Source organism: Sinocyclocheilus anshuiensis, unplaced genomic scaffold, assembly GCF_001515605.1.
Source record: "Sinocyclocheilus anshuiensis isolate Anshui unplaced genomic scaffold, SAMN03320099.WGS_v1.1 scaffold976, whole genome shotgun sequence".
Taxonomy (NCBI): Eukaryota; Metazoa; Chordata; class Actinopteri; order Cypriniformes; family Cyprinidae; genus Sinocyclocheilus; species Sinocyclocheilus anshuiensis.
This window is the reverse complement of record NW_015552538.1, coordinates 121,448-193,536: the sequence shown is the minus strand read 5'-3', so window position 1 is coordinate 193,536 and position 72,089 is coordinate 121,448. Positions and strand designations below refer to the sequence as shown.

Sequence of the window (72,089 nt, the reverse complement as noted above, 5' to 3'; positions counted from 1 at the left end):
AATGGTTCTGTGGTCCCATTCGTCCTCTTCCCAGCATGCACTGGGACACTGCTTTATTTAAAACATTTGACCTTTTTTTTTTTAAACTGCTGTTGATTTTGTTTTCACATTTAGTAACATTGGCCTATTATTTTGTGAAGTCAGACCCCCCAAGTATTGATGTTGTTTGTGGTATAAGCAAGATAAAGCACAATGAAAATGTTTAAACTATTTAAATTAGGAGAACAATTTGAATAGAACTCTTTTAAAGCTTATTCAACTAAAGAAATCTTCAGAGAGGTGCTTAATCTAAATTGGCAATTGTTAGACTGAAAGTAGATTTGCTATGTTAACTTGACATTTTAAGTTTAGTATTTATTTAAATTAATTGAGGTAAAAAGCCTTCACTTTTAAGTCCTCTAAAAACCTATTTTTAAAATGAGGAGGAGAACATGATAGAATCAGGGACTAGAGAATCAAGAGTAGAAGAGCAGTGGCATCAAGGACTCATGCATGCAAGCGTTACATTTACAGTGTTGCTCTGCCTGAAGGCACAGGCCTCCCCGCTGCCCAGCACAGCTTGTAGATCAATTAAACAGTGCTCTGCTTCCATTCATCACCACACTAGAGTGACAGTACCAAGCTCTTCTATGGGCTTCTCTCTTTCTCTCCGCAGGATTCTCAGGGCAGGGAACAGCCCCATAATTCTGCAAACACTGTTTAATCCTGCTTACACATCTGCAGGATGCCAGGCCTCCTGTGTACAGCTAGATTCACCACAGGGCAAAACATTTGCATCAAATCAAACACGCATATGCCCAAGCAACCGTTTAGGACTGTAACAAGTAACCAGCGATGCATAGGCGTTGTTCACTTGTAACTGGTTAAAATATTAGACGAGCTTTTTAACATCTTAGCTAAAATATTCCAAACAAATACTGCATGTGTGGGACAGCCGAATGTACGAGATCAGTGTTTTCCAACTTTTTATCTGTACTACTACAGCCCCATTAGTAAGGCATCAGTTCAGCAAAACCAAACTTATAATGAGCATTATCACTAATATTATTGATGTCATTTTTAAACCAAAACTGAACCAAAGTATCAGTATCTACCGTTCGAAAGTTTGGGGTCAGTAAGTAGTTGTTTTTTTTTGGTAAATTTAATTATTTTATTCAGCAAGGATGCATTAAATTGATCAAAAGTGACAGTAACGAATTTTACATGGTTACAATCTATTTCAAATAAATGCTGTTCTTTTGAACATCTTATTCATCAAAGAATCCTGAACAAAATTATCAATGTTTCCAACAAAATATTTAGCATCACAACTGTTTTCAACATTGAACATAATAAGAAATGTTTCTTGAGCAGCAAATCAGCATATTAGAATGATTTCTGAAGGATCATGTGATCTATATGATTCCATATGATCAAGCACTTATTAAAAATGTACAAATGATTTTAACAGATGTTATAAAATGATTAAAAGCTTGTGTTAATGCACAACACTTTTGCTGCTACTGAGGTGTGATCCGGGTAGGGTTAGGGACAGGTTTGGTGGTATGGGTAGGTTTAAAGGTTGGTTAAAGGGTAAACAGTGTACAGGGGTCAATTTGATTATAAGGGAACATGGTTCATTCTGTTTATATTATATTGTTTTGATAAATGAAGTATTTTCTTTAAAAAATATATTTGTTTTCTCCTGTTTATTTTTGATTCAAGGAATATCCTGTTTAATGATATACTGAAGAGTAGTATAATAATGTGAGTGTTCAGGCAATAAAAACTTTTTTTGTTTGCACCAAAATTACAATGTAATGTCTTTAGCAAGCATTTAGCTAAACTTAACCAGCCACCCTTTACACAAACCTTGTTACATTAGCTAAAAGTCCAATGCCCATAAAGATACTAAATGATTAGTGATTGTTTATAAACATTTATAAATGATGAATAGTTTCAACTTTAGATTGGCTAACATGCATTGACATGCAAAAACATGAACAAGTGAATAATACATTATTAGTAAAGATGTGTGAATAGGGTAAATTCAGGTCTTTTGGGACACATTTTGCCATTGAGGTGACTGCTCATAAAGGTATTAATGATTAGTAAACATTTATACACATTTGCAAATGATGAATAGTTTCCACTTTAGATTGGGTACTGCAAAAACATGAACAAATAATTTATAGATTATTTGTTAAGATGTGTAAATAGAGGTCTACACAACAAACAAAGACCAACAAATGAAGATCAAATGAACTGAAAGTTTACTGACATTTGTAAGCATTTCAATTTACATGAAATAATCATATGTTAATCATTAGGTAATGTTTAGTAAGTTCATTAGTAAAAATTAACAAGTACATTATCTCATATTTCTAGCTATGTGAATATATATTAAGTAATGATCTGTTAAGCATTATATAATGTTTGTTAATGATTTAAAAATGAAAGTTATTATACAGTGTTACAGTATTTTTTATGAAATAAATGCCTCCAAAAATCTTACTGACCCTAAACTTTTGAACAGTAGTAAAACATCTCAAGTGGGTTTCATCTACACAAATGTATAAAACTTTAAACATGTTATTTTGTTTTATTTCTGTAATAAAACTGTAGAAATCACTATATCCCTCTATTCCACAATACCTCAGAGTAACAAACCCATTGTCTTTACAAAAAAAATGGCAATAAAATGATCACAATAATGAAGAAATGACTTTCAATAAACCAAAAGTTTTCTTGGTCATACTACGTTCAATATTTTATTATTATCCTTACTTGAAACACTATATGGAAGATGTATTATTATCTATTGTTAAGTATCATTATTGTATCATAACAATCGAGTAAAATGAAAAAAGTAATAAAATAGTTTACATTTTTTCTATATTTTTATACATATTTGTAGTATTCTGACATCAGTAAACAATAGAAAATGTCAGTCAATTTCACTCAAATAAATAATTGCCTTTGAATAATCTAATAGAAAGACATTAATTAGACTCAGTTTGTTCAGATTACTTATGTATTTATTTCCAGTGAAATTGAGTGACACTATTCTTCAGACATTATACCTAAGGATATTATACAAGAAAAGTCAAATGTATTTAAACCAAGCGTTAACCTTCCGGTCTCTCTCGTGAAACCAACACGGAAGTGACTAAAACTGCAATTCATCTACTGGCAGCTAGAGGCTGGCTCCAAAAGGGAGTCAGTCCCATAGACTCCCCATGTTAAAATGCACAAATTTACTGCAGAAAAAAATATGTTTACAGCCTGGTACAAAAAGTGGTTTTGGTCTATATAGCTAATTTTGCCCTTCATGACAACTGTGAGGGGGGTGAATTTTTTTATAACTCATCCGTTTAAATTATATTAAGCCTAAAAGTTCTGCATAATTAAGGGCGTGGCCACTTGAGTGACAGGTGGATTGCTGCTGCTGTCACCACCGTCGAGCTAGGTGGGCGTGGTTTCAGCAACCAGCTCCTGCCTCTTTGCCCATTTTCGATTATCCGGGAGTGACGCGCGGTGACGTGCTGCCAAGATGGCAACGGCCGGCTCCGCCTACTTTAGGCTTCAAAAACGCACTTCGGAAACCTACGGGTGACGTCACTGATACTACGTCCATGTTTTTATACAGTCTATGATTTAAACACTGCTTTTATAATGTGCATGATAGAGGGTTCATTTATCCATCCATCCATCCTCCTCCACTTATCCGGTTCCGGACTGCGATGGCAGCAGGCTAAGTAAGCCTCACCCACCCAGCTCCTCCTGGGTCCTCCATTAATTAATATATAGGAGAATAAATATAAAACATTGAAAAAAATGCAAGTCTTAATTTCTGTTTAGCAAAATCTTTCCATGTACCCCCTGGGACAAACATACCACTGGTTGGGAATGACTGTGTTAGACGAATGTTTACTGATCATATTCACATGAGGATGCTTCATTCTGGTTTGAATGATTCACACAGTTTGAGGCGTTTAGATTAAACTAAGACAGAAAGCCTGTTTTACAAGTCTGTAGATAGATTTGGGTGTTCAGGAACCGCTGACCTGACAGGAAAAGATTAAATATTGTGCTCTCAGCTTTGTTTGAGCCAGATACTCCTGGGAAGAGAGATCTCCATCTAACTTGCTCCCAATTACATCTTCATGCTTGTGGCAGTGAAAAAAACCAAAGCTCTCAAGCAAACACTGTGAAGTAAGAAAGATTAGACTGATTCTTACTTCATATACCGCAGATGTTTGAAATGGACACGAGGTAAGGGGCGAAAGGCAAGTGTTTGACATGCCGGGCAAATGTCGCTGTGTTTTTAACCCGGAGTGGAAAGAGAGAGAGACCAGCGAGAGACCACCGCCACAGATGGTATCCAGCGGCCTGCAAAATGTCAATGGGTTTTAACCTCGTTTGACAAAAGCAGAGCATATCCTCCCAGAGTATGATCCTTCAGTAAATGTCAGGGAGGCATTTCAGCATCTCTCACTGTCCCTAGAGACACAGCATACAATACACAGCAACAACACGGGCATGAGCAGCGACCGGCGCCAACCAGTGTAAACAGATTTAGTTGCCTTCAAATGTAAAATGTGAAGAAGCCTGTAAAAATGCATCTAAGGTTTAGCTACGGCTTAGGGTCGGAGACGGGGGCATTTTTGTGTTATCTTATTGCATGTGGCATAAATGTGTATTTGATGGACTGTGATAATGGGGTCTAAAAATAACTGCTCCCATCTGTTCATCTATCAGCCTGCCTCGTGGCAACACATATTAGACAGACCTTTGCTCCAAGAATCAAAATACTGTGCTGCTTAACTTAGGAAAAAGGGTATTTTAGTATTATTATTTCCTTTGTTTTATGAATGTCAGGAGCTCACGTCATCGCAGCTAAAATACCTGAGAAAATGCAGAAAGGTGGGAGGCAGTTGGTCAAAGGATGTCATGACCTGTGGTAATGGATCAGCATGTCAGACATATCAGACTACCTCTCGCTATCAGCGGATGTTAAATGCCTCAGCTGCAAACGTCTTTCTCCTTGTGTAAGGACATCAGTCTGTCTGAGATTGCTGCAGTGGGGCTCTCATATACTTTTAGCGTCTTGAGAAAAATAAAATGAGCAGAGGATCTTTTACATTCTCTGTCTAGCCCTTTGTTGGTTATGTTGAAGCCTTGTTGTTTGGGGTGTAATGGCTGAATCTAGGAGGGTATCAGTTAACACACACACACACATACACACACACACAAGGCCGGGATGTTGCAGCCACTGCTGAGATGGCATTGTATTTCAGAGAACGCTGTAAACAGCACTTTTCAGAACAGCACTCATAAGGGCAACACTGACCTCAGACAATATGGCAAAGCCAGAATGAAAAACTAGTTTACTTATATATTTATATATTATACATTTATGCATTTGGCAGATACTTTTATCTGAAGTGACTAACATTGCACAGGTAAACAGGTATATAATTCATCAGTGCATGCATTCCCTGGGAATCGAACCCAAGACCTTGGTGTTGCTAGCACCATGCTCGAGATAAGGAGGAATATTCAGGAAATATGCAGTAGCAATCTCAAATATGAGAAGCAATCTCAAAATATTCTTAGCTCAAACAGTCTTGCGTGGCACTTTTTATGTAAGAGAAATCTTGAAACAGCTTCCCATGCCTTTGTAATATCTCGTCTTGATTATTGTAACTCACTGTACTATGGTCTTGCAGGCTTCCATTTCTCGTCTTCACTTGGTTCAAAACGCAGCCGCTAGACTGCTCAAAGCGAAGCAAAAATATGACCATATAACTAATATTTCAATGTCCCTTCACTGGCTCCCTGTCAAGTACAGGATTGCTTTTAAAATCTTATTATTTGTCTATAAAGCCCTCAATAATCTGCCATCTTAATACTTAACTGATTTATTGCTTCCGTATACTCCTTCTGGAAACTTGAGATCTTGTGACCTTGGCCTACTCATAGTTGCTAAAGTTAAACTTAAAATCATGGTGTTAGACTGGAGCTTTGGAATAGCTATACCTACCTTTATCAGACATGCCCCATCTATTAGTAATTTTTAATCTTATTTTAAGACATATTTATTCACCCTGGCTTTTAACAGTCCTTAGCATGTTATCCTGGGTTTCCTGTTATAATCTGTTGAATGCTTACTGCTTGTTTTTGTTTGTCTGTTTATTTTTCTTTTATCCTTTTATTTAATTAATTATGTTTCTTTTATTCTTTGTAAAGCACTTTGGTCAACCTCGGTTGTGTTTAAAAGGGCTCTACACTGATTTGATTGACTGATACCTTCATGTACACTTTGGATGCAATGTAAGTTGCTTTGGTGTCTGCCAAATGCATACATATAAATGTACTGTGGCTAACAGTCTGGGGCTAGTTTCAGAGAAAGGGTTTAGGTTAAGCCAGGATTAGGCCTTAGTTAAATTAGGACAAGCTCAAACACACATTTTAGTATAGGACCATGCTTAAGTGTCTGTGAAATCAGAAATGAGTGTTCAAAGTACTTAATCTACAGTCATCTATCTAACCTCTACCAGGCTTTAGCAGTGTTTGCTTAAAAAAAGGAAATAAAAATGTGCACAGTCCAAAGGAGAGAAAAAATTAGCCTGTAAAATTATTACTTGACATTTATCAGCGATATTCACCAATAAAATGCATGGCTTGCTCCAGTATCAGCATTATTTTACTGCTTAAAACTGTAATTTCTATGCTGCTAAAATCACCAAATGGAAGTGCAACAAATTTAAAAAGCTGAAAAGTAAAGTGAGATGAATGAAAATGTAAGTGTAACCTGGATGAGGACAGTGGAAGATCAATGATTCACAGTCATGCCGTCAGCACCAGCTCACCCAAGAAAGCCTCCATCATTAGGATCTAAGCAAAATGTTCCCAACCAGGGCCCGTATTTAGCAAGATTCTCAAAGTGCCATTTTAGTCTTAAGTGCTGAGAATTCAGTAAATTTACTCCTACTTTCAAACTTAAGTATAAAAGCAAGTTATCACATTTCTTAAAACTAAGAATCACTCTTACTCTCCCAGTTATTTAAGACAGCTCGAGAGGTCTCTCAAGTGGTTAGGAGTTGCCAGTAGGGGCTTGTGATGGCGCTGAGGAGACAGAGACGTGCGCAAACCTTTCAGGAGAGGAAGAATGTTCTTGAAATGTTTGACAACGATCAGTTACTAAAACAGTTACATTTCCTCAGTTATTCAAACAGAAACGAGCAAAGAATATTTACATTACCATAGAACATCATAACTGACTTCAGTCTAGCGAGAGGATTATGCTCTTTAAAAACACTCCCGTTATAATCAGTGAAGCTACCTACACTGTATCATGAATAAATCTCTTACCCCTTATTTACACTGCACACGTCTGTGGTGCGTTACAGCTCCGACACGGCCACCGGAGCTGATCACGGCTACTCACCACCCGCGCCGCAGCAAGTTTCTGAAGCAGCTCTCTGCGCTGCATCACTAAAGATAGGAGATTCTGTGTCAGCCGCGCCACAAGGATGCGCTGTTTTCTTTCAAATCACAGTGTAAATACACGTAGAAAACGTATCCTTGTGGCGTGGCTGACACAGCTTTTCATACTTTTCTGGACCTTGACAATGTAATTTACTTGGCAGTCTATGGGACAGTCACAAGCCTCCCGGTTTTCATCCAAAATATCTTAAATTGTGTTCCGAAGACGAACAAAGCTTCTATGGGTTTGGAACGACATGGGGGTAAGTGATTAATGACAAAATTTTCATTTTGGGGTGGAGTATCCCTTTAAGTCAATTCTTAGCAACGTTCTTGAAAGTAATTCTCAGAGGCTTGATAAATACAGGACCAGGTCACTAAAATCAGAAAACCTGCAGAAAAGAAAACAAGGAAAGGCAGATCAATGAATTGATCACTTGATTGACGGCTAGTTCCCAGTCATAAGATCAACTAGCAGCAGCTAACAGAATTAGAAAAATAATGACTGTTTTCAAATAGGTTTCTCTGTCATTAGTCAGTCAAACAAACAAACCCACCCAAAAAAACATCATCATCGGTTGAGCCTGTTCTAATAGCTCCACATTGTTTACACTTCAGCAAAGTCCTATAACCTCCAAATGGCTTGCTTTTAATATACAGAGACAATTAGACTACCCTTCACAAGTTTAGGTCATTTTACATTGTACAATTTTTACAATATTATAATATCATACAATTTCACAATATTATTGTTTTACTGTATTTCTGATAAATGCAGCCTTGTTAAGCATACAAGGCTTATTAAAAAAAACTTACATATAATATATATTTTTTTTTCTTGATGAAGCAGAGTAACACAAATCAGAAAATACCACTCATTTAGTTGGTTTATGAGGAGACAGAATTGGTGACCAAACTGCATGTTCCATCATTTTCTGTGGCAGCACTGGAATGATAAACACATTAAGCATAGATTAATCTAATGCTCATCCTTTGCTAATCATTCTGTTGCATTAGTGCTAAAACACTTGCTGTCTTCGTCTGGAATTTAAAAAGCGAGCAAGAAATATGAAAATCCATTTTATTCTGACTAAAATCACTTGCACATCACATCAAAATGCACATCACATTATAATTATGAATTTTGAACCTAGAAGACAGCACAAGCAAAGGTGTAGTCCAGAACCACAGTGGTCCCAAGAACAAACACAAGCTCAAACCAGTTCATCAGGGAACACTTCTGAGACCATATTTACTGTGTGCAGAACTGTAAGCTACTTACTACTTTTGTTTACACAGAGAAAAAACATGAAAGGAGATAATGGAAATACCTCAAAGGCATGAAAGGGGCATGGCCATTGTCTTTGATTTGGGTATTAGGGATGGAAAATTAATTGTTACACTTCACAAAAGCAATAAACTGAACTCTCAAAGATAAAAGCTGAAGGGTTGTGGGGCTATTAATGTAAATATTAAAACCCCAGTTCTGTGACCCTGATTAAAACAGACAGAAAAGGCAGTGATACTCTTTCTGATGCTGAACAAATAAAGATTGAGAAGAGTTGTAAAATATACTGTAATTCCACATCCTCTGGCTCAGACATACTCGTTAAAACACAATAAACAAATGTAAAAATACCCATTTAATCAAGGACAACTTTGTCACAGATGTATTATTCATCATTCACCAAGACAGAGAGGGAAAGAAATGCTTAAAAAAGTTAATAAAGAAAGTAGCAGCATAATGTCAAGCACAAAAATAATCTGCATATCTTTTGAAAAGTCACACACAATGCAGTGTTGTTTTGAACAGTAATGAGAGCCAACTCTCAATCTACTTTCAGGCTGATTTAGAACTAGTCATAATTTTAAAAATATCAATTAAATATGTGATATTATTCAGAATAGGCTTGCTCTAAAATGTCAGTCAGTTTGGCACACATAGCACACTGTTTTTTTCCCACTAAAAAAAAAAAGATAAAAAGTAACAAAGAACTATTATTAACTGAGTTTGACAAAGAAACACAGTAAGTGAACAACTGCAGTGAAGAAAAACATTATATCAGCAGGCATATAAATTAAATAAATGATTAAAAATGTTTTTAAATAGAGCTGTTGGTATGTAATCCAGTTAATGAAATTGTGTTGTGTATCTGTCTAAAACTTCCATCTCATGAAATCTTTCCAGAGGCTTATTTCGAAGGAGACCCCGTAACCATGCGGGACTGATGAAAACATTTATTGCTTTCTGAATCTGAGCTCTGCCTTGCAAGTCTCACAAAGCTTATCATATAGTACACAAATCCACAGAGAGATAATTAAAATATCTTCACAAGGAGGCGGCAGCCCTCACCTGACCCTGTCAAGAGCTGCATATTATTGCTTTTGACGTCTGTTCTCCCTCGTGCACAGATGCCGTTCAACTTGGGGGATATGCACAGTTGTAATGAGGTGGTCCGCAAAAAAAAAAAAAAAAAGATCTTAAGAATCGTTTACTTACATTTAAGGCAGACAGGTTAAGAGTCAACAGCATGATTCACACTTGCAACTAACTTTAACAATTCTAAACAAGGAATTAAAGACTTCTAAACAAGGACACATACTGATTTAAGACTTGATCAAGAGATATTCATTTGCAATAGGAGTCCTTCGGTATGTTTATGACACCTAACTAGTCTTCTACCACGCTACAATCCATCACGCTCCCTAAGGTCGCAAAACTCTGGACTTTTGGTAGTACCTACCTAGGATAGCAAAGTCCACTAAAGGAGGTAGAGCTTTTTCGCATTTGGCTCCCAAACTCTGGAATAGCCATCCCGTGGTAACTAGGATTTACACAAGCTTCAGTCTGGATCCAGAACACCTGAGAAGAGATGATGCCAACCCCTCGCTGTAAAGTTGCTTTGCAATGATTTGTATCGTGAAAAGCGCTGTACAAATAAACTTGACTTGACTTGACTTGACCTATGGACTATGCATAGGGCTCAGGGGAGAGCGGACCCACCAGCAAATCATTTACCCCCAGGTCAAATATTGTGTGTGTGTGTGTATATATATATATATATATATATATAAATAGTAGGTAGCCAACTAAAATGTCTATTACCACCACGTGTACTGTAATATTTACAGGTGCATCTCAATAAATTAGAATGTCGTGGAAAAGACTTAAACTACTTCAGTCTGTGTGCAGTGAATTTATTTAATACACGAGTTTCACAATTTGAGTTGAATTACTGAAATGAACTTTTCCACGACATTATAATTTATTGAGATGCACCTGTATTTTAAGACATCAAACCTGGACAGAAAGATCCAAAGGACACAAATAGAATCATTTACAGCGGATTGTGTTTGTTTCCGAAGGCACTCAGCTTCCCATCAAGAAAATGTGCTTTTCTAACGTGACAAAATGGCCCAATGAAGAATCCATAATTGTAGCCTGCTGCCATGATAATGTCCTATAAGCAGTTTCAGGTATAGCTTGCAAGCTGTGGTGAGAAAGTCACTAAGCAAAAGCCTTCGAGCCCTGCTTGATTAGGCATCGTTCCACTCCGTAATGCCTTTTAATGGAGTTTTTACATGGCTGTTCTGCATGCATATCAGAGGCAGCTATAAGATGGGAGTTACTTTAATGGCTCATCAGACCCACTCTGAGCCCCACTTGACCTGAGGAGCTACTGTGTATTAAAAGTATTTTGGTTTAATGATGCAAGAGAAGTTGTCTTATTGGATTTCTTTCATCTGTCAAACCTGTGGTTTTGATGATATTGCATCTCTTTTACCACTGTATGGCTCTCGAACTTCAAAAGCCTTTCAAAGTCACCTGGCGTTAGTGAGTGCTTTTGTGATGATCAGATATGCACCAATGTTACAGACAAAAAAAGTTGTAATCTTCAAGGGCAGGAATCTAAATTAAAAAGAGAAACGCAGGAACGAAAAGTGCTGTGAATGAAATAGACAATACCCATAATTAAACAGATCATCAGTGTGATAACTAATATAAATCAGCAGGTTATGCCTTTGTTAATTAAGACATGCAGCAGGTATAAAATAATGTCTAATTCAGTCATTGGAGTGTTAGGAAGCAATGGTGTGCCACCTAATCTTGAGGGCTCCCTGTGAACCAGGGTTAGGTAAAATTCACAACTGAATAATTAGCTCTCTTTCAATTCGTGAGTGTAAATTTGAATTATATTTGTCACACCTCACAGGAAACTGAATAGAAATGAATCTATCTATCTATCTATCTATCTATCTATCTATCTCCTTCTTTCTTTATATACCATATATATCTATATCTATATCCATCCATCTATTGTTCCATCTAAGTCTGTCAACAAAGTTTTTAAAATTTCTTTCCAATCCATAAGATCCATAAGATGGGCCCTCAAGTGGTGGCATCATGCACAAACATTTTAAACTAGGAAAGAAAAGTATCGCGAATGGAAGCAGACAGTGAAGACTTTTTTTTTTTTGGCTAATTTGTCCAATTGTCTGTCATTTTCTGTGGTAAAATATTTTCCATTCATCTTTTTAGGTTCCTTTTACTGTATAAAGTATCAATCTGGTGGGTTTTAGTCAGTACTAATCAGAACATTGAACTATAATGTACATAAGTCAGAAGCCACAGATTCTAGAGTGAAACTCCTTTCTATAATATTTCTTTTGCACCACAGGAAAGCCATTTACCTAGCAAAAAGCACTCCTACAGCATCTTTACAATGTGAAGCTAATCAATATTCGACTATGAGATTACTGTTGAACGTGATTGAGAATCTGTGTAAATACATTTAGTCCACCTCTGTGTGACATAAAAAAGTCTGTGTAAATACACAGCATATTTGCTGCTTAGATGCAGCTTCTATGCAGAGTACCGTAGAAATCGCTCTAGACAGGCCAATTTAACCGTAACATAATTGGCTCATAACGCCGTGAGGGGGTGCTCCATACGTCAGGGTTTGGCAGCAATGAAACAAGCACTAAAAAAGGACGAAGATCATCATGAGAGGGTGCACCATATTGCCCCAGTGTAGATAATGACAAATTGCTACAAACAAGCCATTAGTCTTCAGAAGTTAAGAACAGAACCCTTTGTCAAGGTATTGTATGAACAGATAAAGTCTTGACTCCAGACTTTAAAGAGCCAAGTGGGTATATGAAAAAAACTTCAGGATCAAGCATTGCCACGCTGTCTGAGTGAGATGGAAGATACTGTATCAGTTCATCTGAGCCATTAAATAGTGCAGAGGAATAAGCCAAATATGATCTTTATCTTAAGCGGATCTTTAGCGTGACGATAATATGGAAATTTCCCTTGGCAAAGACAAAAAGAGGGAGTAAGAATGTTACCTTCATGGTAACATGTGCTCAGATATTTGCCTCTGGAAGAAAAGCACAGTCTTGCTCCTCTGATCCACAGGAAACGTAAGAGACATTGGGACGAAAGGAGGTGTTCAGACCTCCCGACACTGTAGTCAGTGCTGATTTAGAAGATCTATTAGGACCTGACAGGCATGTAACTGCAAGTGCAGTCATTAATTTTCATTTAGTCCCCTGAATATACCCTCTCTGTTCATTTAATGATGAGAAACGATCCACTTTTTCAAGGATTCTGGTTAATTTGGTTGATTTAATATTGATATATTGTCACCATGGGCCACCCCCATGTCTTTGTGGGCATAAAGTCTATTTCCAATAGTTCTCTACCTGATACACACAAAAAACCGCTTGAAAACAGATACTGAATTAATTCAATTACACAATTTCAAACAGACTGTCATTAGTTAAATTAAGATATTTGTGTTGTAATCTCTCCCGCCGCCTTTATGTTCTGCCATTTTGGAGCATTTGCAGCTTGCAAATAGGTAGTCCTCCAGGGAGACTTTATCTAATTCCCTGTGTTTGCGTACCAAAACACAAATCCTTGACCATATTTTATTGATTTGCTTTGAAAGCCATACATCGTGGCAAAAAACAGCTAATGGGCACATCAACATAGACTAATGCAGTTATGCTCATTCTAGTGAGAATAATTACAGATTCTGTCATCTCTTGCCAAAGGCACTGTTCAATGCAACCAAGCTAGCCTCCCTGTGGAGCCCCCCACATATGCAACAGTTATTTTAGCACACAGTCAAGTAAAACAGAGATACAGATTGCATATGTGAGAATTTATGCAATACAGAACAAATAATGCAGTTACTTGCATATGAAAATATACTCATCCGACATGAGAATAGCACTGTGATCCAGATGGATTTAGCATTGTTTTCTATAAATTATTATTTCTTAGAGTCATATATTAGCCTATAAAATCTTCATGCGCTGCAGATTTCTGCAGACCCCATCATTCACAAAGTTTCACAGATACCTTGCCCCCTGCATATTTGTTGCTTAAATAATTCATATATTATTTTCTATAATACTGTAATGCTTTCACCCCTGTTTAATGTATTTTACCATATTTAATGCAAAATAGTAAATACTAAATATTTTTTACCCACAGATAATTAAAAATGCAAAGATTTCATGTGGACCTAAGGCTCTGGTCACACTAAACTTTGGCCATGCAGAATTGCAGACATTACAACGAATGACACGTCATCACATCATATGGCACCTATTTTAAGAAAATAAATTCAACAAAAACAACAATAAATAAAAAATGTAAGAATGATACAATCTACTCTACTTTCCTCTAACAACACAAACAAGAAACTTTAAAGTTTTTGCTCTTTCAGCTATTCTTCTAGTCATATGTCTTTCATTAAACATATTAGCAGGTTGGAGTCGGAATGCAGCAAAATGTGAAACCTCTTTAAATTAGCGTGTTTCAGGTCTCTTGCATTTGCATGCGTATGAATGGAAGTCAGTGGAAACACAAATTCCCATCTTAAAAAGTGGATCAATGAATTTCTCCCTGTAACAATTAGTCTGTGCTTATGTTATAATAATAAAAATAATGTTTATTTTATTTAGTGCCTTTCTACTAAATCAAGGACGCTTTACAAAAATATAAAAATACAAGTAGGTGGGAACAAATGTAAGTAATATAATATGACAATACACTAGAAAACAAAATACAGTATATATAGCAATAAAGTATGCTAGAACTAAAACAAAAAGAAAATAATACAGCAATACACACAAAATCGCAGATAAATCAACTCAAATCACTTATTGAAGAGTTTAGTCTCGAAGTCAGAGATATTGGATATTCTTAGGAAGAAAATTCAATAATTTGGAGGTGGCAACACTGAATGCCCTGCCTCCAAATGTTGACAGTTTAAAGTGAGGTATAATAAGATAACTCTACTGGAGGACCTAGGCGAGCGAAGTGGAGAGTAGGGGTGAAGGAGATCAGAGATATTGTGGAACAAGGCAATGGAGAGCTTTGAAAGAGAAAAGGAGGATTTTATATAGAATATGATATTGATATGTAACAGGCAGCCAGTGCATTCTCCAGAGGACAAGGATGATATGAGAAGACTTTTTTTGAAAAGGTGAGAACCCTTGCAGCAGAATTTTGAATGTACTGGAGCTTATTCAGAAAATTATTAGGAAGACCAAAAAAGAGCATTATTTACTGCAAGACTTGATGAGATGAATGCATGAACCAAGGTTTTAGCATCAGTGGAGCTATAAGCATAGGATGCAGTCTAGCAATGTTGTGGAGATGAAGAAAGGACAGTTTGGTGAGAGAAGAAATGTGTAAAGTGATAGAAAGTGTGGAATTGAAGGTGACTCCTAGATTGTGGACAATAAGAGCAGTTTTGACAAGTACAGCATCAATATCCAATGACAGATCACTGTAGGTTCTGATATTTATATTGACAGATATAAATGTTTACTATTTACAAACCAATTTCTATGACTTCTAGGTCCCTCTAATGTCTCTCTAAAATGTGTATCTATCTAAAATGCCTTATCTAGGTACACCCCCCCCCCAACTCACAGTTTTACATCAACAAATCTGTGGTACCTGATTAATAGAGATTTCCGCTGGTCAAATAAATTAATTATGACTGACGGAGAACATGATATTTCTGGGGGGAAAAGTGCACCACAAATAACAAATATTTCATTATTTACAGTATATAACAATTTTTTTTCCATTAGGCCCTGCACTTACTGCCCCAGTAGTCTGTAATCTTGCTGCTTGTCTCAACCAGAGTAAAAGAGACATTTTAGAGGCTCTTTGCAGCAGAGTGGTAAGTAAATAGCAGCGGTGGGTGACGAGCAGTGGTCAGCAGATGAACTAGAAGTCAAGCAAGTCACTACAATAGAAATCACAGAAATAAACAAGTCATTCTCCCAGTCACAATATACATCACCCTATTCCCTATACATCTGAATTAAATCCAGCTCACATTTGTTCATGACAGGTCTCAACCCACTACCATTCAAAATATAGATCTACATCAGTTTAAAAAAGAAATTCATCAGTGTGGAAGTAAAAGCAGCTCTCATTTCATAAACACAGCCGATTCACACAGATGTAGGTCAAACCGTAATACTGACTGTATAATAAATTGTGCTCTTAAATGTCAACTGCCCTTTGTTTATAGTGCACTAAGACAAAAAAAAAAATTCCTTCAGCGCACCATCAAATTGCCCACAGAGGGACTCACATCCGCCTTTCCACATCTGAAGAGCACTAGCATGTATGCTAGCAGCTGTCCTCTAAACAGCAGGGGCTAGAATAGCACAACCCAGGGCTAGAGTCATTAACTGAAGCACAGCAGTTAGCTAGGTCAGAGAGATGTGAAGGGCAAGGTCCTCATCCTAGAGAAGCCCAGCATTGTGATGACTCCACACTTTCATGCAGTCAGTGGGTATAGGCACCCTATCAATGGCAGATGAAGCTAATACATTCACTGTAATATTTTAAAAGGCTTGATAAGTCCCACACTTAATGCAACGCTTGATTTCGCTGCCAAGCAGCCAAGGTTTATCCACACTGCAGATGTGGTTTCGCTGGCGGACTTAATAGCTTTAAGTGGCTTGGTATTATTCCCATTCAATGTGCTGACTAAGCCACGGGCAGAATTCCTCAACTGTTCCAGGATCCCCCCCGAAGCAAAGCTTCTAATGTAATTAAAGGGTAAAAGCTTTTGAAAACAAATTCTACTCTGTCATGATTAAGAGTTGGCAAACCTGTTTACATTGAAATATCGTCTATGTTTAAAGGCAGCGGAAAGACAAAACACTACCATTAACTCATCCTTAAGCAAACGGTCTATGTTTTCCATTTGAGGAGCACTGCATGGGTGTCTAGGGAAAACAGAGCTAACAATCTCTCCATGACATCACCGAAAGCTATACAGCAGACCTCGCTCATACAACCTCTCCTCAGAGACGACTTAAGCTCGCCGATCAATTGAAATAATGAATATGTATTTGTAGCAGATCAGTCACTGCCACTTGCACAGCTTGAATGAGAAAATTAAAAGTTGGTGGTGGGGGTGAGGGGTGGGGAACAAACAGGCGAAAATGGCTTACTTGGATGGCGTTCAAATAATGTTACTGGGGATACTAGAGGAAGACGCAGAGGCTGGTTTTTGGCAGCGGTGGCTGTTACAAAATCCTTTCTAAGTCTAATCACCTGAATAAATGAGATGGATATTGATTTGTTTATATTAGCATTTTTGAGTCTCGTAGGGTCATTGATTTGGCGGACAGAAAAAGGTTCTGAGGTCAGTTTCAATTACCATATGGAAGTTGCTTGGTTATTCAGTGTTTATAACGCTCCTAAACAATACTCTGAGGACTTTATCAGGATTTCAAACATATGCTCCACTGGGCCTTTAGTTCAAATAAATATGAAACAATTGGCTTGGATTTTGACAACACAACAGATCCAGCCACTTACTGTAATGACTTCCAAGAGTGAAACTATTTTAGCGTGAGTAGTACACATGATTTTTGGGATTCTAACCAAGAGGAATACAATATATTGTATTGTCATAAAACTTTCAATACAGCATTTACATAAACAATAAGGCACACTTGATGGTTATAAATATGAGTCTGAAGTTCTGTTCCAAAGCCTAGTGAGTTGCCTTACTACCTTCTTTGGTCAAGGAACACTATCATTCCAGAGTTTGAGGTTAATAATTTTTTAAGAAGGTAAAATGTTTGTTTTTATTAAATCGAATAAAGACATCTATGTGACAAAAGTACAAAATATTTCTATTTCAAATTAATGCTTTTCTTTTAAACTTGCTATTCATTAAAGAATTTTGGAATGATTTCTGAAGGATCATGGCTGCTGAACATTCTGCTTTGCCATCAATAAATTACATTTTAAAATATATATTTAAATAGAAAACAGCTATTTTTACATTGTAATAACATTTCACAATATTACTGTTTTTACTGTATTTTTTATCAAATAAATGCACCCTTGATGAGCATAAGAGACATTTATTTACTTTTTTTTTTTTTAAATCTTCACAACCCCAAACTTTTGAATGGAAGTGTATTAGAAACTCCATATGCCACACAAACAGTGCTCCTCACATGCACCAGACATTCAATTCACCATTGTTGGGCTTAATACTGGTTATTAAGTCATGTTACACTATAAGGGATGAATATTCATGGTACACACAAATTGTGAAATGTTTTAGAAAAAAAAAAAAAGTATTTTAAACTTTTTTGTTCCTCAGTCAATTAATTATAAAGTTACAATTGAAATTTCTCTTGACTTGTCTGCAACCTTGATTTTAATTTTTCACTAAGCTAGTTGCAAAGTATTCTGCAACTACTCTAAGACCCATGTGATGTTACCTTAGAATTTGAAAAGAACAAAAATACAGCATAGTTAAGTTATTTTTTGGAATAGCATTTGTGTCAACACATGAGCACAACTTTGATGCACTATGTATGTAAGAAGTTCACTACGTTTTGTTTTGTATGGAAAGTATATTGTCCTGTTACCCAGCTACCCATATAAATGAACAGTGGGTGAAAACCAGTCGGATGGTTCTCTCAATAAATGATAAGCTGTAGGAAACATAAACTGGGTTGAGAAAGTGGATTTTCTCTATTCTTTCTCGGGGCTGAGTGAAAACTCATTCCTGAAATCCTTCAGGGACATTTCGAGCATGAGATATGCAATATCAATAGCCCTCATCTCTTAACTGAGAGCAATAAACCCCTTCCCATTATTGCTGTGTCAGCAAAAAAATCCAGGGAGATACTCATTATGAAGTATTTATATGTATGACATTATTATTATTTCATTCATGGCATTAATATCCTTTGTGATTTCCCCAGCAGCTTGCTTTTTCCAGATAACCACCCAAAATGGCAGGAATAATATCCCGCAATTGGCTGAATCAAGACATTTTTGCACATAAAATTGTTCCATAAATGAAATTAAAACTTGCCAGGGGTTTGTAGATGAAGAATCTCTCCTAGCACATTTCTCGAAACAAGTAAAAGGTGACAAAATGAATGACATATGAAACTCTGATTCAGGCTCACAGTAATGTCTTCTCGCATGCAAAATAACACACAAAAACACATCTGGGGACACACAGCTAACACAGCTCATCCTGGTAATGAACCAAATCAGAGAGAGGAGGAGGCTACTAATTAATTTGCAGAATTGTTCTCTAGAGACGCTCACATTACTTAAACTTACATGACATACAAATCTGCATCTGTCATATATCATTGAAAAGCATGCGTTAACACTTATATATCAAAATATAATCATGTTAAAGCTTTTAATAGTTAGAATAGTTTTATATATATGTTAAAGTGACAAAAGGTTGACTGAAAGCGACAAGAACCATTCAGACAGTCATTAGCAATCGCACAATACAAAAGGTCAACAAAAGGTCAATTCATTAAGATTGAGCCATTTGTGTACAATCTTGATTTGAAAGCTCTCAAAAAAGAATGTTATTAACATTATCTCACATTGTAATGGGTTCAACCCTCAATTAGAGACATCACTAATGCACCACCGGGATTCCAGTCAAAATGAATCATCTCTTCTTAACCAGGTAAGCACTGAGAAGTCAAGTACTAAAGCCCATTTCCACCACATAAGAAAAAAAATCATGGTTACATAAATTATAATTACAACATAAATAGAAATTATGAGATTAAGAAGTTTGAATTTTTCACATAAAAAACATCTCATAATTAGCATCTCATAATTTCGACCTTTTATCTCATAATTATCACTTAGCATCTCATTAAGACTTTTAATGTCTTAATTATTTACCAAGCATGATTTTATTTCTTACGTTGAAGAAAATACAGAACTGGAGGGAGACCAGTGTGCTGTTCTCCACCAGGGACTAAATGCAAATGTTTTGACAAGCATGAATTTTAAACCTACACACTTATTGGCACATTTATACAGTTACTGACACAAGGACAAACCTTTTAGGAGTTGAGTGACTCGTCTCTTCCTCACACTTAATAAACTGTTTTGCAGGTTTAGTGGACTACATGAGATGTTCTCCTTGAGAACTGCATTTTTGTTGCTGATGAAATTAAAAGCAGAAGTTTAAGATTAAAACTACATTTAAAAGATCAATTCATACATTTGTTATGTGTACATAAAATCATTTTATTTCTGATGGCTGAGCAAAATAAAGTGGCTTGAATATCTAAGCGGGGCGTCAAAACTGCAAATTAGGTGTCTGTCAAATTAATGCACAGTGATGATAAAGTTGTACGTTTAACGTTACCTGTTTTAAAATAATAGTTCGCCCTACAAGGAAAATTCTGTCATTATTTACTCACCCTCAGGTCATTCCAAACGCGTATGATTTTCTTATTTTGATAAAACACAAACATTTGAAGAATGTCTCAGCTGTTGTTGTTGATACAATGAATATCAGCAACGTTAGTTTAAAGTAAAAAAAAGTACATGAATCCAATTAATCCATGTTTTCTTTAGCGATACGTTCGCTCTATATCATGAACATTTAAATGATTATGTAAGGAATAATTGACTCCGGGCCGTTGAATTATTAGAAAAATAATGCACACCCGAGGTGGTGACGCGAAGTGGAGTGGCCGTTACACCTCGGGTGTGCATTATTTTTCTAATAATTGTGAATTAGGCTACCTCTGTGCGTCCCTCAATAGTGTTCTGCAGCAGCGTCTCTAAACAGCGCTGTTATTACCTCACTAGTGAGAAATGTCATGTGTAGCCTTTAAGTTGCTACACTATATAGGCTAACTGATAAAATCGTCAGGGCAGCGCTGACAACACCTTTTTGTGCAAACAAAAAGCTGCGTGCGAGCACGTGTGATTGCAGTAATTCCTGTGTGCTGTATAGGTAGCCTACTCTATGCTAATTTCCGTTATTACAGTTAACTATGCTAAGTGATATGGAACTGTAATGCGGTCAAGAGAGCTGCCTGGAGCTACGTTCACCGTGCGTTTCCCTGAAAATAATTGCACACCTCAGAACGTTCGTCAGCCAATCAGATTGCAGATTACAACGGCCCCGTAGTGTAATCACTCTCAACTATCAACAGCGCTACTTCAGGAACTTCAAACCTTATTAGTTTATGCATGTCACGTGACGACAGGAACACCAATGAGGTTGAATATTATTGACGTAATATCACAATATATTAAATGATAGTAAACTAATATCATTAAATGTGTTATATTATTCAATGGTGTGTTTTAAGAACATATAAAATGCTACTTGTGAAATTAGATTTTGTGACAAAAAATTTAAAAAGTATAAAAAGCGTTTAATTTTAAGTCCAAAGTCCAAAAGTAGTGAGTCTGTTATCTGTGCACGCTTCATTCTTACCAAAAAAAGTGCCCTTTAATCAAAATATTAACATGCCTCCCATAAATCCATGGACCTGATTATAAGATGAATCAACAAGACAACATTTAGCCATGTCTGATTATATCATAATTACTTACTAACCAACTGAGGCATTTTAAGGTGATATGAACTTAATCAAGACATTCTAAGCAGTACCTCCTGTGAAGGAAGCCCTTGCTACACAGCAGATGGCAAATACATGCATGACTTCATAGAAAATCTCCTGAACCTTAATGAATTTTAGCCTCAGATGATCTTGGTGGAAAAATGTAATTCCACCACTGACCCAAAAGCAGCCAGATCATCTACATCTGTTCGCTGTCCAGTTATTTCCTCCCCCTTCATCATCATCAACACACCATCAGTGTTAAGAAGACTCTTGACTAATCACACGCACACACAAAACATTTATTCTTAAAATACACTGTTTGTACATTATGTCCAATTTGTGATTGTGAAGATGTGATTTGAGATAGTAACAGCCTGCAGTCACAATTATTTTGCAGTGGAGAATGCATCATCGAAACCATAATTATTCAGAAGAGGAGGCTAGGCAAGCCTCTCAAAAGCACTCAGAGAGCACATTTATATGGAGATAAAACATCACCCCTGACCCTGACATTCCTGAAAAGGGACTTTCACATTACTGCTATACTGAGTTCAGCCCGTCACCTTGAACTGTGAACAACGCAGTCTCTTTCAGGCAGCACTTGCAATCTGATGCCAATATTGAGGGTCTGCCTCATGAAGAAGCAATTGAAATTCAGTTTAAACCACATGTCCAAAACAAGTCAAGCTGAGGAAGAACTTTGTTATGAAGGTTTTTTTTTACCCCCACAGTGCAACATTTAGATTAGTTGGTTTGGTTCTTGGTTCCCAAGTAAAATCACAGCCTGCAGCATTAATATAAAATGTAGTTAATTTGTGTAGGTGTGGATATAATTGTAAATGTGGCTCATCCAATCAGAATTTGGAGTTGGAACCATTTGGAACCTTTTTGGAACCTGGAGCTGGAACCTATCCATTTATAATGTTAGTCTTTTGTTTTTGACTCATGATATATAATGTAAGATTTACCGTTATTTTATCATTTGTGACCCTGGACCACAAAATTATTGATTTTTCTTTTTATGCCAAAAATCATTATCAAGTAAATCAAGTAAAGATCATGTTCCATGAAGATATTTTGTAAATTTCCTACCGTAAATATATCAAAACTAAATTTTTGTTTAGTAATATGCATTGCTAAGGACTTCATTTGGACAACTTTAAAGGCGATTTTCTCAATATCTTGATTTTTTTTGCACCCTCAGATTCAAGATTTTCAAATAGTTGTATCTCAGCCAAATATTGTCCTATCCTAACAAACCATTCAACTTTCCGATGATGTATAAAACTCACCCTTATGACTGGTTTTGTGGTCCATGGTCACATTTATACATAATATGTGATTTTACACAATATTATAAGACCTCATATAAGATTTTGTTCATATATACCACTACATTCATTTGAAATAAATATACAATCATAGATAAAAAGACACAGGTTTTATATTAAAATTTACAGCAAACAAACTTTGAGTCTCACTACTTTTACTGAATGAGTCAGAATAGGTTTTGTAGAACATGTTTTTCAGTCTTTTAATGCACCACTGCTAAGGCACAAAAGAACCTTTGTCTGGCCTGTGAAGATTTCCATTCATTAGACCTCCATAACAAAGGTTCCTTTGACCTACTGCAAGAAAAAAGCAAAATAATGAAAAATCATATCGGTGTGGGGTTAGCATTTAACAATCTGGTTCGTACCCTTTGTCTGGCCTTGGTCAAATTGCATTTTGCAGCACACAATCTGGTTATTCGAAAATGGAGAAAAGAGTGTAAAGAAAAAAAAAAGCTGTTGTCATCACCGCTGCTCATCATCTTATTGTCAGGGTGTGGAGCCAATTCCCGTCTGTGACCTTTAGCAGTGCAGGTGGCTTATGCTAGTCCTCCACGGAAATGCTCAGCTTGTTATTTTAAAGTAAACACAGAATAGTCAAATTGATTGTGTGTTTTTTGCATTAGGTGCTGTAGGGTACATTAAGTATTCATGTTGACTTGCCTTCATTCCCCTGACAATAATGTGCAACATCGGCTTAATGTGTGAGTGTATGCTAGCATTTGAAAAGTGCTCATATGTTACACGTGGACGCCAAGAAGTAACATTGTCCTAGAAAAACTCCCATCGAAATACTAAAAATGACGACGTCACTCAGTTTGAGCTAGCAAGTGTGGGTGTGTAGGGAGCGCAGGCAGATCGGGCTGCAAATAACTTTTGTGGTGTCCATTGTTATGGCAGTATGTTTACAGTGATAGCTGCCCTGAGGGCTGGAGGAGTGGGCAGCTGCTGAGACCTGTCCACCAACAGCATGTCAAACCTCCATCCGATACCTCCCCATGTCTGCTTGCTTCCCCACTGGGTAATTGAAATGCTCAGCCACCAGCAATCTTATTGGGTTCTCCTCTACCAAACATCTCACTCACTTTTCTGTGAGAAAGCCAGTGCCAAGGCTTGTTTTCCTGATTTGTTTCCTTGCTGCTCCTTTCCCCTTCACCTTGTTTTGGTTGCAGAGCCTTCAGCTTGGACATGATGAGCTCTGTGTGTGGTTCAGCAGCACAGGTATCCCAACAGACTCTCTCATTCCCTCTCCATGCCTTGTTCGGACTGTGCTGTCTCAAGGCCTTGTATTGTCTGACAATGTCTTGATTTATTGGACTGTCTGTTCCTGGGGTTTCATCACTGTCTTTCAATTGCCATTACCAAGCAGGCTTATTTCAGGAAAGTGCTCACTCTGATCTTTAGGTTCGACTGTCTTTACATATCTCTGCTTCACTTCTCTTGAGAGGTTTAGAAGCAAAAGTAATGGAAAGACAGTTGAACCCATTTCTCTTGTAAGGTACAGTAGTTATACAGTAGTGGTTCTCAACTAGGGAACCGAAGCCTGCAAGCCTCAGCAAACTTCCAACATTATTTAAAAAGATTTAAAATAAGACAAAACAAGCATTAAATAAATATTTCTTATTTTAATTCAACAACTGTTTCCACTGCCTTGTAGGACCTGAATATATGAGAATGCAAATTAATTAAAATTTATCACTTCATAGGCATTTTTTATAATGAATATAAATTTTTATAGTTATGGCAAGCTCTAACATATGTTATTGGGTAGAAATTGTGAGTAGAAAGATATTCTTAAAAATCATTATCCTTAATCTTTACCAAGTAAATCAGAAAAGTCATGTAAATGAATATTTAGCTCCTAAAACTTCTGGAATCTTGTAATTTCATTTACAGAAACTAGCAGTGTCTGACCTTTCAATATTGTTGTGGGCAATGAAGGTATTTGAACTTGAAAAGATTGAACCACTGTAATACATTACATGGCTAAAACAAATATATGTTGTACAGCTTACTTAACATCTACATTTCAAAACTGTGGGCATGATGGAGTTAATCCTTAATTTTCACTCATCTGGGAAGGTTTTGAACTGGACGTTGGAACTTGCAGGAGTTTGTTTCATTCAGAAACAGGAGCTTCAGTGCGGTCAGGCGAGAACATTGAGAATGTAAAAGGTGTTCAGTGGGGTTCAGGTCTGAGTTTGTGTAGGCCAGTCAAGTTCTTCCACACCACCCTCAGTAAACCATCCATATGGGCTTTGATATGGAATAATAAATGAAAGTATTCATTAGACTGATTATCCAGCAATCATGAGGATAAAGCAATGAACATATCTAAAATTAAAATGCAGTGGTGAGTCTGTGAATCCAATATGACTAAGCCAGGTAACATGCTTCTGTCTCACTTATTCCTCAAACAGCACTGTGTATGATGTAAGGGAGGGGCCAAGTTTGACCAACAAGAGTGATGTGTTTCTAAAACAAAGAGAACACAGTAACCTGCAGAGAAAAACACACAGACTGTTGAATTACCATTTCAAGCAGAACCTGTTTTCTCTTTATTTTTGCATAAAGATTGGAATAAAAAAAAAGAATAAATAGTGTTACAAATTATACAAGGCATATTTGATGGAAACTATAAACAGTGTAGAGTTACATCTGAAAAAGCTTTACATTTAGGTCTGACACAATACCATTTTAAGCCCCATCCACATCTAGTTCTGTGGATGGGGCTTAAAAGTACATTATAGGTGATTACATTACTGTATGCTAGATGTACCAGACAGTTATAGGTGGAGCTTAAAGGGATAGTTCACCCAAAAGAGAGAAGAAATTATTGAATAAAGCTGTTATTTTTGTTTTCTTTGCACACAAAAAGTACTCTTGTAGCTTCATAAAATTACAGTTGAACCACTGATGTCACATGGACTATTTAACAATGTCATTACTACCTTTCTGGGCCTTGAACATGGTAGTTGTGTTGCTGTCTGGGTCAGAAAGCTCTCGGATTTAATCAAAAATATCTTAATTTGTGTTCCAAAGATGAATGAAGGTCTTACAGGTTTGAAACATCAATGAGGGTGTGTAATTAATGACAGAATTTTCATTTTTGGGTGAACTATCCCTTTCTACCTGTTAATTTCCACATACTTTCAACCATGTAGTGTACATGAATCTATATACACATCTGGTGTTATGTACCTCAAAAATTAAAAACTTTAAAAAATTAAAGAGTTTAAAATTTTAATCAAGTGAAACAGACACCGGAAACTATCCACAAGCTCTATATTGAGCTTTACTGGATGCAAAAAAAAAAAATGCTGCATGTTTTGAAAATTTAGCATTTCGGAAAATGTTAAATGCATTTTCAAAGGAAGCTGGTTTATCTGTTCTCTGGAGAGCTCTGTATTCGCTGAGCAGAGAAACGTTTGCGCTGAGGTGTTTTCTCACATTCGCATATGAGAGGTAAAGGGATTTTACACTACAAGGAAGAGAGGGGTGAATTCTATTCTAGTATGTGTTTCTTTGTATGACACAGAGCTCGGTGGAAATGTTGAGTGCAACTTGAGATATCCAGTTAGGGCAACCAACTCAATAAATCACTACTATTGATCTCAAAAGAAGCCACTTGGTCTGTGGTCATCACAAGGAGGGCAGCTCATTGATTTGTGTTGACTCTCAAATAAAATGTGTACTACAAATATCTGACGAATTGGCCATCATTTACAAATAAGAAATGAGACCATGCTAAAATGCAAGATAAAATACCTTCCAGACACAAGCATCATAATCATAGCCAGGTACTGCTAAATACCCACAACTCTTCTTCAGTCAATAAGCCCACAGCCAAGCTTTTCTAATGGAATCTTAAAGGAATGTTCTGGATTTGATAAGCTCTATCAGCAATATTTGTGGTATAACATTGAGTACCACATACTCAGTCCCTTCATTAAACAAGAACAAATGCTTACAGTAATGCACTTAATGTTTGTTTCCATTTAAGGTGTGAAATTAACTTTAAAAAACAGAATATCACAAAAAGTATTTGTGTTATGGAGGAATTGGCGCAAAATACAAGTGGAATGTCACATTATTCTGGGAGGTAATAACCAATTATCTAAACCAGTTTTGTTTTAGTATAAGTTATATACTATCACATAATTTATTCATATTTTGAATTATACTTTATTTTTTATATTTTCATTTTAATTTTAATGTATTTTGTTGTATTTATTTATTTATTTTATATAGCCTTAGTTATTTTTGTATTTCAGTGTAGCCATTTTAGTGCTTCAACTTAAGTTAGATTTTTTTGTTTGTTTGTTTTTCTAATAATTATATATTTTTTTCAGCTTTATTTCAACGACTGAAAACAATCTGTAGAACAATAACAACAATGATCTAAACAAATTATTTAGTCATCACTTCTTAAGTGCAAAGTCATGTGACCTCTTTTTGGTGAGCATCAAGAAATATACAATACTTTATTGAAATAATCTTGTGAATATTATATTCACATTTGGTATTTCCAAACAGTATTTGTAATGAGATATCCCAAAATGTACAATAGTTCCTCTAGTAAACAGTGGTTTGTAGATAATTACAAAACATCCCTTTCTGGCATCATGTGAAAATGTTACTGGCCAATGTTGTCATGACAACAGAGTAGAAAGACTGCATATAACTTTACACAGACAGGGTCAGTAACCAATTCCATCACACTACTATAATGTTAATTCGGATACTGTATGAGTGTTTTGTTAGAATGTATTTTAGGGTTAATTTCCAATGTAAGCACCTTATATGTAACTGTGATTCTTTTTAAAACCAAGGGACACATCAAAATACTTTTCTGTTACAATCAACATTACTGTAAAATAAATACAGTTGATGGAGCTCAAACTGTAGTGAACCCTTAAGGTCAAACAGACAGGCTCCGTAATTGTTAACCGATGTCTCATAAAGCTTATGTAAGCCCATAAAATGGAGGGGTCTGAGACAGGGGTGACGTAGTGGAGCTGCATAATGAGATTAGCATCCCCTTTGTGTCTGATGCAACTCAATCAAGCAGATCCCCAAGGTTTATGACTCTATTACGGCCTGTGACATGGACTGAGGAGGGCCGGGGTCCTGTCCCTGTGTCTCTGGCATCAGACGCTCAGCCTGTGATGAACTGGTTTGGAGGACATCAGATAACAGAAGAGGGCTGAAAGAGATAATAACAGCGTACAACCTCCTGTTTAATGCTTTTATTTGACAGTGAGAAAAGAGCAAGACAGATGAATGATCCTAGAGAGGACACCTGCTGTGAGTGAATGCTTGTGGGATCAGCTTTTGCGTTTTTAGTTTAAGGGTGAAATAAAGAACCATCAATTAAGGCCCGTTCACACTAAGAACAATAACTATAACCAAGTTTTAAATATAATTCTGGCACAAATTCTTAAGGTGACAGTTTTGTGGGCGCAAAAGACTATTTCTGTCAGGACCACTATCATCAAGGATGATTGACATTTAGCATACAGTTTGGATTGGTGGTATGGTTCACTTCTGGACAAGAACTCCCTGCGTATCCATGCAGCCTAGTATGGATGAGAGCAGGGAGAGCAGCGATAACCCCCTAGGGTAAACAGAACAGAACCAACACAAATGTATTGCAGATATCATTTATGTTCAGTGATTTAATGTAAACATTTTAGAAATTTGTCTGATTCAAAGGGGAATCAGATGGCCGAATCCTGACTGGACGAGAGGAGGAGTTGGGGATGGAGGAGGGTAATTAGCTATTGAGCAACGCGAAAGCTGCTGATAATACTGAAGGAACTGTATTTATGGGTGCTGTCATAGGTGTCGTATCCCTATAAGTAGACATGGATCAGCTGATTGTCAGCTGACGCGAGCTTGACTAACGTGACCTGCCAGAGCTAACGCTATGCTTGATATCTGTCAGGACCACTATCGTCAAGGATGATTGACAATTAGCATACAGTTTGGATTGGTGGTATGGTTCACTTCTGGACAAGAACTCCCTGCGCATCCATGCAGCCTAGCATGGATGAGAGCAGGGAGAGCAGTGATAACGAAGCAGCGAAGTGAACGAGGGATGAGAAAGAGTTGTGAGGGCGCGGCTGCAGCTTCCGTGTTGCCAGATACAGCTATTATAAGAATTTTTGGGATGTCTTTTTCAACTTAATTTAACACTTTAGAAAGTTAATAAAGCAGGAAGTTGTAGTTTAGGGTCAGCGATATCTTTATCTTATCTTATTTTATCTTATTTGCAAAATATTTGAAATAATTTCTGTTTATTTTTAATAAAATATCTGGCAGTTTTTTAATTGGTTAGTTTAGTTTTAATAGCAATATCTGGCAGCACTGCATTGCCGGCACGTGAACTGACAGTAATGAAAAAAGCCCATGGACAGGTTATTGCTGACAGGATATGACATTCGATAAGGAAAAGGAAAAAAAATAAATAAATAAATAAAAAAAATACCATGATATTATCATTAAGAAACGTTATCAATGCTCTCCAAAATGGCAGAAGACGTAACTCGGGGGAGAAGAATTGTTAAATAAATTGTTATTTTTGTTTTCTTTGCGCTCAAAAAGTATTCTCGTAGCATTGCTAAGAACTTCATTTGGACAACTTTAAAGGCAATTTTCTCAATATTTCGATTTTTTTTGCACCCTCAGATTCCAGATATTCAAATAGTTGTATCTCAGCCAAATATTGTCCTATCCTAACAAACCATATATCAATGGAACGCTTATTTATTCCGGTTTCAGTGTATGTCAGTGATGTATACATTTTGAAAAACTGACCCTTATGACTGGTTTTGTGTTCCAGGGTCACATGTTATTTCCTATCAAAACTCTCTTTAAACATTATCCAAAACATTACTTTAAACAAACAGACACACACACACACATTACAATTTTTGGCAGAGTTTGATCAATATCATTTTTCAAATGTTTTAAATCTCCCTGTCATGCAAAACGTTATTTTAAAAACTTTCTACATTTTATGATGTCCAAAAGGCACCAAATTTCTGGAATAGCCCATCAATCTTTTTTTTTTAATTCATAAACAATTTCACATGGTAATGTCAGTGATTTATGGACCGCTAAACTAAGAAATGTCCTCAGTTTTCTTTTCAGAAAGCTTGATGTCTTAATCCTTGTACAGGCCATGCATAAAACACTAAGCGTTTTGAAGTGTTCCACCTAGGAAGAAACACATTTGGCATGACGTTTCCGCAAGCAGCTGTTTAAGAATACAAGAACAAAGCCATTTATTATTTTTCCATTCTAAAAATGCCCATATTACACATGTTAATGTTATGGTAAGCATATGGGCAAAAGAACACCTAAACAAATGTTCCTCCTTATGAATAATGACACAGAGCTTGTAAAGGTGTACTGTAATCTAGCGGGAATAGCTAAGTGACTTTGTCCCCATGGTTCCAAACACGCAGAGCTGTTTCCTGGGTAGTTCATTCACAGCTACTGCAAAGATGATGAGCTCACAGTATGGGCTAATCAGCACTCTCACTTCAGCTGCCGTCCTTTGAATTACATCATAAATCACTCATAAGTGGGGGACAAAAACGTTCCTGTGTTTCAAGCATAAAGCACCGGTGTTAGGTTGATGGGAGTTACGCTGCTCAAATGGGAGTTTTTCACCTTGCAGAAAAGTCATTTTATGGGCAAAATAAGAGATTCCGAGCACAGTCTACTTACTGGACGCTGAGAAACAGATGAGCAGTACTGCGTAAGGAGCTTAAGTGGAAAAAACTGAGAAGTCAGTGGTCTGTTGAGGAAAGCTCATCATAAACGTGGTCAGTTCTCCCACCCTCTCAAGACCCAGAGTGCCAAAGAACTGCTAGAGAGTTTAAGAGGCTTACCTCCTCATCAAACACACACACATAAATCTAGATGCATGAGTGCATACACTTCAGACCAGCATACAAATGTGTGATTTACATCCCCTGTTTGTCAGTTTGAATTTTAAGGACAAAGCGATTAGAACCACTAAAGCACAACCCATAACAGGAGTGGCAATTATGAGGAAAACTAATTAGCAGATGTGTGCAGGTAAACAGGATTGAGAATCTATAAGACTCACTCACCTTCTAGGAAATGCACAGTTCAGATACAATTACTGATGGATGAGTCTGCTGTTAATCTGTGGGCTTGAAGGATTAATGATGATTAAAGGGTTAACACATTCGCCCCCATTTTTAACCCAATTCTTAGTCCCAAAAAAGAACTCACATATAAATCACTGATCTGCTGTAAGTTAATCAATAAGTGCTAACTGTAAAAGGCATTAGCATTTTACATTATTCAGTGCATTGTGTGGAAGGTTGTGGTGACATTATCCATTTTTCACACACAGGCCGCTTTGTTTATCGTATATGGGTGTTTCTTCAACTTTTGTGCCCAGAGGATGATTTTTTAATAAAATTAGCATTATTATATGAGGATCCCATTAAAACTGTGCTACTTTTCAAGTTCCAGACAAAGGCATTCAATCTTAAAATATGAAAACATAAATTATTGGGTGTTTAAAACTAAGATAATCTAAACAAATTGTGAAATAAGCAAAAACTATTTCAGTATTTATGCGAAAATTATTTTTCAAAATATAACACCAAACAATTTTTTTGTAAACTACTTACCATTGTTAAAATTGTGACAGCCGTGTCAGTGAAGAGCATACTTGTGATGTGTGAAGATAAAAAACATATTTTTTTTAACAATGTTATTGTGCATTATTTCTAATTAAGTCAAATTATGCAAAAAAAAAAAGTGTAAAATGAATTAATTGTGTTTTTAAGATTAAGAAAAAATAGCCTTAGTAAGACTCATATGCAAATGTAATATATGTACATATTTTAAATTTCCATATATGAATTACTTTGTTATATGTGAAGTAAAAACATGAAACTCTATTAGAAAATGGAACAATTCCATATATGAAAATATATCTATGAATCCCATACAAATATGTATGTTTATGTATGTATAATTCATTTTCGGACACATATGTCATGTGCATATGTCATGTACACACACACACACACACACACACACATATATATATATATATATATATCCTACCTGTCAATGAATAAGTAAATATAAAAGATTAGACATGTGTTTAAAACATTTATGAAAACATATATACACATACTGACGTACACACACACACACACACACACACACATATATATATATATATATATATCCTACCTGTCAATGAATAAGTAAATATAAAAGATTAGACATGTGTTTAAAACATTTATGAAAACATATATACACATACTGATTTGTTGTATATATGTTGTTTTAATAAAGTTGCTTATATAATTAATATATATATATTGTTGACACATGGTTGCAACATAATACTTTTTTAGTAAAAAAACTCCCAGTATTAATTAACTTCATATATATTATGAACTTATATTTTCATCAATCCAGAGAATGTGTATGTTAAAATTACATATTGCTTTATAGGTAAAACTCTTGATACATATCAGCATGACATATGTCATTACATATCAATATGGGGACAGAGGAGTTCATTTTTATTCCAAAAATATTTCAAATTCCATTTGCATCACCATCACTTCCAATATAAAGTGATATTATACACAATCCATTATTTGGGGTGCGCTGAAAATATTCTTTGTTTCACATTTTTCTCCTGTTTTTGCACAAACGTATTAAATAAAGCCAACAAATTAAATGAAGTGAAAGCGTGAAAAAAGTGTGTTTTATTGAAAGTTTACAAGGCCAAAAGTGCCTGGAGTTGAAGAAACACTCACATATGGAAATGTCTTTGCATTTATAGCTATATTTAGTTAATCTCTCAGTATATGTGAAATTCTCTCTATCCGTTTCTGCGTTTGTGAAGGATGACTCCAGTTAGGTAGGGAAATCCCTAAATGACAACTTTCAGAGACGTGAAATCGCCAATGGAATTAATCTAATGATGAGTGGTGGGGAATTATCTGAAGAGAGAGGAGAAATGCAATGCTGAGAACTATATTATGCAAAGAACATGGAGTTATTTGATGTAGCGAGAGAGCGAGAGTGTCTCTATGCTAATCTGTCTTGACTTGCCATGTGGATATCTGAGTTTCTTAACTACAAGGACATTTTTAACACTCTCAAACTTTCTGTTGTTTTCCTCTGTTGCTATAGAGACAAACACTTCGAAATGGTTTTATAGAATAAAACCCCGGTGAACTCAGCGTATACCTGACAATGAAACCAGAGAAGGTGTATGTTCTCGGAGCGATATACAAGCGATTGTACTCTGAAAGTGTGGTCATTGACCTTGCGATGAAAGCCCACTTCTCCATGAGCCAGAATACAAAATTACATGCTTGAAAAACAGTGCTACTCAGGCACTTCAGCCAGAAGCTACAACCTTACAGACACTACATACCAAATATATCTTAATTAAAGGTGACAAAATAAGGATTTCTGACAGTAATGCATCCACTTAAAGGACAAGCAAAATAACCTTTGTGTTGCTGGCTTACACTTTCGCTATGCACATTGACATGAAAATAAATTATGCGGCCATCATTAGCTACACGGAATTTTGAAACACCTCTTGAGTTTGTGTAGCCGGTTAAAGTAGAACAGCCATCGCTGGAGGATCTCGGCAAACAAATTATGCAAAGTCGAAATGCCACAGGAAGCCTTAACCTACGTTTACCCCAAGGCTCTGAGCTGCACACTGCATACTGAGGGGAAAAAAACAAGCAAACAACCAAAATAACAGACATTTCTAGGCACTTCTTTGTGTATGCATGCTTGCACACATTCACACACATAATGTGAGAGAGAGAGTGACTGAGAGCGTGTGAGAAAAGGGGGTGTTAACCTCTACAATAGTGAACTAGAAATTAAAGTACTGCCTTGCCTCCTCGCATTCAGCTGAGGACTAGATGGGTGGCAATACAAATCAGCACAAAAGCTCCAGATGAGTTGCTTTTGACACATTAATTGCTTTTGGTATAGTATGTCCTTCTTGGTGCAAGTTGTGACAGAAATTACTCTGGAGAAAAAAATTTACTAACCACTCAAAGATTTGGGGTCAGTAAGATTTTTTCATGTTTTTGAAAGAATTCTCAGTAACACATACAATAATAGTACTTGATGCATAACCTAAATTAAATATTACTTTGATATGAACTGAGTCACATGAATTCACATGACTCATTTCGTAGTTAAGGGTAGTTCTTGATTAGTACATGTCTTAACTCATCATTAGTTAATATTATATTAATAATTAATTTAGGTATTGGTACAGGATTATTCATATACAGCACTGTTATTGTAAAGTGTTCCTGAAATCTCACCAATGCTGCATTTTTAATGGGTTTTTAAAGAAATTTCTTATGCACATCAAGGCTGCATTTATTTGACCAAAAATACAGAAAAAAAAAACAGAAATACTGTAAAATATCATTGCAATTAAAATATACTTTTTTAATATACTAATATATTTAAGTATATTTTAATATACTCAAATATAATTCCTGTGAACACATTACAAGTAACTTGAGTTATGTAAAATCAGATTACTTTTATGTAATCAGATTACAGTAAAATATCTGAGTTACTTTTTCCACATAAGTAACGCCAGTTACTTTGTTTTCCCATTTATTGACTAACAGCGCTCCTGTTCCCATGTTGAGAAAAATCTGCAATAAGTACAGAGGCGGTGTGTGCAATGTGTAAATACAATGATTACTGTAGTTCTAGACTAAATATGAACATGCATTTACTCCTCACTTGCACAAAATTAATCAAATCTGAAATTCAGACTCAGAATATGATGCAAACCTGCAATAATTCAATTTGTTAATAGTTGAATTTATATTTCCTTTAGCCTGAGGCTTATTCATTTCACTTTTGGTGTGAAAGGGCTTTTACATTTGCCAAAAATAACTTTTTATATTAAAAACATACAAGCAAGCCCTGCCCAGATGAGAAAAAAGTAATGCAAAGGTAATGTAACATTACTTTCCATAAAAAGTAACTACGTAATGCAATTAGTTACTTTTTGAGGGAGTAACTCATTATTGTAATGCATTACTTTTAAAAGTAACTTTCCCCTATATATATATATATATATATAACCTCGTTTCTTTAAAGCTGTTACTCTGAGGGGTTAAACAGATTTTTAACATGTACTGATTAAAATACTCTTCACAAAACACAAATGATCTTTGAATCCTCATTTATTCTTCCCACAACTGTATATATACACAGGTGCAAAACCCAACGAATGAACCATAATCAACTTAAATGCACTTTGTCTTTTAACTGAGTCAATGAGTTGAAAAACTTATTCCATGTACAGTTGAAGTACGAGAACTGATGAGTTATGAGATGACGTTTTAATCCACAAAGTTATTTGAGTGCGATTCAATGATAGTAGTCCTATAACCCAATGTCGTTGGCGTTCGGCATGTTGCTGTCCTGTGTGCCGCGTTGGATGAACCCACACCTCGTATCCAGAGGTGATTTAAGATATATATATATATATACACACACACACACATACATACACACACACACACACAACATTCTAAGGAACTTTAATATTTTCTCAAGCTCTAACAAATTTAAATTTGTTAATTGTGTAATGTGTATGTGTAATTGTGCTTTTTAAGAGGGCATGGTAAAGCTGAATATGTTCATGATGAGAAATGAGCAGCAATGTTTATAATACTCCACAACAGTATATTATTATACTCTAAATATAAAAATGTAGATATCTGTATTCCTTTATGGCATTCTATAATTACATAATGTCCTTCATTATATATGCAACTGCAACATGCTTTTAGTTTTTGTACTTTTTGGTTTATAGGATTACTGTCAATGGGTTTGTAATTCATTTTGACTATAATATAATGTAGATAATTCTGTTAAGGACAAATACAGATGTATTTTAAGACTGCATGTCTAATAGTCTTTCTAATTGGTCATTTCAGTGGTCAGTAATGGAAAAGTTGTCAGTGCTCATCTATAACGATTATATTGCACCTGAAGACCACAAACATTCAGCATGCAGATTGAATTTAGAAATTCTTAATTCTCCATGACAACATCTAACTCATAGTCTCACGACTTACAGAGCTATAAAGAGAAACCAATAAAGTCGCCACACTTTTCATTGTTATTTCTTAGTGTTCACTTTTTATTTCTTTAAAAGCTTTGCTGATGCCTCTCAGCAGATTTAGCACAAGGGCAGGATGTTCACAAAAAGTTCAGAGCTAACATATTTAACAGCAAACATTTTGATAGAACGTGTCCAGATGGGATTTGAGCTCCTACCTTGCAGTAGTTACACCTACAAAATACGGTGCAATGTACGAAGGAGTAGAGAAGCGAGCGGTTCACGACGATAAGCATTAAACATGAGTCATTACGCAGCTACACAACAAGGGCACTTCTACCATTTCCGAGAATTATAATGGCTCTGTGAGCTCAGGGAAAACGTTGTTTGTATGCCATACATCATTTGGGTCTTTTGAATGATTGTATTTTGTTCTGTTTTGACCATTTTCTACCTCTGTACTCGCACAGGCTCAGCAGGGACAGATAAGAGCTAAATGCACAGCTCCAATCAGAAGTATCTTGTCGTGCCTCACACGCAGTGACCTGGCCTGTGAAGATGTCATTCACTTATCAGGAAGGAGAAAGCAGAAGTCTCTTTCTCTCTCTCAATCTCTACCTGCCGAGGCCTGACAGAACACAGAGGTGTATGGGGAGTCGGGCTATGCTGATAACAGCCCAACTTCACATGTCGGCAAATAGGTTTTCATTTCGCTTTTGCAGTTCACTGGTGCTTATCCACATAAACATTCCAGCAGCTCATGTAGGTAAGAAATGTAAAGAAAGAGAGAGAAGGATGTACAGAAAGAGAGACAATGACGGGGTAGGTCAAATTTAGGGCTGCACGGTTCTTCTGAGACGTCTTTTCTGGAGCAGGAAAAATGATGGTGTGACGAGTGGGGGCGGGGCCGAGAGTCGTGGGAACGGAGCGAGGCCGGTGGAGTAATTGATAATGAGCGACACCTGCACCACTCACCGGTCTCGAGTCCCACGGAGGAGCTCCGGAAGGATAAAAGGAGGAGTGACGACAGTGAAAGATGAGAGAGGACTAGGCCTGGACTTTATTTTGTGTTTTGTGTGCGGCAGTCGTCCGCGAGGGGCTGCCACTTTACTTTCATTTTGTGTTTGTTTATTAAAGTATTTAAATGTTCGCCGGTTCCCGCCTCCTTCTTCCCGATCTACAAACGTTGTTACAGATGGTTAACAATGCACTAAAATACAGTTTTAGTCTCTTTTCAAATCTCTCTCAAATAACAGACAAGAAGCTGCACATTCTGATGGCACAATCCTCCTGACAGCTTCCAGCTCTGGCTTAGAGGGTGATTGCACTCTCCCAGAAAAGAAGACCAGAGAAGGAAATTGCAGCTCCAAGTTTGGCTCCATCTGGCAAGACCACCATGCAGGTGGCAAAGGTACGGATTGACTTTGCATGGCCTCTTAAACAGTTACAGTACCCATTAAATAACTTCTGCTTTAATTTTTTATGTATTTTGTGTTTATGTATTTTATATTATTTAATTTTATTTTGCAGCTATTTTGCATAAATGGTGTGCTGATAGAAAGTTATATTTGCTTTTGTGACATGAGTCAGAAAAATTCAATAAAGACAGTTGAAATAAATCATGTGGACATACACTATTGTTGAACAGTTTCTTTCTAAAAAAAGAATACTTTCATTTTACAAGGACATATTGAAATTATTGAAAGTTACAATGAAGACCTTTTCATTTGTTACAAAAAAGGCTCATTTAATTTAATGCTGTTTTTGACAACTGTTTTCAATATTATATATATATATATATATATTATGATAATGAGCAATGTTTCTTGAGCACTAAAGACTGAAGTGATGACTGCTGAAAACTATATATTTACATATTTAAATAGGAAACAGTTTTTAATATTACTTTACAATATTACTGTTTTTACTGTATTTCTTTATTTTTGATCACATAAATTCTGCCTCGGTGCGCAAGGCTTCTATTAAAAACATGAAAAACAAAACACACACACAAATAAAATAAATAAATCTTATCAAATTTTTAAACTGTGGTTTTATCCTCTATTTATAGTCCAAAACATGTTTGGACATCTTGGTCACATTTCAAAATGCAAAACCTTGATTCAAAGGGCATTTATCATAGAAAAAGAAACAAAAATCAAGATATTTGAACATTATCTGGTTGTCAAACATGCCAGCAGAGACTCTAGGATACTTGAGGGAAACTGATATCCTCTAAAAATCACCTTGAGACATGCCTTGATATTTTGTTATCTAATGCAATTAAATTCCTAGATGCAAGAAGTCAAATATTCATCAATCTGCAAAAACAGTAAAAAGTCAGTCAGGAGAATGATGAATGCTTATGATTCTCTCGCAGCTTGCCACAAATGGAGTGGAACATCCACAAATCGATTCTGTTGTTAAACATAAATGAAAAACAAAAGACGTGCACCAAATGCATTAGATCTCTTCAATAATCTATTCATTTCTAACCTCTGTGGAATGAGCTTAAAAATCAAAGCGTGCGACTTGGCATGCACTTACTTGAAGAGGAGGCTTGGTTGCTGCAGCAACGACATTTATAACAGTCATCGCAAAAGGGATGCTTATGTTTTTCGGTCTTCAACTTGAGCAGCTGTACACGTCCTGCATACGTTCTCTGTAATTTCTCACTGTGTTTCAATATAACATCATCTAGCTGAGTATTTCTCAACCATTTTGAGATAATTAAGTGGTCGGCCTTCCAGTAAGCCATTAAGAAAATCACACAAGCATCAATACTCTAATTCTAAGCCTTAAGGCAAGCGGCCATTGATTCTGTCACTTCCAATGGCAGGGGGCTCTACAGAGGCCAGGAGCCTGACTTCTATTGAAACAGATCTTGCCTAAAGTTTTCTCTTCATGGAAAGGTTTGCAAAAGGCAATTGTGTTTGTGATGTTCAAAATAAAAGCAATCTGCTTTGGATCAGAGTTTGACCTGAATTTGATTCCCCTAGCTTGCTGTAGACGCTTCTGTTTGAAACTCAGCTCAACTTCAAACTGTCAAAATACACCAGCACTTGAGGAGCTGGAGATTGTGCTGTATTATTTCTAAATCCATATCCAGGAGAGAGCAGATGATCCACATTTTAGCACGAAATGCCCAATGTGTTTAAAATGCAAGACATTAAGACACAAATAGAGCAGAACCGTAAACACTGTGAACATTGAAATGTCATCTTAATCTCTTTAAGCTTCAGTTCTCTAAACAAATACTCAAGCCTCAAAAGGAATTTACCCTGAATTTGCGTGTGATGTTCGAGGAGGAGGTTTATTTTTTTATGAGATGAAGCCGTGGGAGTGCAGACGACCTCAATGAAATGGAAACGAGCCCAAACTGCATCTGGAGGTTTGACGGATTCTTGTGGAACTGACGGGCTTCAATCTGGAATGAAAGTCTTAGACAAATGTTTAATGCATTTATTATGATTTGGGGTGATTGTCTCCGTCACCTTTTCTTCCGCTCTGCTCTCGACGACAGCTCTTCAATCATTTAGCCGATTGTGAAATACAACACGCCGTTAATACGCTTAAAATATGGAGCCAGCAAGCAAAATAAATTCCAGCCAAATTGTTCTTATCTCTAACTCCACGACAGAGCAATGCATCAGAGGACTCTTTCGTTGTTTTTAAAATGCGTCTGACAGCTGAAAAACCTAATTGCTCAGGTCCCTCGTCATCTCATTAAGAACCATAGGTGCATCTTAGAAAAAAGTTAAATGCGTTATTAGTTGGGCTGGCAGGAGATGGAGTGCAAGCAGCACCACAGAAGGCTTGGCGTCAGGTTCATGCTCGCACCGAATGAGTTTCTCTCTTCAATCAAAGAAGAATAAATTTGAACAAGGCTGACTACCCAGACAGCTGACAGACAACCGCCATCACCTAATTGGTGGCAGAGGTCTTTTATTCAGAGTGAGTGGGTATAAATCACTCTCTCATAATAAAAGAAAAGGCTCCAGAGAGATTTATGGAGGGAAATGCATCCTGAGTGGCCATTGTTAGAGGAATATACATGCTCTTGAGAGGCCTCGTGCTCTGTAGATTATTGTCCGGGCCGTTTGAGCACATACCAGGCCATTCACTGCAACCTCTCTGCCGCTACTGAGAGGCAGTGGTGAGAGGAAAAGAAAGAAAGAAAATGGATTGATGGATGGGACAAAGATTGAAAGGAAACTTAAGATGGCTTTCTTTTCGTCTCCCTTTCACCTGAAGAGCAGGTTAGTGTGTTCGAGCACGAGTGGGGGAAATTGAAGACCCCTGACATCAGCAAACACAGATATGGCTAAAGTGCAGTGATTGCTGACTCAGGACCAGTGAGTGACATCTTTTAAGTGCACGGAGGGATGCTTTTAGAAGCATTGCCACTGGAGAGGACAGAATGGGATGTGACTCTTACCACACCGCTGACTGTAGGGTTGTCTGGGGGGTACGGTGACGCATCGCCAGGGGGTATTTTGTTTTGTGTCGCACCTGGTCCATATATAGCAAAGCTTTTGCCACAGCGCTGAGGGGATAAGAGCTGTCCTTCTCGTGATTGGGCTAGTTTTGAGTAGCAATTGGGTGGGTTTTGTTGCGAAAACCCGGCAACCCTGCATCACCTACACACACACACAAGTCCGGTGAGCGAGAACAAAGTCAATAGTTGTGGAACTCGACTGTCAAGGCTATTTTATTCACTTAAACATTGGATGATGTATTTTTCGATGAGTCCGTTATGTTAGCAATAACAGGGTTACCTGCTTGACGGATGGTAATGTCTACAACGGACACGAGCACTGTCACGGTGCGACCACAACAGCTTGAAGTTGTCTAATTTGGCATGGTCTCCCTGCTGCACTAATAGAAGTAAGGCTGTGTATACTTGTCCTTACAAGTACAATTTTAGCTGCATTATTTGTGTCCCCTTCAAAAATTGCTCTTGAGCAATTTTATGTTTATTGTCCCCCCAACTGTTAGAGAAAATGTATGCCCCTGCCAACTTCAGCAGAAGAAAATAAGGAACACAGTTAGTTGTTTTTAGAAAAATAAGCACTTACTTTATATCACATATGGCATTAGAGATTCAAGTAAACCATTGGTGGCAAGAGACAATTGATGAAAGAAATGAAAAAAGAAATGTCTAAAGTATATGTTTGTCTATCAAAATATGCTTGACTGAATTAGGTGCTAAAATTCATTTGAGATGCAATTACTTCGATTTTGGCTCACTGACAAATGTCAAGCCGAACTGTCACACATCGTTACATACATGTCAGTCTGGCTCCTACCTTTCCTAGTGCAAATAACACTAGAACTATGACTGTACATTAATACTCAGATGGATTTCATTGTTATTTTTAGCTATTCACACATAACATTTTCAGTATTCTCATTTTTTCATGATCGGATGTACATTGAAACAAAATGTCTAAAATGTTAAAAGAATTTATGTCTGCTTTAGAAACATAAAAATCTTTACTAATTCTTTGTATTAAAGTTATACTATAAATAAACTTGTAGAGTTGCATATAACTATATAGTTTTTTTAGTTTGAAATGGTCAAATTATGCAAATTTGTTAAATAAATTTGATGACACTTAACATATTTAATTAACTGGTTGATTAAATAAAATCCACTAATTAATTCCATGTGTTCAATGTGAATCTAAAAGGATTTGTACGTAAACATTTGTACGTTGTGTGCTACATGTCAATGTCAATGGACTGATTGACTTTAACTTTCCCCATTTACCAAAAAAGTTTTGATGAAAAGTAAAAGCCAACAGCCAACTCGCAGTGTTAAATGTAGCATATATGTAATGTAACATCAGACACTTAGCACAACTTAATAAGAAATGTGTATCTGCTTCACATCCAATTAGTTTTTCACCTTAAACTGTTATTTTTAACATTGACACGTTTTCATAACTGAAACAAATGCAAATTATCCACCTTATTTTTCCCACAAGAGCGTGCACAGCCATTTGTAAATTTAATGTGTCTGGCTTCCGGTTTCATCCGCTTCCAGCTATTTTTAGCTGTAGCTTGCTATTGCAAACCGGTGTGTCTTATCATATTATTTTAATGTATTATGTTAATTATGAACACACTGGTTTGTAGTGCAAACCGTTTTACTGTTTACTGCACTTTGTTATTCTTCTCTTTATTTCCCCACAGCGGCTAATGAACCAGAAGTCTCGCACATTGACAGAAAACGTCTTCCGCATTGACAAATAAGGTGGATACTGAAGCGTTTTCTGTTATTTAGGCTTAAGATAGTAAAAAAATGTGACAAACTATGTCCTGTTTGAATATGAGCTCATTCTGTTTTGTAAGAACGGGTCAGCAGCCGTAGCCACACTGAAAATGGACTACAAAAAGGGAAAAGTGGGTAGAATGCTAACTCAGACCGAGATATTGCTTACCTGCGGTTGTGAAGAAGTTATTAGACTGTGGATAAGAAGTGCTCTGCTGAGGTAACAGTGAGCACTTACACAGATAATGCCATTCACTGTAAACAGCAGCAAGCAATTTTCTGATGCAAGCCCCATAAAACGAGAGTGAGATGAAACACTACGCATGTCAACGATTATCAGCAATCTCACCTACTGTTTTTTAGCGTAATTACCAGATGGTGAGGCTAATTAATTCTCATCCCTTGAGAGGAACATTATGTTTTTACAATCTAATAAAACCAATTCAAAATCATGGGATGTCATAGAGAGCAGAAATGTCTTTCTCAGAATATCAAATGAAGTACCCCTGAGAGCTGTGGGCTTCTTTCGGTCCCCAGAGCGAAGGCCAGATCATTTCTAATGCCTTTACATAAACATCACTATGTTCAGAAATTAAAGTGTGAGCACTCACTGTGTGCATTGTGGGAATTTAAATCAATGTGCAACACCCAATAAAGCTGTAAAGAAGAACAGAAGACTGCTTAATAAATACCACACCAGGACATCTAAGCAAGCAGACAGCTGACATTCTTACACAAAGTGACTTACACTTACTACAGGGACAATCCCACTGGAGTAACCTGGGGTCAATGCCTTACTCAGGAACACAATAGTGATAGTTGAAGAATCAATTCTTGCAGATGCAACGTAGTACGGTGTGACCTTTTGTTTTTTTTTTGTATTGTATTTACTGTATGTTCTAAATAGGTTAAAACATACAAAACTTGCGTATAAAACTGATCTATCTATTGTTCTATCTATCATTCTGTCATTCTATGTATTGTTCTGTTGTTCTATTTTTCTGTCTATTGATCATTCTCTCTGCCCATAAGCATATAAACCTTCAAGGTTTTTAAACTCTCAAACAAAACTTGGTCAAACTAATATTTACAATTCGCTTTGTACATTTTTATTAATGAACTAGATGTTTTACCAGTGCTCATTTTTCACAGCATGATATAGACTTATTTCTCCCTGTCTGCTACAATATAAATAGTTCTAATATGGAGTAATCATTCACATGGCATATATGACTTTTTGAAAAATGAGACAGTGAAGTTTTACATGCTGAATGTATATATTTGTTATTACTCATGCATAAAAATTACATGGTACATTCATAATACTAAGCTAACATCAGTTTAACATAACATATAAACAGTTACCAGAAGTGAGTCATCCAACTTCAGAAATCTACGCTTGATTAATTTTGTCTTTTATGACTAGTCCCACAGTGTTCTGGAATGTTCCAGAAGCAAAATATCTTTAAAAAACATACAACATTAGTACAAAAATGTATCTGTACTAAACCAATGTTTCATTATTAATGATTTCTATGGCCTAAATATTTACCAAAATATTAATGCTACGGGGAGATAAATATAATAATTAGCACTACAGAATTACAGAAGAACCATCAAAAATTTAAGTGAAAATAATTTGTTACATTTTGTGATTTAAATAAGTTATGTAATGTATGTTCTGTAAGTTTTATATGACTGTCAATGAGTAAATATGCTTCTTGCATGATTTTTTCCCCGTGTTGAGTGTTTGAATTTCTATATGTGTTTTCATGCAGTGTTGCATTCGGGATGCACAGCTGCTCTCCCCTGGTAACGTGCTCTGAGATTAAGGGAATCTGCTGACTTGCTTTTTTGATCATCCAAAGTCATAAATCTGATGGAAGAGGTTATACACACACACACACACACACACACACACACAAACACACACACACACACAAATTCCCTGCACGACAATACTGAGTGCTTACTCGCATGATCTCGTTCACATTGTTATTATCTGATTAAATTAAAGGTGCTAGATCTCAGATGAGATCTCACATCTGTCTTCTGATCAAATTAATATGTGCATTAACACTCCACAGCAGAATGCAAGAGAGAACGCACATCCACAGAAAATGGCAAACAAATAATTTATGTATGATTCAAGCACTATGATGGTGGAATGATATATTATTCAATTACATCTTTCTTTTTACTAGCTTTGTTTATTTTTTTATAAATGGTTTACAGAAATTACAATGTCTCCATTAGCATATACACTCTTAAAAATAAAGGTGTATATATATATATATATATATATATATATATAAATTTGCGCTTCTCTGTAATCAAATCTTTTCTCTTGTATATATGACCACAAACTGAAATTGAATAATACAGATGCTGATCATCCAGCTGTTGGATAAGCTTATTGTAATGTTTTTGAAAATAAAAAAGTAAATTTTTTTTCATGGTGACTTTAAAATACAATTTGATTGAATGTTAAAACTGAGCATGTGCAAGTGCACTTTTTATTAGCCAAGCTTACCGGTGTTTCTACATATAAGTTAACTGGGTTGATAGGAGAAGTGCATAACAAATTACACACTTCAGAGAAGAAGAGAGAAATGAGTTGTGAGGTGAATGGCAGAAGCTGTTGTTGGCAATAGATGTGTCAGTACCCCATTATCTGTTGAGTGTTTTCCCCTATTGCTCTATTCACAGTTCTGTGACTGTATCTTACATCTACCATTTCCTTTGGTCCACATGACAAAAATGTTCTTGAAGAACCTTTTGAAGCACCTTTATTTTTAAGAGTGTAGAGTATAAATTAATTAACAGAAACCAGAAAAAAAAAACTGAAAAGAAAATAACTTTTTACCACAATCTCCTATGAAATTAAAAACAAATACAAACACAAATAGTTCTGTCTGCCAGCTGGGATCAATAGGGCTAATCCCTCCTGTGGACGCATCCTGTACTCGCTAAAGCAGGTATTACTGGCACAGTGTGATATTTGTACTTTTTTATGGTAGGGTCTCTAATGCCGTAGGCTTTCCTAGAACAGGGATAAACAAGGTTTTTATTAGTGTGCTGTATTTGTGGGCCACAGGTGTTTGAAAAAAGCAATTTCTTAGATCGTGGGAAACCTGCAGCATCCCTGGAATAAAATCAGTTTTCTGAGTAATAATTTTTTTTTTCTGTGATGTCATGCAGGACAGATTTCTATAAAAAAAAGTGCTCTGATGAAAGAGGAAGTTCATAAAGACAAATGTCTTTTCAATTTAAATCCATTTTCTGAATTTGAACTGAATTATAACTGAGGAAGCAAATCACTTCTAAGTACACACTGAATTAATTCAAATTTAAAGAAATTCAACATGTTTTTTGAATGACAGATCGACCGATAGAATGTTAGATAGACAGAATGATAGAATGACAGACATAAAGATAGATAGATAGATAGATAGATAGATAGATAGATAGACAGATGATTGATAGACAGACATATATAGATAGATAGATAGACAGACAGACAGACAGACAGACTGACTATCTATCTACTGTATCAATCCATCCATCCATCCAACTGACCGACAGACATACTGAACTTCTTGTGTGTTGTGGCCACTTCATTTCAAATTTCAAGTCATGAATTGAAAACAAACTAATTCTTTAATCCTGATTTTTGCACAACCCTGCTATACCAATTACATAAAGGAAATGAAAAGGATTTCCTAGAGCAAATGGATTGTGTTTTACTGCTTTTGCTCATTTTCTCTAGCCATTCTTAAGAGCGCTAATAAGATACATTGTTTGCTACGGAGAATGAATTTAAACATCGACTTGAGTGTATGTTTACAAAGTATACAGCAAATTACTGAGGAAAAATAGGGTGCCACATTGCTGAGGATCAAATACTGTGTTAACAGGACCTGTGAGAAATAAAACTCCTTGAATATCTTAGGAGCCAGTCAATATGGATTCATTCGCAAGACACTACTGAAATATTATAGTTATCCTGTTTCCGAGAGAAGAATAAATGCCATTAGAATTCCCCAACTACTTTCTCTTCGCCCACGCCTTTTCGGGGCAGGCTGGAGACGGCCTTGCTCCGGACTCCTGATAATGTGCTCCTTTCTCTTTTTTTGTTTCCCTGGCATCATTTTCTGCTGACTGCCATTATCTACCATTGGTGAAAATCTATTCTCGATCACAGTGCCCACCCTCCATGAGGACCTTCAGGGTAAACCTCCCACTTACCAGCGCTCCCTGTGGGAAAGCAATCACTCAGCGTCAACACACCTTCGCAGATGCCGGGAGTCTCGTAGGATGTACCTACCTTAACTAAGGTCGTACAGAGCCACTTATCTTTGCATCTGTTGCATGGAAACAGCGAGAAGAAAAAGAGGCTAAAAATGCTAACAAGCTCCTTGGAGGGTTTCAGCTGTGTGTAGTATCCAAAGTGATTGGAGGTCAACCAAAATGCATCTCCATTACATTATAAAAGAGAGGGAACTGCAAATATACATTGATTGGTCCTCTAGCTGCTACTTTCTAGGCCAGCTCTGAAGCAAGCGAGGCCCCAGGGGTGTTCTTGTGCTCGAAAGCCACGTGACCTCCGTTATCTTGATGGCTCGCCTGTACAAAGCAGTGATTACCGGTGACCTCTAAGCACTGGAAGCAAAGACGGTGAGACCATTCCCTCCAAAAGCACATACGTGGCAACATGGCTGCCGCAGGCTCTCGAGCCTGCAAACTTCCACTTCCATCTGTTCTTCTCAACATTATCGAAAAAGAAACAGGGCGAGACAAGGTGGTCGGGGGGAAATCTCTCCTCAAGCCAAGCGTGCATCCTTGTGATGACAGACTGCTGGAGGCTGAGCATCATAGCAAACAATGCTGTTAGATTTATAACAAGAGGCCCTGAGCACTGGCTGAAGGCCATCTCATGCTGAGAGTTGGGAAATGTACACAAGATGGATGACACAGAGCGACCGGTAAATACTGCGTGAACAATGGACCATTGTGAAAGTGAGTCACCGAGGACACCCTTGCTTTTAGTTCACCTTTCATATTTATATTTCCTTAGTTACTTTTTAATGCGTCCACGGCGTACAAACTCACATTTTTCTTTGATCTTATCAAAGTACGTGCATTTGTGAACTACACAGAAGACAGAGACGAAAAATATAAGCAATACATCTAGCCAGCGCACAGCTAGGTTTATGAAATCTCATCCTCGAATGATAATGCTGCAGGACAAAGACCATTTAATCATACTCAATGTAGAGAAACATTTTATTTTGGAGCATAACATCTACCGCACATCCAATTGACACAGAACAAAAGCTGGCAGCTGGCAGGAGTTTTGGCTTCTGAATGAATTCTCCTCCTCTCATCGCTGTTCCTCCAAATCAATTGGTTATATCAGTTTTTAAAGCCCTTTATAACACCCTTCCCCACCTTTCCCACGTGTCTGTGAAGGAGCTTGGGCCCTTAGTGAGGACGACTATGGCTGAACGAACATATGACTGATTGGCTACAGATAGGGTTCTGGCAGGTGCGCACACTTTGGGGTGAAGTCTATGAGTCCACATTCCCCTGAGTCAGTGCCACTTGTCATTCAGGTGATCAGACAGGGGAAAAGATAATGTCGTATCTGAAGTCAGCCCATAAATCAGCACACAATCTCTTTTAGACTTCCTCTCAGCTCATCTGATAAACATTAGCGTCTGCTGTCTGAGTACAGTGGTTTCTTGTAGCACTGGCGGTCTCGTAACCTGAACAATTATCAGATGAAAGAAGCATTTCGAAAATGTTTTCAGGTTTTGTAAGTGAAAACAGCTTTAAAAACCACAGAGACATCAAATGGTCTTTCTCCAAGGATATAAATGCAGGCTCAGGGTGCTTGTAGATGTGGATTGTAGAGGACTGTGACCTTCTCCACGAGCAGCAGAGGGACTAGAGACAGCAGCTGGTTGGTAAGAGGGAACAGCTGCCCACATCCAGTGCAGTCAGATGTGTCAATCAGAGACTCGGGGTCCCACATAGTGCAATTTCCTATTTAAGTGACGATGGTGAAAAATGAGTATGTTAAAGTCAAAACATGGGAAATAGGGGTTTGGAATCAAACCATTTTATGTACTACGCATTATAAATCACAGGTTCCCTCCTCAGTCTACCAAGACCATATACTGTATGGAAACCAACCCATGAATACATTAACATATGACTGAAAACATTTACATAATACAACTATTCACTTATCAGCAACTTGGCCCTGAGGTAACAAACAGTGTGCAGAATTGTAATATGAATTTGAATTTAAAATTTAGGTAAAGAAACTTCGTCAAGGCAAACTTGGCTTGAAAATGTAAAAAAAAAAAAAAAAAAAAACTTCAAGAGGTTTATTAGCCTATCAATCTGTCTGCCTACTAATAAGGCTAATAATGTTTGATTATAAACATGTACTTTTCCATTCAAAAGTTTTGGGTTAGTACGTTTTTTTTTTTTTTTTTAAGAAATTAATACTTTTATTTTGTAAAGACATTTTAAATTGATCAAAAATGACAGTAAAGACGTTTGTAATGTTGCAAAAATTTCCATTTTAAATAAATGCTGTTCTTTTGAACTTTCTATTTATCAAAGAATGCTGAAATTCTTTCACCATATGATTTCCACAAAAATAGTAAGCAGCACAACTGTTTTCAACATTGATGATAATAAGAAATGTTTCTTGAATGATTTCTGAAGGATCATGTGACATTGAAGACTGGAGTAATGGCTGCTAAAATTAAAAAAAAAATGGAAATGAAACTACACTGAAAAAATGGTGTAGAAACTATATTTTCTCTCAGAAATTGCTAGCAATTTGTAAATTACATAACATCAAAAGTGAAATTTTGAAGTAAAAAACTGAAATAGTACATTATTGTAAAATGTATTAAATTTTTATTTTATTTACTACTAAAAATATCATATACCCCTAAAACAAAAATCATGTGACACTGACGACTGGAGTAATGTCTGCTAAAATATAGCTTTGCCATCAAAGGAATAAATTATATTTTGAAATATATTACAATAGAAAACAGTTATTTTAATTTGTGATAAAATCATACCACCTTAACTTTTGAACAGTAGTGTGTGTGTGTGTGTGTGTATGTATTTATATATATATATATATATATATACACTGAACAAAATGAAAAATGGGGGCAAAAACAAAAGTGTTGCGTTTATAATTTTGTTCAGTATATATATATATATATATATACACACACACAATTTTCTACTCATTACTATCTTTCGAAATATACAAAAATTAGAAACAAGTGGCTGAAGTTTATTAATACTAAGTAAATACAACTAAACTGTGTCAAGAATCCCCACACCTTTGTGCAAGAAACCTTGATAACATTGTGAGTAAATGTTACGAAATTCTAGAATAAGGCTGCTTTTAAGATTTTGGAACTGTGGACAAAATATGGCTGTATTCTCAGAGGTCACGACGCACATTATCAGTTCAGTGTCCAACAATGAACGGAAATTACATAAACTCAGATAGAGATGAATGCTGCAGTGAATGTAATTGGAAAACCATCCTATTGCTTTCCTTTGCAGATCCACTGATATTTTTGCTCTTTGTTCACGCAACCTGTGGTTATTGCTTTCCTCTTCTTTTGTATACTTCTTTCTCTCAGCATGTTGGATTTGTGCACAATGACAGCATGAGGTCTCGCGACCAAGAAAATAGGCTCCCATTTTCTTCTTTTTTTCTCTCTCTCTCTCTTTCACACTCTCAGAAAGTGAGGACTCAGTGGTGTCCCATTGTTACAGGCCTGAGGGACCCAGGAATCTTGAATAGATGGACACTGCTCATCTCTTTCTCCCTTTCTCTTTCTTTCTATAATCTCTTTTTATTGTCCTTCTCTGTATTTCCTTCTAACACCATTTCTTTCCTTTCCACTTGTTTATTTCTGTTCTTGCTCACTTTTCTCTCATTCTTTTATCCTTGCCGACTTTTTCCACAGAATAAAGACGGGACTCAGCAGTATCTTGCAGCCATTCCTGCATGTGACAGGAACGAGAGGCTGCTGAGATGGAGATAAATGGGGAAGCTCAGGAGGCGTGAGCATTGACATTTGAAGCTTTTGACATTAAGAAGGGATCAGCTTTTCTGACTCAACTTGTTTGGTACTTTCACTCATTAATGTGACTGAGAATATGGAGTTTTAATGTGTGGAGTGTAAATGACTCAGAACTTCGAGCTCCATCATCACCAGCACATCTTCATATTATAAAATGTTTGAATGCTATTTAAACTAATAATGTACTAGAGAGACAGAACATTGAACTAGGGCATAATTATAAAAGAAATAGATACACATCATTCAGTGGAATTAGATTGAAACAAAAGTATTTCTATCAACAGGGAAAATCATATTAAGCTTAAAGCTTTCATTTAATGTGCACTCAGTAATTTCTTTCTTATACTTGAGTTTTACACCAAAGAAATAAATGGCACCAGGGACGTCTGTAATACCTGAAGAGAGCCATCTGCTTGCATTTCCATTCAATGCCAGTTGTTCTGCTGGCGCAGGATCCCTAAAAAACACAGTATGTGATTTGAAGTTTACCAGCTTTGCTCTTTGGTGCTCAGTTGTGCTGAGAACGTGTTCAAGTAGGAGAAAGTCAGTACAAAAAAATAAACAAAAATACATAAATAAAATTAATTCACTGGTAATACATCTACTATGGTATTACAAACAACATTTATAAAACATGTAATACTATGAAACATGTCATATTTAATATACAAACACATCATATAACATGTAACAACACATTATGTAATAAAAATATTATGACATGCATGCGCCCCTTCAGATTTTTGAGCCACGTGGATTTTGAATGCAGTTTCCAAAAGACAAAAAAAATAAAAATAGCCCAATAATATTTTTTTTAATATTTCATACAGTCACACCGGCGTGATTAGAAAGGTGCAGTGTGGTATATCACCAGCGGCTAAATTCAAATCTGTGTTCGCTGGCTGGCGCTGAGCTAGACGCATTTTTACAGCGCTGCACATTATAACCAATCACACACGATTCTGTTGAGCTTATGAATGCAATGACCAATCAGAGGTGTTTCGATGAATCATCGCTCGTTTGTTCATTTGCTCGCTGAAGGAATTCTGCTCTCTGACATTCTCTCACCAGAAACAAAGTGCAGATGTGCGTACGAATGTAAGTGAGGTATTAATTTCACAGTGTTAGCAGCTTCAGTGATTATAATGAGAGTTTTTGAGTGCTTAAAATGTTCTTTAATCATGTAAATGTTCTTTGCTTGCTTTCTGTCAAATGAAAGTGTTATAATTAGCAAATTACAATGTTTTTATTAAATTCACATTAAAGGGGTCATATGATGCTGCTAAAAAGAACATTATTTTGTGTATTTGGTGTAATGAAATGTGTTTATGCGGTTTAAGGTTCAAAAAACACATTATTTTCAACAATACTACAGCGAGAATAAAAGTTACGCCTTCTTTCTTTGCGTGAACATTTGGGCAGCGTTATGCAAATCTTCCCACATAGTGAGGTAGATATGTGGGGGCGTGTTAGAACGAGCCGTTTTAGGTAGGTGTGGCTGACTCTTAACTTTTATAAAGAATATCTCTTTGGATTTGAGACTTTAGTCTTTGCAACTTTACAGATATGCACCAAGAGCTTGTAACACTCCAAAGAGAAAGGAAAACTTGAAATCGCATCATATGACCCCTTTAAATACAAAGTCAGTCGTATTAAAATATTTTATGGCATGACACCCATATCTGGTACTTAAGTAAAAAGACCGGTTTTTATGTGTAGTTATAGATTACACTATTAGGCTACTTTGCCCATCGCCCATTAGATCAACTAACATAAGCATAAAGGTGCCAAATGCATTTACTTACACATATTTGAGAATCAAGATATTTCATGATCTAGTTAACACGTTTGGAAATATTTCAAATAAAAACAAAAAAAATAAATAAACATAAGCCTATCAGTTATACTTATATATATGGCCGCTGTGTGTCACATGACAAGCATGAAGAGCAACCCCCCCCCACTCGTGCCCCCTCAAAAAAAATTGGTGCATGTACCCTAGTAAAAGGTACTCAATTTTTGTTTTATTTACAACTAAAAATATTACATACAACTAAAAACATTTTAGTAGTGTATGATTGTTGATGTATTATTAGTTTACTTGTAGTGAGACAAAACAAAAGCACAGCTATGTAAGAAACTTTCAGTTTTCTGAACAAGCAGTCAGTTATAAAGTAATGCACTATTACAACACTTCACAAATCTTTAACAAAATGCTGCGACGGAATCAAGCATTCAGTCTAAATCTGTGCAATAATGTAGGTTAACTGTAGTTTAGTTGAAGTGCAAAGGCTCTACTTTTCTTTTTCAACAAACAAGAGCAAGTCAACAACCTGCAGCCAAGTTTGGCACTATCTCCTCTCAAAATAACAATGCTCTCTGTAGCCGCGGCTGTCAACATCAGAGCATAATCCTGCTTGACAAGAGCATAGACTCTACGTGACGCTTCATTCACATTCCAGTCCCATCATATCATGGTCCCTGCAAACACCTGAGAGGAATCTCTGTGCAGGGCCCTGGTTCAGGAGCGCCGGTCAGCAGCCAATGTGTGTGCTGATAAAGTCCGCTGATGTTTGCGCATGGCTTAACCTGCATGCGGTGGTCAGGCCATTTTTTTAAAGGCATCATGTTGTATCATTCAGTGGAGTCTGAGCAGGGTTGACAGGGCCATAGAGGTTCTGTGAGCTGTAATTCAAACTCTCTCACCTCCTGTGTGATGCCCACCTCACTTCTGTCAGTTCATGTCAGCCCATAAACCCCCACAACCCCTTATGCATTTCTTACACATTGACAAATGTTTTTAAGCATGAATCTAGCAATACATTTAACAATAAAAATAATACAATTATCAATTTTATAATAATAATAAATGTGTTTTCAAATATTTTAATAATAATGTACAGTTGTGCTCAAAATTATTAAAATAGTAAATATGATCAAAGAAGGCTGTGAAAATTAATCTGTATCATCAATCCTTTAGATATTTTATTTTAAAAATGTACTAAAATCTAACCTTTCATTGGAGAATAAGAATTTAAAATGGAAGAGAATCTCATTATGAAATAAATGTTTCTCTCTAATACACATTGGTCACAATTAATCATACCCTTTTATCCAATAATTTTTGCAACCTCCTTTTGCCAAGAGAACAGCTCTGAGTCTTCACCTATAATGCCTGAAGAGTTTAGAGAACATCTGACAGGAGATCAGAGACCATTCCTTCATACAGAATCTCTCCAGACCCTTTAGATTTCCAGCTGCATGTTGATGCTTCTCCTCTTCAGTTCACCACACTCATTTTCTATAGGGTCCAGCTCAGGGAACTGGGTTGGCCATGGCAGAATATTTGTTTTGTTCTCAGTGAACTATTTCTCTGTTGATTTTGTTGTTTGTTTGTGGATCATTGTCCTGTTGGAAGATCCAACCATGGCCCATTATAAGATTTCTAGCATGGACAGTCAGTTTTTAATTTTTTATCCATTGGTATTTTATAGAATCTATTATGCCATCTATCTTAACAAGATATCCAGGATCTCCTGCAGAAAAATAGGCCCACAACATTAAAGATCCAGCAGTATATTTCATTGTACACATGGGGTATTTTTATCCCTGTGTGCACCAAACCCATCTTGAGTGTTTGCTGCTAAAAAGCTCATCTTTTTAGTTTCATCTGACCATTGAACCCAGTCGCGTTTAAAGTTCCAGTCGTGTCTAGCAAATAAATATGCTGGAGTTTGTTTTTGGATGAGAGCGTTTTCTTTTCTAGTTTTTTCTTGAAACCCTCCCAAATAACATTTTTTTTTTGTTGTTGTTCTTGAGGCTTTCTGACCCCAAGACTCAACTATTTTCTGCAATTCTCCAGCTGTGATCCTTGGAGTCTTTAGCCACTCAAACGCTCCTCCTCACCGTGCATTAGGACGATATAGACACACGTCCTCTTACTATATTAGAGAAAAATATTTATTTCATAATGTGATTTTCCCCCACTTCCACTTGTTTTTTTACTTTAAAGGTTAGTTTTTTTTTTTTTTTTACTTTAATTAAAGGTTAGATTATTATTATTTTTTTTAATGAAAGATCAAGTGGATAAACAATGCGGATTTATTTTCACAGCCTTCTTTGATCATATTTACCAAGGGTATGAATCATTTTGAGCACAATTGTACTTTAGTCCTCAATACTAAATAATAATTAGAATTACTATTATTGTTAAATATTTATTATTTTTGGTATTATTAATTAAATATCTATAATAATAACAATAATAAATAATAATAAACTATGACTATAATATAATTAGTATTAATAATAATTGTTATACAGTATATTTGTATAGTTGTTACAATAATAATCAAAATAACAATTAACAATCAATACTACTACTACTAACAATAATAATTTTTATTAATAAAACTATTATTATTATTATTATTATTGAGGCTTAAACAACAAAAATGCAATGGAAATCATCCTTTATCATCCTTTCAAGTTTTATTATCTAATGAAAGTTTGTTTCTCAAGTAAAGTTCTTATCCCTCATTCCCTATCCACACTGGTAACATGAGGAGAATGTATTTTAATATGAACGTATTTTAATAATTATAAAAAATAATAATAATAATAATAATAATTAGTTGTAGTAGTAGTAGTATATATTATTATTATTATCATTATTATTTAAAGACTTTGAAGACTAATTCTTTTTATATTAGACTTTAAAGATAAAAACATCCAATGAAAAACATTCTTTGAAAAGTTTTATTTTATGAACGTTTGGTTCTCAAGTAAATTTATTTTGTTGAGATTATTTTAGATAAAACAAGACAAAAATCTTGATTGGCAGTGGCAGTGTTCTTATCCCTCATTCCCTCTCCACACTGGGAACTTGAGGAGGGAGTCCTCATTACCGCCATCAACAATCATGGAGAACCTCTTGAAGAAAAATTAGATCATGTCTGAATGTGATCTGAAATGAGAACGCTTCACATGAAGAACCTCCGTGCTTATTCTGATCTCCTTAGAGTCAAATGAAAGAGGTACTATTCTAATGCGGCAGGAAAGCCTTGCGTTCACTCACACACAGCACCAAATGCCCAGGGCTGAACGCATTAAGTAAAACCACAGCACCAGCGTGGTATTGATCCTTCACACAGGCTGGTGCTCTTAAGGGAATTGATAAGAATCATTTTGAAAGAGAAGTAAACCTTGATGATTGTAATCGGGAGATATTATCATTGATTTTTCCGGCCTTTATTCCATTGTGTGCCAAATAAAGAAGCATTTCATTGCATGGTGGCTCTCCTCTTCCCCAATCCCACTCCGAGTTAATTCACATCCTCTCATTAAATAGTCCATACTGCTGTGGCCTTTTCACTGGAGGCACTATTGATATGCACCCTGCCCTGCGAGTCTACGCACCCAGATTATCCAATAACAGGTTACTTTTCTGCAGTGCTGCATTTCCAGAATTTAATTAAAACTATAAATTAATAAGTCTAATAGGACCTGCATAAATCCTATTGCACAGCCAAGGTCTCCTTTAATTCTTTCCTGATCTCTTTAATATAAGATTACACAGTGACTAAGAGGGCCTGCATCCTGACGTGTTTTGAATTAGGCTGCATGTACCTATCAAAGCGGGATGTTTATGTCTGATGCTGTGTCATGGCCAGGAAACTAGTCAACTGATGAGGTTTAAAATGGCACTATTGTACTAGGTACTCAATGAACAATGTCAGCTGGGCAAATCATAGCAATGCACAAGCACTTCTGAAGATCATCGTATTTGCATCGATCACATCTTCAGGCACAAACAAAAAATTACTCAACTCATTAACAAAACTCCCCGGACATTTAACAATCTCATATAAAATGGAGAAAGAATAAATTGAACAGATCCACTGGTAATCTAATTCTTATTAAAACGATTATCTATATAAAGCATTTTTAATTTTGATTGCTGCAACACACAAAAGTTGGGAGGAATAATAAAAGTGAAATGGTTATAGAATAACAGAGTTAAACACATTTGAAACAGTTCACCAACTTCCATACATATGTTATTCCAAACATAACATTCAGTTGAATGTGTGTGACCTTTGAGCCCTCATTCCATGAGAAACCATCATGCTGCGGTCAAATATAGCCACATGTAGATGTGCCAACAGATCTGTCTCCTATTGAAAATGTATGGCCGGTCATGAAAAGGAGAATCAGACAAACAGACTGATGAGCAGCTGAAGTCTTGTATCAAGCAAGAAAGACTGGGCAAAAATTTTCATGCAAAACTTGCAAAAATTAGCATGGTTAATTAAAAGGAACGGTGATTTGACACAGTGGTAAACATGCCTCTGTCCCAAGTGTGTTGTAGCCATCAAAATCTGTTTACAAAATCAACTTTTCACAAAACATCCCAAATTGTCTGAAATTGAAAATTAGAAATGATCATTATTAATGATATCATTATAATTTTTATTATTGAGGCTAAGACAGAAAATTTTACTTAATTTAATATGTATTATATATTATATATATAATATAGTATTATATTATACTACTATAGTAATATAGCATAATATACATAGTAAGGTGATAATTATAAATTATCATTATGAATAACTCAATTGACATCGTTATAATTATAATAGCCTAATTATACACTGTAAAAATGATTGCTGTGATTAGTTATCACAACTTAAAATTCAACATTAAAATAAGTAAAGCCTTGTTGCAACTTACAAAAAAGTTATGTTTGTGTTTGACTGAAGTTCAGTTAACTTTATCTTAGTTAAGTTGGATATTTAACTCAAGTTGTTATAACTTCCAGCAACACTGGTATGCTTACCTTCATCCACATTACTACATCTTAACATTAAAAAAATTATTTTGCATCAAATGATTTGATCAACGTTATTAGTATAACTTACAAACAATAGTTGTACTAATAACGTTGATAAATCATAAATGCTTTCCCTAAGGATCAAACCCAATAAAGGCGCTACTTCAACTTGAAGTTGCTCATGCTTTTGAAAAAAAATAAAAAAAATAGTAGTAGTAAATGAACACACTGCCATCTAGTGACCAGCATCCCATCTTAGTTGAACTCACTATAGGTTCAAGCTAGAAAATGCATGAACGTGTGGCTGCTCTCTTGCATTGCAGTACATCCAAAACATGAGTAAATGTTTCTCAGGAAAACAATGTGTTCATTTGTTACTAAACTGTGAATGTTTAGGTGAACACTCAAGTCTGATGGGACCCACACATACACATATTTTCAAAAGAGACTATAAAGTGGCAGTACTTTTTATTTGCTATTAATTCAGGAAGCATTCACACTGAAAAACAGAAGTTTAATATTGTGTTCTGAGTGGCCTCCGATGTCCTGTGAGGTCAATGAAACCCTGACAGCTTCAACAGTATACCAACCACTACACCTTCATTTATGCATGAAAAAAAGCCACAAACAACATGCCACAAAAATGAGCCTGTTTCAAGGTTAGTTAAATCATGCCTCCGGTGGAAAAACAGCAGTAATCAGGATGGATTATATCTGAAGCAGGCCCGGGGGTAGCGTGCATCTCTGAGCATATCACCTGAGCTGTGCACTGGCAGCCTCTGACAGCAAGGGTCAGCCTCACCTCCAGAGAACCGCTCAGTGTCACCTTCAGCAAGCACTCAGCCATGTGTCTGATCCAGGATCCAGCTGGCTACCCTGCCTGACCTCCGCTGCCTGATCAGAGCGAGGTTCAGACACCTGAAACAAGTCTCAGGGTCATTTGGAAGGTCAGCGAAAGAGTCCAATGCAGAAAAATGCTACGCCTACATGTCTTAACCTTTGAGTCTCGAATCAAAGCTTAAGAAATAATCTACAATAAAGGCTAAAGTTACATGTCTGAAGTCTGGGTCAAGTTACAAATTACTTGCAGCTAAAAATTACATATTGGATTCTATTATATGTGACACATCTGAAAACAGAATCTAGTACAAATAAGGTAAGTACACACAAAATCAATAATTCAATAAATGTATTCAATATGCTGAGCTGTGAAAGGGTTTAAGCAGTGAAGGCAATGCACGCCAATTTGTTCTCATTTGCACATCTCACCCCATATGAAATGAATTTCAATTTATTTTATGTTGAAGTAAATGCTGCAACTTTATAGTTTTTTTGGACAAGCCCTAAGGCCCCAAAAGCCCCAAGCAAGAGTATCGTTCCCTAAAGTAGTTACCAATCTTATAAGCCTTCTACATGTGCACAACACACAAATAGCTTTATAGCTACTTTTTAGAAGGCATTCAGAGCCCTCTCGCTCTCACATTGCCAGAGGGTTTTTGTCCCTTTGTTAGTTCTATTTAACAGCAACATGTTTTTCTTTAACTGGTGTATACTACACAGCATTGTTGTGAGGCATGTATAACTGAACCAAGATTTTTTTTTTATATATATATATATATATATATATATATATATATATATATTGCAGTTTGATATACATTTACATTATAGTTTAATTTACCTTTTTCAAATTTAAAATTAATTATAATTAAATTTGAACAGATTCAAAAATCAGAAAAGAGATAATAAATAATTTTTGTAGCTTTAAGTATTCATCCATATTTAATTTAGAATTTAGCGTTTGATAACATTATTCAATTTCTGTATATTTCCTACTTGCTGAAAGGCACAGGTAAATAGGACATTTATTATAAAGGGTTTATGAGAAGATTGTTTAAGTTCACTTAAATTAGAAGTTGCTCCCCCGATTTCACAGACAATAACCGGGCCGTTATTTTTTTTTAAAGTCTAATAAATGTTAAAATTGATATCTCTCAATTATACTGTACTGTTGAATGGCTATAGTCAATTGTTAAATATTAGGGAAAAAATTTAAAAAAAAAATTTTATTTGTTTTTTTTCAAGAGACATCAGTGGTATTTGTATCAGTGATACTGGCCCTCAGTCATAAAAAAAAATCCGCCACTAAACAAATATTTAAAATATACTCTATGTTGTTTCTACATAAATTTTAAGCTTGAGTGTGAAATTATTGCAATATACAAGTATATTTAAAAACCTTAATGTTAGGTGGGACTAATCCAGATTAATTTCAGAAAAATACGTGCGATTAATTCGTTTTTTTAATCGATTGACCCATTGGATTTCTGTAAATTGCAATTCAGTGCTGCATTGAGAGTAAAGTTGATTGTAGAGTTAAGTTGATTGATCGTACCATTGGTGGGAAACGCAAGCCAGATCAAATTCTAATATGAAATGGAGCAAACTCATAATTATGCCCAACCCTGCAATTCAGTAAGGATAGATGTAACAACATGACTACAAAAAATCTTCACTTTAAATGCTTCATTCCAAACCCACTGAATCCACCCACATGAAGACTGTGAGGTCTTTTGATACTTTCGAAGTAGAGTCTTAAAAGTCCTCAAAATTGTGTCAGGTTTCTGACTCAAAGATAAGAATAAACTGATCAAACACTTATTCATAATATTTGTATGACAGTTTTGGAAACAACCTGCATTTGAGGGGAAAAAAACCCAATCACCAGATGCTCATTAATTTATGATGACATGCAACAATCAACCTCTTACTCATCAAATACAACTAAGTCCAAATCTTCAGCCAGAAATGTGCCCATTTGTTTTAAATTGAAGGATGACAGTTTTTTTTTCCAGATTTCCACATTATGGCCATAAAATCAAATTGCACAAATGTTTTTTTTTTTTTAGATGACAAAATTACCTACTGTGAATTTAACAAATATAATGTTCACAATAACTGTATCCTTCTAAAGGCAAAAATGTGGATCTGAAGGAGCATGCCTAGTTAATAACTTAGTACTTAATACATAACTACAGAAAACAAACTACAGTTTCTCGTCATACAGCGTTTATTAAAGAGACAAAGGCACTTCAAATTCAGACATTTCTAAAAAAAACATGGATTCTGTCCTATTAAAATAACTGATAAAGTTAGTGAAAACCCACAAAAGCCTAAAAACAGAGTATATAACCCAAATGCAAAGATAGTTAAATCCTAGATTAAGGCCTTTATCTCAAAAAGCTGTAGGTGTCAATGATATTCTTATGAGATCCATTCTTATATATAAAGCCGATCATAACCATGAATTATGTCAAGCAAGAAATTCAGATTTTGTACAATAGGGTCCCACGAGGGAGCGTGTCATGATTTGGATTCTTAACTTTCCAATAGAATTTCTTTTGGCATGTTTGTTAAGAACTGAAACACTTAATGCTTACGATTAAGTTGTTAAATCTGAATGATTTTAAGGACAGACAGGAGGGACTAACTTCAAAGCATGCAACTCCAAACCCAGCAGCTGAAATCAGTCCATGTGAAACACTCAAGAGTCCATCTTCCATAAAACAGCACGCAAAGTCAATTAGTCCGCAAAAGTAGAGATAAAGTGCTTTTGTATTCACTCAGTGCTTGTGCTCAGAAAACCCAATGTCAGTTTTTAAAGCAATACATCAGAGGCTGTTGATGGTCTCAGAGCTTTTTCATCAGGACCCTTTGAGTGAAAGACTACCATCCAAACATATACTCCATTGCTTTCGATACAAAACTGTCATCCTTTTTTGGTGTCTGTTGATCTGAGACAACCTATGAATCAGAACAAAACAAAAAGCAAGCACTTCAAAAATTATGCTTTTAAATTAAATAATACAAATGCATCATTCATTCATCATTCATTCATTCAAATTGTTGTTCCTTACAGCACATTTCAGTTTGATCCACCAACTAGCATTTAAAATAACATTTGTAAACATTTATCTATATTCTATTACGTGTATTGATAAGTTTCTCACTGTTTACATTATGCAAAACAATACAGAAATTATTTTGACAAATATTGCAATTTGAAATATGGGTCAATGTCGTGATGTTTTTGTGTCCATATGGTTTAGCTAAATTTAAAAGGGTTAAAGTTTCAAAATAAATGTGCAAATTAACTGCACACATTCTGTTTTTTGTGGACCAAGTCTAAAATTTCTGGTTTTAATTCATTTTGAGAGAATATTTGGGGGATGATTGCAAAAATGTCAATGTGGTGTAACCGTAAAAACTTTGTACCAAATAATTGATCTTGTTTAAAAAAGGTGACATTCTCAATAAAACACCAGATCAGCTAGTTTGGTAATCTTGCATTAGTACTATTTAATAGTAAATGAAAGTAAATGGAGCACCATTGTTCTGAATATTATAATTAATTTGGTGAATTATGTGAGTCAAGTCAAATTCCTTGAGTGTCAAGGTGGTGTAACCACCATTCAAGGAGACATTTTGTTAATATTTTGCAAGAAGATCATGTGACAGGAAATTACATCACAGAGAAGGACCTCTTGTGATATTAACTGCTGCATGCAAAGGTTAGGAACTCTTTCAAATTTGAGATAATTTGACATTTTTAGGGTATGGTCAGGTATTCTTAGGTATATATGTCAAATGGTATGACCTCAGCAATACATTGATATTTCATCATTATTATAAAAATAAGTATTAACTTTTTGAAATTACATATGAAATATTCCCACCAAGGTCATGTACTTACAAAGGTGTCCATGATGCCTGTCAAATCTGATTTTAAATTGAAATGTCAAGTGGTGTAACTGGACTTCAAATTTTAAAGGGATAGTTCACCCAAGAATGAAAATTACCACCTGATTTACTCACCTTCAAGCCATCCAAGGTGCATATAACTTTCTTTTTTCGGACGAATACAATCAGCGTTATATTAAAAAAATGTCCTGGCTCTTCCAAGCATTATAATGGCAGTGAATGGGTGATATTCAATAGTCCAATAGAAGTCCAATAAACTGCATCCATCCATCATAAAAAAGTGCTCCAGATGGCTCCGGGGGATAATAAAGGCTTCTTGAAGCGAATCAATGCACTTTTGTAAGCTAAACTTCCATATTAAAAACTTTATAAACCGTAATCTCTTGCTTCCGCTAACTGACGTATGCGCATTCGCAAGAGTGGCATTCGAGCGGATGATGTAGGATGTAGGCATTTGAAAGAAGACAGTCATATACACCTAGGATGGTTTAAAGGGGGGATCATGGGGTAATTTTCATTTTTGGGTGAACTATCCCTTTAAGCAATATACAGTATCATATAATATAATGTAATATATACATAAATTATTTAATAATGTAGCAGAAGGAAGTGGGTGTCTACATTTGAACATCAATCCACTGATAAAAAATGTTAACCAAAGATTACAATTTACATCAGCAAAATACAATTCATTAAATTTCTGATATTTTATAATTAATATGATATAACGGAGCCCCTTTTTCCCCAATAGATGCCACAATACAGTACGAAATTACAATAAGAAAATTTAAATTACAATACGAGACATGAGTTCACTGTTCATCACTATGATAATTTCTTGTCGGATATTGTTTCTTACTGTAATTACAATATGAGACACAAGTTCACTGTTCATCACTATGATAATTTCTTGTCGGATATTGTTTCTTAACTCTAATTACAATATGAGACACAAGTTCACTGTTCATCACTATGATAATTTTTTGTCAGATATTGTTTCTTAACTCTAATTACAATATGAGACACGAGTTCACTGTTCATCACTATGATAATTTCTTGTCGGATATTGTTTCTTAACTGTAATTACAATATGAGACACGAGTTCACTGTTCATCACTATGATAATTTCTTGTCGGATATTGTTTCTTAACTGTAATTACAATATGAGACGAGTTCACTGTTCATCACTATGATAATTTCTTGTCGGATATTGTTTCTTAACTCTAATTACAATGAGACACGAGTTCACTGTTCATAACTATGATAATTTCGTGTTGCCAGATTATTTTTAGCATTGGAAAAAAAAAGCACTTCAGCTGAACTTGTTGACAGTCATGCTTGATTTTCAGTGTCAATTTCTTCAACAAACAATGAACTTTGGCTGTAGAAGCAACATGGTCAAGTGGTGTAACTGGTTTGTGTCAATTGGCGTAACCAGTATTTTTCATAAAAATATAATTATATACAGGAAAATGAATGTGGAATAAAATGTAATCATCTAGTTTAGTCTAATAATATGTTTTTTTTTATATTTTTTACAGAATTTGTCAAAGATTATTTACAAAACATGTGTTTTTCGCATATGTCCCGCCATATATTGCAAAAACGCATTACAATTTACATTTAGAGATAACTCTTTGGCGATTACCCCATTTGACATTTTCATGTACATTGTCTTAACTTTCGTAAAAAAAAAAAAAAAATTTGTGCATGTAATTTTTAATTACATAAAATCAACAAACACGCTGTGTACATTTTAAAATACCTAAAGCATGCTTTTAAAACAAGTTTTAAAAGATTTTTTAAATTTCTCATCTTGCCAACCCCTTTTTGTCACTGACCCTTATATAAAACTGCCCAGATATCAAAATGGTAAGAAGAAGAAGAAGGAAAAAAAAGCACAAATATTTCAACTCATGTTTAGTCAGGTTTGGGAAAACTACAAACCAGTAAGAAATGGTTTTGGCTAGGTTCTGCTGTCAAAAGAAAGACTGTTTTTTGCACATTTTTGACATAATAAATATAAATTATTATTAATTTTATTAATATTTATGCCCAAATTAATCTGTAATCCTTACTGATAACCTTTGTAGCTTTATAATATGCTCCTCCACTCTTAAATGGCAAAAAACTGCTCCTCTTTCCACAAAGCCTCAGCATTATCAAATGCATTATTTTTATAATTTTTTATGTATTTATTTATTTTAAAGCTGCCTTTGACAGTTTTATTTCAATTTATTTGTTCAGTACTATTTGTGTGGGTTTTAAGAGCAGTGGGTGTGTGGAAGGTTACTGGTCAACTATACCTGGTAGTCACTGCTGGATGCTTTGTAAGCAGCACTGAGGGGTCTCATGACAGATCGGGGGGTTGATAGAGGGTGACTGGGGGTACTGGGAGCCTTCACCGGGGGTGTGAACACAGAACTGGAAGTAATGCTCTTGTCTGAACTCTCCATTACACTCTGAAAAAATAAATAAATAAACACTCACAATGTAACATTACCACTGTTACAATTACAACCAATAGAATTATCGCTTCTGTGCTTCTTACCTTATCGATACAAGGTTTGACGCCAATCATTATGGCTTCTCCAAATATCTTTCCATCTTTACTGAGAGCTTTTCGTGTCTGCAGTTTAGACTGATACTGAACGTGCATCCAGTTGCCTGAATTAGACATCTGTAAATGAAAGAAACAAACTTTTATAGAATACAATTCATATATAAAAACCTGTCTGCAGTGCTGAAACTTGACTGTACTTACCACATGTTTTAATATATTTCCATACTGTGCAAACTGTAAAAGGATGTACGATGCAGATGCTGGAGGGAATCTGTGTGCAAACAAATATAAAAGTCATGCCATATGTAGACGTGGACACCATAAAGCCTGACACATCATATCTGTGCAAATGGAACAAATAAGTTAATAAATTAATGATCTAAACACACCCAAAAACTGTGACCCAGGTGTCATCTAGCTGGTCTTCTGAGGACAGAGCATCTCCTTGTGTGAAGAATGGATCTACTTGAGCTGGGGAAAGTGTTGTCTTCCTCTGCTGCCCCACAGGGCTAAACAAATTAGATACTATAGGACAAAAAATAGAAACTAAGAATATATTTTTTGATAGAAAACCTCATTTAATAAGACATTTTTTTTGTAAAAAGTGATTTTTACCGGTTCCTGGTGTCCCTGGTAGACCAGACAATGGTGTGTGTACTCCAGCAAATGGCTGTGAAAAAGGACAAAATCTCATTAAAAACATTTTAAATGCTTCTCTTACATTAATTATAACAAAATCAACATCAAATGTATACTTCACTAACCAGCATTGCAAACAAATCACGATTCATCGATAACTCAGGGTGGAATATAACAAAGAGTGAAAAATTTAAGGGGGTCTGAATACTTTCCGTACCCACTGTACATTACATACTCTGGAGTAATAGCTTAGGTTGTTATAGCCCAAGCTGCAAAGCTTTTCCACAATAATAAATACAGATACGCATATGCACAGCTGGTTAATGAACGGTCTGTATAAAAGGTGATTATTTTGTTTGAACTGATTTTGAGGTTGGCATTCGAGAAACTTGGGGCTCTCATGCGAGAACGTCATGTTTGCTGAGAGTGATGAAAGGCTGTAAAGGAAAAGTCGTGGAAAGCCCTTTTAATTGTTAATTAATTCATAATTAATTAACTGCCCTTTCAGGACAGTTCGGACATTGCGGTGAATCAGAGGTAAAAAAACGATATAAATACTGTTCAGTTTCTTGCACAGACCGATCGTTTCATGTCTTTACACATCAATGCATCGTCACGAGCCGCAGGGTTTAATTTGGTTTTGTTTGTGTATGTTTTTTTGACTCTCAAAGCCGTGATTCCCATTCACTTCCATTATATGACTGACAGACTGCAACGGTTTGAGTTAAAAATCTTTGTTTGTGTTCTACTGAAGAAACAAAGTCCCCTACATCTTGGATGCCCTGGGGGTAAGCAGATAAACACCAAATTTTAATTTTTAGGTGAACTATCCCTTTAAATACATTAGCTACTTAATGTATCTCCATGTTCTTCTGTGAACACAGGTCATGTGCTTCAAAATCTTTATTTTTCTCACTTGCTTGCGAGCAGCAAGAGGTGACATTCCCACACAGGAGCCGTTGAGGTCATCATAGATGCTTCTGACTGGAGGGGCTCCACTCTTGTCTTTAGGCGTTGGGACCACCGGCTGTGGAGGAGACCCACCTGATGGAGGAGAGCATCAAATGTCTTACCAAGTAACTTCTGTGCTATGTATAAAATTACATATTAATAATTCCTTATGGTTTTAGCAAAATGCAGTAAAAGAATAATAAGTGTTTACCAGCCAGAAGAGGAGACCTTGTTTCTGCCCCACCTCCTGTCAACCCAAAAGACCTGGGCTGAGGTGTGACAGGAGCAGGCAGGTCTCCCATCAGAAACCCAGGTAAAAACTGAGCCCCAGGCTTGGGGGAGGTTGGAGAGCCGAGTGTCATTGGTTCAATACCTGTTATTAGACATTAAAAAAGGGTCAGTGAGTTATACATTTAATACTTTTTGCGAATTACATTCTAAAACCTACACATATACGGACAATTAGGAACAACTGCAATTTCAAAGTTTTTTTTTATTTTACTCTCAATATAAAATACCCGCATATACTGATAATGTATAAGTTGTTATGAAGCCAATTAAACGCATGTCTTTCTGCTGTAATGTACCGGTCACATTAGCACAGCCACATGTACGCATGTCTCTACAAACTCATCCAAACACAGGACTGGTGTAACACGACAACTTACTCTGGATGTCCATACCGGGTCACTATCACAGCAGCCACGGAGAGAAGATCAGTCCTACTTTACCAAATAAAAAAAGAGTGCAAACTTTTTTTGAACCAGACGGAAGTTGCGCGTGCTGTAACACGAGCGCACTGCACTTCCGCTTTCACGAGACCAGCTCGCGCCTGTCGCGCCCCTGCAGGAAAGGACATGAAACTGATTTTTAGTTTTGGAACCAAATTCGGGCTTTTACTTTCTCTCACCTCGATTACTGTAATCGCCTTTATACTGTTTTTAGTAAGAAGCAGGGATATTTTTTCAGGGGGCCCCGAATCCTCTAGCTACGGCCCTGGTAAGAAGTGTATTGATAAACTACTAAAAGTGTCAAATGCTGCAACTGGATTGTTTTAGTTATGTTTTAGTGGTTTTCAAGCACTGAATGACAGAACACCGTCATACATTTCAGAGTACTGCCAAATACGTTCTAAACTGGCGTTTCGCATTTTTTAAAAGCAACCTGAAGACATGTTATCTTAAGATTAATACATTAAAACTCTATATTTAGTAACTGTATTCATTTTTTCACTAATATTCTCTTGTTTTTATGCTTGCATTTTATGCTGTGATGTAACCATAGACTGTATAAAAACAGGTTGCAACTTGTAACAGACCTGTGAAATGCCAAGTAGCCCCTCACTGCAGAAATGCTGTATTGCTGTATTCACATTTTTCAGGTTAACGGTTCTTACACTAATTCACCTGAAGATGGCACTGTTGTTCCACTGGGTGGCTTCATTCCCCTCCAGGACCTCCCAGAGTAAAGGGACACTGAAATCGTCCTCCTCTTGTTGGAGCAAGGAGCATTCATCTCCAAAATTAAGAAAACATTATGTTTATGTTTTTATACCATTATTTGTCCTACGTTTGTCTGAGTACAAGGTTTTATTTTTTCATTTTTGCACCCTGTTTTTTCCCAATTCTCAAGAATGACTGATATATATATATTTCGATAGATTTTTTTTTATGTTGATATAATTTTTCTGAGGTAGGCCTAATAAATTCTTGATAGTAGCCTATATTTTAGCGACTATGAAAATTTGCTTGCTTAAAAATGCTTAAGAAAATCAATTCTGGTAGTCAGTTAATTTCTGACTTCGCCTGCAGCTTATTAGTTGCATTACAAAATAAATTCAATTTAATATGCTTTAGATGATTAATTTGCTTTAGATTTATTTATTTTTTTAATAATCATTATCCTGTTTTTCACTAAAGACGGAGAGCTGCTGGATTCTGATCAGTGCACATGACTGGACTATATCCCATATACTATATCCTAAGTGTGCGTGGTACAAAATAAAAAGGTTTTGAGAGCAATGCTAAGTATTTATTAGTGCTCAGTGATTTATATCAACAGTAACTATGTCTCTCCAGAACAGAGAGACAGAGGGAGCAATAGTTTTCTGTAAAATGATTGAGCTCATATCCCCTGGAGCAAGACTGAATATATGATGCCACTCATCTGCATCCAAATAAAGATAGAAATGCCAGCTCCGTCTAAACCCATTAAGCAAACTGCCATATTTGAAAGATGTATTTGTCTCTTTATTTTGATTTATTTAAACAAACTGACACCCAGAGGGCTCCTTTCCTTTATAAATCCCAAGATGTTGGGTGATGTTTTTAGAATAGCATTATATTTGCAGAGTCGAACACATGCATTTTCTGAAGCCCATTTAAAGGTTAACTCATGTAATAACGCATTTATGTTGCTGTGGAACTTCATTTTGCTCAAATCATTTATTTCACATCTGTTCAGTGACTTTCATTTATTTTCACAAGGTATGTCATCTTCAGTAGTTCTGAATTGCGTGCCACACTGATTCTTCCCTGGGTAAGAGTTTATTATCAAGGAGCGAGATAAAGCTGAAGTGTAGATTAAGCTGTCTGATAATAAGAATGCAAACAGCTTGCTCTCTGTGACTTGTACCAGCCAGTGGCAGCCTTGCTTTTATTACTCTGCCATATTCCATGTCATTCTCTTGGACTGTCACACAATAATGAGCACTTTTTGACCTCGGTAAACTGTGAAACTGGCTGCTTACTGTGTATTACGTCTTCACTGAGCTGAAAAAGAGTGAAGAACTCAAAATGACTTATAAAATGAAGGTTATGCTTGTGGAATATGACGAGCTGCTTTAGACGACTAAAAATATCAGCAAATACAGACAATATTCCCTGTATTGTTAAAGACAAGGTGAACAGTTTTCTCAGTATAAATAAGAGTTTTTACTGTGGGACTTTAAGTGATCTGTTCATTTAAGACTTGCAATATTGACAACAGCGTCCTCTGTATGCTCCTTAAGTCATCCATGTCCAGTGATATGTCAAGGTCAGATGGTTGATCCCCATAAAATCAGCAGAGTGAAATATAGCACCAAATGTGCTGAATGTCTGCTGATGGGGAGATATTTGGGACTCCTGCAGGAAGAATCCTGTGAGGGTTTTCGGTTGGCATGTGCAAACAACTGAAAAAGTGAATGTGCTTTTGTGTGATAAATGGTTATCTTTTCTAATGCTATGTGCACTAAGAAGAGTGTAGTTTCCTCTGCATACCCTGTTTTGTTTTAAATGTTTCATGACAATAAAACACGTTTAACTTGGCATTAGCATCTGTTAAGCAGATTTTAAACTTAAAGCAACTTGTTTCATACTTTAAAAGGGGTTTGGCAATGGGTTAAACTTAAATCACAGTGCCAAGCTACAAACAGTGACACCAACATTTTTTTTTTTTCAAATTCACATTTGAAAAAAGTCTTTGTTTATGAGTTATGAACCATGAATGAACTAAAACTGACCAGATATGAGGTCCTTACAAAAAAAAGTCACACACACACACATATATATATTCTATATATATATATATTATTGCAAAACCTAGTAATTTGAAAGTGCAGTAAGACTGATTTGATTATGACATTTGCAGTGCTCCATGGGAGTGAAGCGGTTAAAAATTCGGTTTTAAAAACTGTAGCTCTACATTTTTATAATGTCATGCACAAGACACTGCAAAAATGTGAGTACAATAGTCAAATATGTCTGTCTAGCACTTTCACATAGAAAAACAAAGGAAAAGCAGCGCAGTGGAATACAAAAGTGCATTCTATGTGAACAGCCCCTAAAATGGTTAGGGTTTTTTTAGCAACAAATAAACTGAACAGCACTTTCCTCATTAAGTATTCATATGCTTTGAACAGTCACATAAAATTTCACCTGTTTTTTGTTTCAGTTTAAGCAAAAAATCTAAATCAGACAATGAAGGAAAGATGTGTCAGTTGGCATGAAGAGGAGACCGTTTTATTCTTACAGTGATGTTTGAAAAGCACATTCATGACCAACTCAGGAATATACTGTATAGCCTAAGCACATTATGAGCAAAAGTGAGACAAGTAGGTATTTAAACAAGTTGCATGCTGTGTTCACCCAATCAATCTCTTAAACTGTTAACCTAAAAGACTACAAAACATGACCCAGGATTATGCTGACCCAGAGTTTAAAATGGCCCAGGGTTAATCATTTAAAGGGACACTTCTCACACAAATAAAAATCCTGATAGAAAAAATAAACAACTTTTTGCGTGTGTCTGTGTTTCCCAAAATAAAGTCTTACAGTTATGAAACAGCATGAGGGTTAGTTGCGTAAATGATAGAATTATAATTTTTGGGTGAATGATTCCTTTAATTGTCAAAAGCCCTATAAGGTATTGAACCCAGAATTCAAAATCAAACTCTTTTCATTTTCCTGAGGAAAGATGATTACTCACAATTTAGTGCTGCACAACATTTCATTATGCTGGACCCAGCTGCTGTGATAGGCACTTTGTAATTATGTGGGTGTAGGAGGCTCGTGATGAAGGGACACCCAGGGTCATCCTTCTGGTTGAAGCATTTAAACATGTATTATTCAGCAGCCTGGCACAGAACATTTCCAGGACCCTGTCAGAGCTGAGCTTCACAGCTTTACCTTTCACAAGCCCCTCATATACTGCAGGAAAAAAAATGCATTTAACATTGAGAGGAGACAAATATTGATCGCTGCTCAATACATGGTAGGTTAAATATACAGACATCGTTCGACATTCCGAATGGTCAGTAATAGCTTGCGTCTGATGCAGTAAGGATATAATGACTGTTTGCATTTCTTATGTGAAGTCTGAAACTGTGCATTGGACTGTGGTGGAGATATGAAAAATACTTCACAGTTATTTCCACTGACAAGCTTTTTCAATTCTTTGAAATTAAGTATTTAAGAGGGAGCTTCAAGCCGGAGAAAGTTTTAAAATGTCTTTAAAAAAAAAAGTAATACAAAAAAGATAGCTTCTAATATCATGTGTTCGATGAAGGGTTTAAATGTTTAAACAGCCAGACAAAATAAATAATCAATATGATTTTCACCTGGTGAACGATGCGATCTCTCAGACTTACATTTACCACATCTACCCTTATAAAAAAGATGTTTATTCATTAGTATACTTCTTTTAAATGAAAAATAAGTATAATTTCAATCTACATTTTATACACAAAATTATTCTTACGTATACTTGTTCTCCAATTTATAAAATTATATATATAAATAGTTAACTGTGAATAAAATGGAAGCCTGTTTCTGCCATAGAATAAAACAATAAAAAAAGATAATTGTGACTTTTTATCTCAGAATTGGAAATTTACCTCTCAATTTTGAGTTTTGAATTTTGAGTTTATGAAAAAAAGCGAAGGGAAAAAAGTCAGAATTGTTAGTTATAAACTAAGAATTGTGAGGAAAAGTATTTTTTTAACTTTTTTTATATTGTGTCAGAAACAAGCTTCCATGGGAAACTTACAGTTATACTTGCAGTATAAAAATTATATTTATGCTTATTTTCATGAATTAAAAAGGCAGCTAGGAGTATATTACTAGCAAGTATACATAAAGTTGGCTTGTAGTATAGTTGCGATACTCGAGAAACACTTAGATGCAAGCTACTTGTGTACTTATAATTTTCGACTGTTACACTTAAAAATATACTTTTATAAACTAAAAATTTGGGCCAAGAGGTAAGAGGTATTTAAATAGTACACATACTAGTACATTGATATTAATTTACTTACTACATAAAATTATACTGTACTTGGAAAATATAATAGAATTTTACTAAAGTTTACTTGCTGTATGTATTTACTGATGTAAGTTTGTTTGTAGTGATATACTTAAAGGGGTCATATGATGTTGCTAAAAAGAACATTATTTTGTGTTTTTGGTGTAATAAAATGTGTTTATGCGGTTTAAGGTTAAAAAAACACATTATTTTCCACATACTGTACATTATTGTTTCTCCTCTATGCCCCGCCTTTCTGAA

The 72,089-nt window shown here is 35.8% G+C and overlaps 1 protein-coding gene across 5 annotated transcripts; it reads right to left on the bottom strand.

Moving 5' to 3' along the window:
- Positions 1-47,515: 47,515 nt before the first annotated feature.
- On the bottom strand, positions 47,516-67,542 carry nup35 (nucleoporin 35). 5 transcript variants are annotated; one of them, XM_016454319.1, is made up of 9 exons: positions 67,454-67,541; positions 66,259-66,420; positions 66,013-66,140; positions 65,073-65,127; positions 64,847-64,982; positions 64,659-64,728; positions 64,446-64,574; positions 64,201-64,356; positions 47,516-48,205 (listed from the first exon to the last, which is right to left on the bottom strand). In XM_016454319.1, exons 1-9 carry the CDS (start codon positions 67,488-67,490, stop codon positions 48,173-48,175), a joined length of 906 nt encoding a protein of 301 aa, XP_016309805.1. In that variant the 5' UTR covers positions 67,491-67,541; the 3' UTR covers positions 47,516-48,172. The 5 variants fall into 5 exon arrangements, with proteins under 5 accessions (XP_016309805.1, XP_016309802.1, XP_016309804.1 ...); XM_016454316.1 differs by lacking the exon at positions 47,516-48,205 and adding an exon at positions 57,593-58,051 and having other exon boundaries at positions 67,454-67,542; XM_016454318.1 differs by lacking the exons at positions 47,516-48,205; positions 67,454-67,541 and adding exons at positions 57,593-58,051; positions 66,716-66,882.
- Positions 67,543-72,089: the final 4,547 nt, after the last annotated feature.

What these genes read in the sequence shown, in the direction of transcription:
- nup35 (XM_016454316.1), bottom strand. Translation starts at nt 67,490, where the DNA reads ATGAAGCCACCCAGTGGAACAACAGTGCCATCTTCAG. An exon ending in CTCTTGCTGCTCGCAAGCAA is followed by an intron (nt 65,128 to 66,012) that starts GTGAGAAAAATA and finishes CCTTTTTCACAG; the next exon opens with CCATTTGCTGGAGTACACAC. An exon ending in TCAAACCTTGTATCGATAAG is followed by an intron (nt 64,357 to 64,445) that starts GTAAGAAGCACA and finishes TTATTTTTTCAG; the next exon opens with AGTGTAATGGAGAGTTCAGA.